Below are 72,089 nucleotides of genomic sequence, written 5' to 3' on the forward strand. Positions count from 1 at the left end.
CTCTGGTCTCCCTCCTGTTTCTCTCCCCGGGCTGGCATTGAAATGTCAAATACAACAGTTTACAGCTGAAAGGGGGTCCCCGGTGGGAACAGAATGCCCTTCTAACCCGCAGGCCTAGGCTGTTCTTCTAGTGCTTCTCTTTGCTTTTCTCTTTCTTGTGGGCTGGCTTTCACCCACAGATGTTGTTTGGAATGGAGGGTGGGGGCCGGAGAAACGCTTTGCACCTGGAGTGTGGAGGAGGCGGGTCTCACACCCTCGGCTCCCTTCTTAGCATTTCTCTGGCCCCTGGTCGAAATTGAAAGAGATGTTTCCCTGGGGTCTTTGCATGCCTCTCCCCGCACCCCAGAAGCTCTTGATATTCAAAACTCCCGGGATGCCTTGTCAGTCCCTCTCCCCAAAGGGCTTCTGCCCAGGCTGGAGATGGTCAGGGGAAAGCAGGACTCTGGCTTATTAGGAATGTGTAAGGCAACAGGATATTTTGCAGTACCAGAGTTGCTAATGGTGTGGAGAACAGATGTTTTCTTAAGTTTCTGGAGGAGAGAGAGTAAATTGATCAAGTCCTTCCAGGGGGCCTTTTGGTTAGACAGATTGGCACCCTTAGAAAAAGTGCAAGTGTCCCTAGCTGGGTGTAGTGGGATACACTTAATTTTAGCACTAGGAAGACAAAGGGAAGTGGGTCTCTAAGTTCTAGGCCAGCCTGGTCTACATAGTGAGTTCCAGGACATCCAGGGCTGTGTAGAGATTCCCTGTCTCAAGTAAAATAAACAAGCAAGCAAACAAATAATGCAAAATCCCAGCATAGCAATTCCACTTGTAGAGATACTTTTTTCCTAAGAAAATAATTACTCATGTATATGAAGAGTTTTGCCAGAGGCTGTCTGCCCCAGCTGATGTTTGTAACATGGCTTGATAAGCATTCCAATTCTCTCTCAGGGGAGGACTTAAACACTATGATGGCATACTGTCTGATGAAGTAGTTTGTAAAGGCTGGAGAGACAGCTTAGTGGCTAAGAGCACTGGCTAGTCTACCAGAGGACTCAGGTTCAATCCCAGAACCCACCTGGTAGCTCACAACCATCTATAACTGCAGTTCCAGGGGATCTGATGTTCTCATCTGGCCCTTACAGGTACCAGGCATGAAAGTGCTCCACAGCCATAGATGTAGGCAAACTATCCATACCTAACAAAATAAAATATTTAAAAAGAAAATGATAATGTAGCATTGTATCTGCTGATGGGGAAGATGTGCACACAGTAGCTAAGGGAAACACCAGGTTATAAAATTAATAGTTCTAAGAAATAGAGATTACATTTGAATAAAAAATGTCTGTGTTTGTGTCTGGGTGGTAGAATTCTGATTATTGTTGACTGACTGTCTTCTTTAGAATTTCTAGTGGCTTGAATATTTTTTATATTCACAAATATTCAAGTTATAATAAAAATTAGTAACTATTATTTCCCTAAGAGCACAAGCTAGCTTTTGCTGTTAACCCCATCTTTCCTTTATGCTTTGCAAATAAAAAATTCCTAGTAATTAAAATGTTTACATCCTAAGAGGAAACCAAAGTATAATTGTTTCAGACCCCCAAAGAAACAAAACATTTAATTCCAGAGAAACTGCAAAATATATCTTTGGCATTTCTAGTCCCATATTATTTACACTGGACCCTTTCCATTAAGATTGCCAGTCATCAGACAGATGGTAGTGGTGCATGCCTTTAATCCTAGCACTTGGGAGGCAGATCTTTGAGTTTGAGGCCAGCCTGGTCTGCAGAGAAAGTTCCAGGTCAACCAGGGCTACACAGAAACCCTGTCTCAATCCCCTCCATAACCCCCCACCCCCCACCCCCCACCCCCCTGACCATCTCCAGCCTGGACAGAAGCTCTTTTTATTTTCTCTTCTTCCTCCTCTTCCTCTTTTCTTCTTTTCCTTCTCAACAGGGTTTCTATCACAGGCTGGCTTTGAGCTCACGAAGTATCTAAGTAAGAATGACCTTGAATGTCTGGTCTTCCTACTGAGTACCACAGTGTCACGTGACACTTGGGATTGAATACAAAACTAGACAAGCTGGGTTTCCAGCCCCTGACGTGTATTTCCAAGTTTTCCTCAGGGAGGAGGTAGTGGAGAAGGAAAGGAAGACCCTGAGAGTCAGCTGGAAGTAGGAGGCTGGGGAGAATGGAGTGATTTGTGGAGTCCATGCTCTTTCCAGTCTTCCTACAGATTGCTCTCTCACAACTAGAAAGAGAGAAAGTGGGGAAAGGCCATTTCTGTTTGTGTTTAGTCTTCAGTTGGGGTGAGTTGCCGCCATGCTATCCAGGCCCGAGCAATCACCTTCATGGAACTGTGAGTATATATGTGGAGACCTTTTGGTCAACTTCATCTTGCTGAGGAAATGCTCCCTGTGAGTCATGGGATAGAATTATTAATCAACAAATCCTGCAAGAGAGTATTTTAATCTCTTGCAAGGCTCTTTGAGGTCATAAGCAGGGTTTAGGATGACTGAATAGCTCCATCAGTCTCAAGAGGGTCTTCGTTTGCCAGCCCTGATACCTGCCTACCAATCTAGAACCAGGTCAATACTGTGAGGATAGGGCTGGAGGGTAAGAGTGAGGGGTTACTGCCTCCCTGGCAAAGAGCAGCTTTGGGGAAGTAAAATCCAGCTAGGTAGCAAGACATAGGGCATGGCCATGAATCCTTACATGTTACTAGAAGCCACTCTAATAAGCTCTTGAAGGACCTTAGGGCATCTGTGACTGGCTAGGGAACGATTTTGTGGAATGTGGAAACACTTTTCCAAGACTGAGACATGGTCTAGAAGTTGTTTCATGGTTTTTTGTTTTGTGTTTTTTTTTTCTTCTGATTCCTTATGGTTTTTTTTTTCTGAGTTTCCTAAATTCCATCGATCACAATTAGTCAGCCACATGCTTATAAATAATTCTGAGTCCCCGTCTTCTGCTCTGGTGAACCCACAGATCAGTTCTCCTCAGAGTTGTTCAGGTACAGTGTTGGTGGATGTTTCTGTCCCACCAGATCCCGTTGTCCTTTAGTTCCAAATAAATACACAGAGGCTTATATTAATTATAAACGGTTCATCTGATGGCTCAGGCTTCTTAATGGCTAGCTCTCTCTTAAATATTAACCCATTTCTATTAATCTATGTGTCTCCATGTAGTCTTGGCTTTCCGGAGAATACCTGGGTGTCCTACCTTCCTGGTAGTTACATGGCATCTCACTGGTGACTCCCTCTCTCCATTCTTCTTCCCAGCATTCTCCTAGTCTGGTAGCCTTGCCTATATCTCCTACCTGGCTGTGTCCTGCCTGTCCATTGACTGAAACAACTTTATTCATCAACCAATAAGAGAAACATATATTCACAGCATACAGAAGGATATCCCCTATCAGTACAGAATATTTTGAAGTTCTGAGAAACACTGTGAAATATCAATGTTATTATTTTTATTGTATGAGTTAGAGATAATTAGTGGAATGTATGTTGGTATGAAACAGTATAAAAGCAAAATCACAAACATATATATGCCCATGAAAACCACCCAAAACCTAGTCCTCCTTAAGTCCAAATTTCCAAATAAATTATAACTCTTGTTTCTCAATTTCATTTTATTTTATCTTTGTTTTGTTTTTTTTTTTTTGAGATAGTGTTTCACTATGTAGCTCTGGCTGTCCTGGAGCTCACTATGTAGACCAAACTGGGCTCAGTCTCCCAGAGACATCCACCTGCCTCTGCCTCCCAAATTCTGGGATTAAAGGCATGTGCCATCATGCCTGGTGTTCCTCAATTTTTATTTTATTTCATCTGTTTATTTACTTGATCTGTGATCACATAGTCACATGATGATCAGCATAAACAGTTGGAGGCTAACTTACTCTCTATTCACCAATTCCTACTCAGTTTTGACAGCATAACTGATTTGTTTAGTAAGGTTTTTGAGAAGTTACAAGGTACCAGAACACCCTACAGTGTTCTTGCTTGTATATCCCATTCATCTTTGCAACTACTGTGTAATGGGACATTTTTATCATTTTTCATTATACGTATGACAAAGGGAGGCTTGCTGTTGAAGCTTCAGTGTTTCTAGAATGGAAAATCATGTCTATCATGCTAATACAAAGTAAACACAGACCAAAGATTTCATGTTGACTAGTTAACTTGTGAGAGAACAGGGAAGATGCTGTCATGCAAAGTCATAGCCTTCTGAAGAGATCCAAAGCCACAGCATATCTAGGCATTCAGACTGCACGGAGCACTGATGATGCTCTCCACTCAGAACCAACTGCATTTCCATGGACAAGAGGCTATGCAAGACTCTAAGTTTTCTGTACTCTAGGGAACTGTGAAATGCTTGAAGTCAGTACAAGGTGGTAACCCAGGGGGTGGACTAGCCAGAATATCCAGTTATCTTTTATGGTTCTTTCAAAATTCTCCGTGGTTTTCATGGGATTACAGACATGTTTAAGGTCCTATTGGCAGGACACAAACTGCCGACTAGAGCCAGTGTCCCCAACAACTGATCAGTGTTTAAGAGTTGTTAAGATTACTCACTCTTTTTGGACTTAGAGATTTCTTTTTTTTTAATTTGTTTTTATTTTATGAGCATTGATTTGTGTTTTGTCTGCATATATGTCTGGGTGAGGATGTCAGATCCTCTGGAATCGGAGTTAGATACTGTTGTAAGCTGCCATGTGGGTTCTGGGAATTAAGCCTGGGTCCTGTAGAACAGCCAATACTCTTAACTACTGAGCCATCTCTCCAGTCCGATTTAGTGATTTCTTAATGTCATTTCCTTTTGTGTACAAATACAGTGGTTCAAATTTTAAGAGATGCAGGGAACTTACTATGTGTGAATTTCTTAATTGTCAGGCTTATGCCTAAGGTCTCATTCTGTCTTAACCACCACCACTTGACAGGGGTACTAGTAATCTTTATGATCCAGATGAACAGAGTGGGTTAGAGATGCTCAGGGTTGTAAGACTAGTCTAGTGAGCCTGTGATTGACACCCATGTCTCTCCCATCTGAGGCTTAGAATTGCTTTGTGACAAGCAGATCACTATTGGGTTTCTGTGAGTAGCCTTGGCTGTCCCGGAACTCACTCACTAGACAAGGTTGGCCCCCTACCTCTTGAGTGCTGGGATTAAAGGCATGCGCCATTGCCCAGTTTACTGATCACTGTTTTAAGGGGAATTTGCATCATTCAGTCCTCTGAAAACTGTGTGGTTCGTGGTGTGCTGTGTTGTACTGAAGTCCAGGAGACAGGACTAGAGGATAACACTCAACTGGAGACAGCTCCCCCCCCCCATCCCTCTGAACTCCAAAGTTCACAAATATTGATAGGAAGAGGCCCCTTCCAGCATAGATGCTTGTGAACCGTAAACACTTGTGGACAGCACTGCAGATGTCAAGGAACAGAAAACATAGGGAAGGATGCCTCGAATGCATATGTTTTCAAGATTCATCCAGTTGATTTGGGGGAACTCTCTCCCAAGCATAAACCCTTAGGCTGTGGGTTTGTATAGGTCCAAATGAACATCCTGGTTACAGTGTGTGATATTGGGCAAGTTAATTCAGCTCTTGAAGACCTGCTTTCCTCATTTGAAAAATGAGGATAATTATAGTTGTGGGGAGTGAAGGAGCTAATCCATGGGAAGTGCTTGGCACTGGGCCTGGCACCGGCTGTGTTCCCAGTAAATGTCACCTATTCATATATTTCGCTGACTCTGAGATGTTCTTTCTTTCTTTCATATTAACATCTCTGAAATCAGCGTGCTTCTTAAAATTGATGACATGTCATGGTCTCAATGGAGGCATTTTTTCCCTTTCTAATGGCCTCTTAAACAATAGTGTTTCTGAAAGTAGATGTTGTTCAATCTTGGCGAAGTGTCGGGTGCACCAGGGTCCATAGGTACAGTGTTGTCAATCATAAGAGAGCTGGAATTTGGGGAATCCCATGTATGTCTACACTGTGTCCATCTTCCCCGAGGTCTCCCACTACAGGAGTGAGTTAAAGAAGGTGACAATCGAGATGGACAGGTGTGTCCCATTCTTGTGGGGACCCTCCAAAACTCCAGGTATATCTTCTCAGTTGACCTTCCCTGGTCCTGCTCTGGCTTCCTATCGGAACACTAACCCAGCTAGGGCAGCTCAAGGGAGTTCTGATTATCTTGTTATGTCTTCCTCTGCCCTTTGGTCTCCAATTTGTCCTGATTCCTTTTTCTTTTTTTCTCTTTTTAGTTACTCACCCTAGTAGGCCACATTTCTTGTTGACTTCCTTCTCAGAGAAGATTGAAGAAGACACTCGGATTCCAGAAGGACCTGGTGAATCTCTCCCACGAAGTCCCCCCCCCCCAAATAGCAAGTCAGGAAGAAATCTACCCCCCTGGGACCTCCCCACTTTGTTCTTTGTCTGCTCAGCCATATGATCAAAATGAGATTTGGCAGCGAGATAGCCATGGGGGAGGTTTTGCTTCTTGTATTTAAGGTGAACCTATAGAAAAGAATCGGCTTAATGAATGGTTTATTTCCTTTGCAAAAGAACCATCTTGGTTTAGATTTCATATTTACTATTTAAAACCTTTTCAATTAGACCCTTGGGGTTTCCCAGGCCTGCCTGGGGTGGGGTGGGGCCCTCCCTTCTTCTTTCCCAAAGCCTGGGACAAATGTTTGTTTTTCTCACATATTCATCAAGGCTAGGGCTTCAGAAAGCACAGAGACCTCCGTATTGACAGGGGAAGCCAGAGCCGCCTGGGGAGCGTTCAGTTGAGAACTGTGTTTGGCAAGCTTGCTTCCTGCCCCATGCTGCCATTCAGTCATTCACCATGGAGAGGGCTCTGGGGTGGCGGGCAGGGGGCTTGGCATATTGGCAGAGGATCTCACTGGAAGCTCTCAAGTTTGAGAGAAGGGGTTTTCTCTCCACGCCCTCCCCCTCCCCAGTGTATCAATCAGTTTCAGGAAAACACTAGGGAGAAAAGAGAGTGTGTTTTATCAGGAAAAGTAATTACAAAGGCCACTAGCTCGCTTTGTAGCTTTTGTCTTGCTGGCGCCTTGGTCAGAACACTGGGGCTGTCCAAACGCAGCCCTGCTTGCAGGGACCTGCTCTCCTGTGGTTCCAGGAGCAGTGATGGGAGAGGGGGCGGCGGTGGCAGGGAGGGGAGTGTGAACAGAGTCCTGGCTCTGCAATCTTTGGGCACATACTCCACTTTCTGCAGTATGACAACGGCTTTCTGCAAGTCTCTGTAGATCTAGTTGTTAATGTGTCAGCGAGGGGTAACCAGTCCCCTTCACAGAACTGTAAAAATTTAAGTGGGAGCGCCAGGGTCTGCTGGGCACCTCACTGGCGCTCTGTAAACACGACTCTCTGCTTGCAAGTCCCCTGCCCTCTCTAATACCATTTCAATATAAGTTTTGGAATAGTAGTTAAGGCAGGGGAAGAAGGAAGATTAAGACCAGAGTAACTCGCAGCAGAGTAAGCCCAGCTTGTGTGCTCCTGTGCTGGGGGCGGGGGAGAGGGGAGGGCAGAGCCTGCAGGTTTGGTAGCTGGATGCTGTTTTGTCTTTGGAAGTCACTCGGACCTGCTGCCCTGACACGTCGCTTTGGGGAGCTGTGAGGGGGTAGGGTTAAAGGACCCTTGCTAGAGTGAAGTCTTATATATGCCTTCCCGAGAGCTGTGAGAAATGTTGATTGACACGGGCCGGTGATGGGGGGCAGGGGCACATGCAATTGGAACCATGAAGGGGGAGCAGGTCTTACGTGGGTTGCAGTCCCTACCTACTGTGGTCAGAGAGATTGCATTCCTGTACTGGGAAGTGCTTGTTTGGTGTGGATTGAAAAAGTGTGGAGGAGCAGAAAATGGTCTGGATAAAAACGTTGGCCCAGCTGAAGGAGGCATGCATCGCCTTGACCCTAATATGGTGAATTGAATTTATTGAAATATCATTATATTGAGACTAGCTTTTGGAGGCTGCAGAGGAGGGAATATAAAGAGTTTCTAATATACAAATGAGTCTAGGTGTGAAGCACCTAGAATTTTAAAAAGTTACACACACACACATGCACGCACGTGCACACACACACACACACACACACACACACACCTTGTCCATCGTTTATTAACAGGTGGGTCCCCAGAGCTGTTTTGAGACTTATCAGTGAGCAAATTAATTAAGCTCTCAAAAAGTGATGCAGAAGCAGCATCCACAGGCGTCTTTGGCCTTTGACAAGGGGCACGCTGCTCTGGGTCTAATTGTCAGAATGATTATTTTTTCCCCCTGCAAATTACCTGTAGCAAATGCAGCCCAGTGCTTTTGTATGCTTTTAATTATCTCCAGGGTCTGAGCGTGAGGGCTGTGTGGGATATGTGTTTGTGAAATATTTAAGCTTGTGTTAGGTGTTAAACTACCTATTAATCCTTCCTGGCTGGATTCATTTATTTGAAACAAATCATGATGGTTGGACAGCTGCTTAGGGCATGGGGTTCCAATGAAGGATATTTATTTTCATGATATGTGGGTTTTGTCAGGGATATTAACGAAACACAGTCAGCCATTCTCCAACTGTGCTTGCGTGCTGCTCACGAGAAAGGCTTTTGTGGGCATTGCTGTAGTAATCAACGTTAGCCAGACATTGCAAAACACAGACCAAGGGGCAAAGAGAGCAGCTAAAGAGAAGCAAAAACTATGAGGTGGAAATAGAATCAGTTGTGTTTTTTTTTTTAAATTGAGGCACAGTGCTATAAGGAAAATGGTTCAGGAGCAAAGTCAGGGCCTCTGATTTATCAAGCACTTTATTCATTTTAGTGAATTGTTGGTGTGCCTAATATATTCCAAACTATGAACTTGGTATGGGGATACGCAGTCAATGATTGCCATGGAAACAGATATGTGTCTCATCTTTCAAATGGCTCAGGAGCTAACGTACAATGAAAGGGGAATACAAATGGAGGGAGGTGGTCCCAACAGGGTTGATTGCTAAGTAGATGCCACCTGGGTGACGAGGTGGTGTGTGTACCCATCTACCTGGGCACACAGCCGCAGTACTGGTGGTCATGAGGTAGACAGGTGGTTGGTGTATGTGTTGTCATCACTGATTACAGCATGGATAATAAAAACCCAGTGACAGATATTGGAGTGCAACCTGAAGATCAGAAAAACAAAACAGCCAAGCCAAGAGTGTTTTTTACCTCTACCAAGGCTGGGGAGATCCTATCCTCATTGTGGCTGGAGACTAATTATCCAGGTTGAATGCCTGCTCTGAAACCCTGGTCCTGTCTTATATACCTCTTGAGTGCTGGGACTTGTAGTGATTGATAGATCTGCCTCCCCACCTGTAGTGCTGACCATGCCTTTTGGGACTTGTAGTGATAGATCCGCCTCCCCACCCGTAGCACTGACCTTTTGGGCGTGGTAGCAGGTGTAGATGTGACTGGTTAAGAGGAAAAGGTTGGGGTTTGGAAACCCCTTCTGGTCATGGAGAGCATCAGGTTGGTGGGGTCTGCATCCCTGGAACTGGAGTACCACTTGTTTTCTGTGTAAGTTCTTTTTCCCCAAATAAACTCTCCTTCGTATATACAGAGTCTAGTGAATCCTGATTTCCACACCCGTAGAGACTAAATGTGTGAGCTCTGTTTCTTTTTTAGACGGATTCATACTCATATAGCCCTGGGTGACTTTGAACTCACAAAGATCCACCTGCCTCTGTCTCTTGAGTCCTAGGATTAAAGGTGTGTGCTACCACTGCCTAGCCTCTATGGCTGTGCCTAGCTTTGCATTCTGATCTCCAGGCAGGCTTTATTAGATCATAAACAATATGTCACCACAATTGATGGAGTGTGTTAAACACCAGGAATAGTCTTATTGCTCTTCAGGCTGAGGTTGATCTCTTCTGAGGCCTCATTCTATAGATGGCTGTTGTCTTCTTCCTGCCTCATCCCTCTGTGAGTGGCTGGGTCCTGATTTCTTCTTGTAAAAATATCAGTCATGTTGGGTTAGTGACTCCATTTAAACTGAGCTGCCTCTTTCAAGGCTCTGTCTCCAAGAGATATAATGCATCCGGGGGCGAGGGCTCTGACACACGAATGTGGGAATGTAATTCATGCCTTGATTTCCTGTAAAATAATTACAGTCTCCAAGTCTCAAAACTGTGTTTTATACAGATGCAACAGCACACACAGTGATCCAAGCCCTGGGGGGTTAGACAGAGGGAGGGATCATGAATTCAAGGCCAGTCTGGTTTCAAGCATGAATTCCAGACCAACCAAGGCCACATACGAGTCTCACTCAAGGGGGTTGGAGAGAAGGCTCAGCAGTTAAGAGCACTGGTTACTATCCCAGGGGAGCCAGGTTCAATTCCCAGCACTATATGACAGCTAACACTTGTCTATAACTCCAGTCCTAGGACTTCTGACACCTTCACGGAGACAGACATACATTCAGGCAAAACACCAATGGTCATAAAATTAAAAAAAAATAATTCTGACTAAAAAACAAAGGCAAATAAATGATTAAATAGAATGCTAATAATAAACATCATTTTGGAAAGAGTTTAAAGAAATTTAATCCTATTCTCTAGTAATTCCTCTGATTTTTTAAAAATATTATTTTTAAACTTTGGTAGTGCTGGGACTTATACCCAGGGCATGCCAGGCAGTATTTTATTACTGAGCTATGTCATAGATAATTCTCAGCTTTCCTAGAAAAGAGCCAGAAGAGCTCCACCCCACCCGGGACTCTGGGACACACACACCTTGATATGTAGATGATAAACTCACAGTGTTCTTTATCAGATTAAAGGGGCAGTGGTGGAGACCGCGTGCTAGGAAAGTACTACAAAAGTCAAACTCTTCACCTTCCAATGGGTGATGTCACGAGACACACTTTTCATCCCAATAAAACGATTTCAAAACCTCACAGGCAGTCACTGACAGAATTCTGGGAACTAGCATGAAGTCTGCAGCCTTGGTCTATGGGAGAGCTCTGATAGCCCATGAGGGCAAATAAGAGCTCACACACTACATGGCACCAAAGAGCTGAATCCTCCTTAGGTCCAGCAGCCACAAGACAATGCAGCTATTAAGTTGTTAAATGTAAGGATCTAAACTCTTGCAAAGGCTGTTTAATTATATTTTCAAATTAACGAATTATATCATGTTAACAAGAATTTCAGTGACTGGCAAGGTGGCTCAGTGGGTAAATGATGGATCCCACTCGATGGAAACCAAGATCCCACTCGATGATGGAAACCGGGATCCTACTCGATGGAAACCGAGATCCCACTTGATGATGGAAACCGAGATCCCACTTGATGATGGAAACCGGGATCCCACTTGATGATGGAAACCGAGATCTCACTCCATGATGGAAACCGAGATCCCACTTGATGACGGAAACTGAGATCCCACTTGATGGAAACCGGGATCCCACTTGATAGAAACCGAGATCCCACTTGATGATGGAAACCGGGATCCCACTTGATGATGGAAACCGAGATCTCACTCCATGATGGAAACCGAGATCCCACTTGATGACGGAAACTGAGATCCCACTTGATGGAAACCGGGATCCCACTTGATGATGGAAACCGGGATCCCACTTGATGATGGAAACCGGGATCCCACTTGATGATGGAAACCGGGATCCCACTTGATGATGGAAACCGGGATCCCACTTGATGATGGAAACCGGGATCCCACTTGATGATGGAAACCGGGATCCCACTTGATGATGGAAACCGAGATCCCACTTGATGGAAACTGAGATCCCACTCCAGCAAATTGTCTTCTGCACCAGCACACACATGCACAGAGACACTTGCACACAGTGAGTGAGTGAATACATGGAAGATGAAATAAAATAAACGTCAGCAAAATAGAAATAAGGGCTGGGCTATCTCTTTAGTGGAGGGCTTGTGGAACTGTACACACCCCGGGTTTCAAGCCCCTGCTACCCTGGGACAAAGTAAAACAGCAACAATGAAAAACAAAAGAAACAAAACTGTCTGAGAACTTTTAGCTGACTGTGGTGGCACACACCTGGACTGCTAGGAATAGGGAAACTGAGGCAGGAGGCTTGCAAGATTATGATTCTGAATTCAGCCAGGGCTATTCTACCAAAGGACTCCCCTGTGTCAGGGTAGGGGGAGTTGAAAATAAAACAGCAAACTAAGTTGATTCATTTGAATTAGTGAACGCTGAATGCACACCCAAAGAAAGGTAGGCTTTTTTTTTTAAAGGCAAAAGCACTAAGTGGAAAACAGGAAGGTGTTTTTTATTGTCCAGTTGAACATCTTATGGAAGATACTTTGTGAAATCACCAAATGTCGTAGTGCTATGTAGACACATGTGCTGGGTCTTATCTCAAAGGAATTAAGCCCATTTCAGAGGCAGGGAGACTGAGGCTGAGAGAATTACACCAGCCATTACGGACAGATTCAGGGTCTGTTCCCAGGCCTGATGCTTGACCATTATAATCCTCTCATACACTGCAACCCATGAAAGCATGTGTTAATCAACTGTTGTCCACAGTACAAGAAGTTAATGATTTTTTGCAGTTTTTATAAGCCTATAAAAGATTAAAAGATAGATGATCGAAAAGAATTTATCAACAGAGTATACCTCAGAGAGAAGGAAGGAGAGAATACGACTGCAGAACACGCCAGTTTAGAATACAGGGAAAAGGCTCACGTCTTTAATCCTAGCACTCGGGATGCAGAGGCAGGCGGATCTCTGTGAGTTCGACACCAGCCTGGTCTACAAGAGCTAGTTCCAGGACAGCCTCCAAAGCCACAGAGAAACCCTGTCACAAAACAAAACAAAAAACAAAAAATGAAAAATGGCCCCCAGAGGCTTGTGTGTTTGAACGCTTGGCCGCCAGGGGTGGCGCTGTTTGGGAGTTATGGAACCTTTAGGAGGAAGAGCCTTGCTGGAGGAAGTATGCCATTGGAAGTGGGTTGTGAGGGTTTATAGCCTCTCTCTGTACTTCCTGACTTTGGGCCAGCATCATGGGCCATCTTCAATCATCTCCATGGACTCCTTCTCTCAGACCTGTTAACTAAAATGAACACTTTCTTCGCTAAGTTGCTTTTGGTCAGAATATTTTATCATAGTAACAGAAAGGTAGCTAATAACACAGTGTAACTGAAAAATCTAGGATTTTCTGGTTGCTCTTTTGGGGAAAAAAAACTAACAGAAAAAGAGACGAGAAATTCAGGAAAAGGGAGTGATAATGATCATCCATTCGATGTACATTTTAGACTATAAAACAGCGGTTGCTATGGAGGATGGAATGATGTTTTGTTGGAGACTTTGAAATTGTTCTGAGATGATAAACTATCTGGCAAATAATGTACAAGAAAGAAAAGTAAAAACAGTTAAAGGATTAAGTCTAAAATATATACCAGGGCCAGATAAATTTCTGGTGAGTTATTTTAAGTTCTTAGAGAAAAGCTTGCTTCTCTGCTGAAGAAAATAACGGAATAAACCCAAGTTCATAGAGTTGGTGCAATCCTGATTTTAAGCTTTCACAGTAACACAAACTGGAAAATTATAAATAAGCATGCTTTATGGATATGCATGCAAACTTTCAGATCCCAAGACTAATTTAGAAATTGGGATTCATTTGAATTTGAGGACAGTTTTGTGTGGGACTTTCTCCTACCACTTACACTATTAAGTCCCATGATGACTTGTTAAGACCAGCCTGTGCTGAAATACATTTGATAAAACTTAATTCACTCACTTATGAACTTAACAGGCTATTCTCACAAGCATACTAATAACAACACTCATGGGTAAGCCCAAGCAAGAATTGGATGGCATGATGGAGAAAGAATACACTAGCAAGAAAACTCATGCAATACTTAGGGGGATGCTTCAAGAAATTTGTGGAAGCTTTGAGACAAAAATGCCCAAACTTTATTGACAGATAGAAAGGGAAATTCAGATGACGGGGACACAAGCCACACATTACTTACAGGATATAATGACATAAGGGTGTTAAAGATCATGGGCTTCGTAAATCTCAGTCAAAATTCCCAGAGTAACTGTGTGTGTGTGTAAAGTTGACAAAATGAGTCTGCAGTCAATGGCCTGTGGGTTAGATAGGAATAAAAGAGTGATCATTGGCTATGACAGGTGTAAAACCACATTAATAAGATAGTAGAGCTGGGATGTAGCTTAGTTGGTGGAGTGCTTGCCTAGCGTGCTTGAAACCTTAGACTGGATTCCTAAGCATCCCATGAACCTGGTGTAGTAGCACATTCCTGTAATCCAGCACTCAGGAGGTACAGACAGGGGGACCAACATTATCCTCCAACTACAGAGTAAGTTCAAGGCCAGTTCTCAAAACTGAAACAATAAACCAGTGGACCTTGGAGGGTCAGACTGGTCCTTCAGCATCTATAGGAACTCAGTGCCCACACAAGTGGTCTGCACACCACGGGGGAGGGAGGGATATTTCCAAATGGCATCAGCTCTTGGGGGAAACTTAAGCCAAAGCCTTTTCTGACTTCAAACACCAAAGAAAATTCCAGATGGAGTGGAGATTGGAATGCAATTTGTGATTAAGCAAATGTAAGTTAAAAATGAAACATCATCTCCCCCTGTTACATTAACAGAGGTCTGAAAAGGCATTGGATTTGGGCAGTGAGGTGAGGAAGGGAACCCCCTAGATTCTTGCCATGGATTTAGAATGAATGATAATACAGTTCTGAAGAGCAGTATTTGTTAAAAAGCTAAAACAAGTTCAAATCTTTGTCCAACAAATTCCATGTTTGGCATCTGACACACAGATATGAAGACAAAAATTTACTCATCATTATTTTTATTGCAGTCACTTATAACAAAGTGGGTCTAATCATTGGGAATTTGTTAATCATCACATAGTTTTTAAAATGAGATATTATAGCGCCAACAAAAGAGACATTTAAAGATTAATGATAGTAAGATAATGAAAAGACGATGTAAAATAAGGAAGTTGTATATCATGTGTGTGTACAAATACATGTTATAATTTGGACTAAAATATGTAAAATTACAAAATAATACAAATAAATACAGGAAAATACTAATGGTGCCACATTCGGTGAGGTTATGGGATTTTTATTCCCCAAACATTGTTTTGTCACACAAGGTCTCTCAATAGTCCTGACTGGCCTTGCTACACAGAGAAACCCTGTTTTGAAAAACCAAAAACCAAACTAAAACGAAAACATGCCATAAAATGAAACAATAAAAAGAGTTAAAGTCTAAAAACTGAAATTAAAAGCAAAAGTGAAGACAGACATAAATGCTAACTCTTTCAGGAATGGACATGAACGTTGAAGGCAAACAGTAAAGGAATCATGACACAATGCTCAAAACCTAAACTGCTTAAAGGAAAACACAATTAAAAATCTATCAACACACTAAAAAACCCTGCACTTTTAATAAAATTAACAAGGCCATAATAAGCCAGATAAACAGCCTTGAGTATAAAATAACAGGTGGAAGGCAATGCTCTCAAGAAATCAAAGGTATACCTAGTAAAACTCTAAGGAATTATTCTGCTGTCAAATAATACAGGTATCTACCAAATAACTGGAGAGGATGGACAGATGGACAGCAGTTTATGCTGACTGAAGTGAGACCAGAGAGCTTTGCCAGTGTCTTCTTTGGTGGTGGTCTATGGACTTGGCTCCAGCAAACACTACCTTACGGAAGTAATTACGGTACCTACCGAACAAGGAATGCTACTGCTAAGGGAGGCAGAATTTGCCACACTGGCTTATTTCTGTGGGTTTTGTGGGTTTGGAAAGTCTACTTGTAGATCCCTGGCATGACATTCAGTTAGAGGGCCAAGGAGTGCAGGAACCAGGGCAGTTGCTGGCTGGCAGGGAAGTGAGGTTCCCATGGGCTTGTCTAACACCTGCTGATAAGCAATGCTGGCCGCACCTGGTTCCTGGTGCTACTGGCTCATTGTGAAAGCCTGCGTGGGTGGCAGTGGCTGGGAGAAGCGGCAGCTGTGATAATGCACGCTTGGTATGCTCTTCGATGCCAGGTCTGAATCATCATTTGGAAGTCATTGCCACCCACGAGAGCCTACAAACTGTAAAGTTTATGAGAATAACCGGCTGCAACTCTTGACGGGAGGCTGGTTGTCATTTTGATGGTCAGAGGCTATGCCATTGTCCTAGCAACACAAAAACCAACGGTCATCTAACATGATTTCCAGGGTGAAGGTCACCAGCCTGAGCTGGGACTTGGCCTTTGTTTCTTATTACTGTGACAAGGACAACTTAAGGAAGGTTTTATTTTGATTCATGGTTCCGACTTACAGTCCATCATAGAAGTCATAGCAGAAACCTGTGGTTACCTTACATCTACAGTCAGGAAGCCCATGAATGCTAAATAATTGTGATCAGCTTATTTTCTTCTTTTCATACTGACTGGGATCTCCGCCCAGGGAATGGTGCCACCCTCAGTGGGCAGGCCTTCCCACCTCAGTTGACTTAATCAAGATAATCCCCATAGGCATACCCAGAGGTATTTCTAAAGCCTGTCAAGTTAGTATACTAACCACCAGACTTCAAAATAAAAAATCTCTGTAGCTGTGGTTGGTTCTCCATAGAGGTGTGTTGTGTGTACTTGGCTTCAGATGCTTGGTTTAAGGAGAGATGATGCCTTGTCCATAGTTGGATAAGGACCCTAGCTGACACCCAGTTTCCTCTGGGAAGTGCTACCCTGAGGATCCCAGGCAAATCTACTGAGAAGCTTTGTTTGGTCATGATTTCCACCATGCAGGATGCATTATATGAATGTAGATACTGAATGGCACTGAAATTAATGTAGATACTGTCGGGCTCCAGGTGCCAGGACATCTCTACAAATAGCAGCTAGTATGCTTATGAGTATGGGTATGAGTTTCAGGTGACCTGGGCTCAAATCTTCTGTCTACTGTTGGCCAAACTATGTGGTGACAGCATGCTGTCTGACGTCTATGTCCTTGTTTCTTTTCTGTGACAGCATGCTGTATGACATCTATGTCCTTGTTTCTTTTCTGTGACAGCATGCTGTCTGACGTCTATGTCCTTGTTTCTTTTCTGTGTACTGGGTGTCCATCGGAGTGTGGACACATAGCTTTGGATCAAGATAACCACAGAATTGCCATGGAGCTTAAGTGAGGGAGCATGTGGAGGTAACAAAGGCTGTCTACGATTTCCTAGTGCTTCGTTCCTGCAACGGCATGGGGGATAGCTGGGGCCGTGTCTCTCCTGGAGAGGGGGGGTGAGCTCTGCCATGCTTCATCTCCCCCCCCCCCCCCCCCGCCCCCAGTGCTGGGACAGCAAGCGTGTAGTCCTCTTCTGACTTTTCCACGTGGGTTCTGAGGGTTGAACTCAGGTAACTGAGTCATTTCCCAACTCCGTTTTGTTTTTATTGGAATAAAAGAGAAGGGGAAAAGGCTATTTAGGATTACTTACCTCCTGTTTTATTCTCTGCAAGCTTAGTAAAGTTTGATCTCAGTGCTCCCTGCTTGATTTAGAGGGGTTTAATTCTTTGCCACTGGTTTCTTTCCTTGGTCACCCCTCCGCTCCCAGGCACCTCACCTACCTGCCTGTCTTCCATCATGTTCCGAAGAGGAGGAATGTCTGCCAGTAGCAAATCTTGTGTTGTGGTCAGGGCAAACACGAATGAAAATATAGAGGCATCACACAAGGTGCTGGGATTGATCTGGCTGTCTGCCCCACTTTCATCTAAGGCAACCTGATTTTCTGCAGGCCAGGGAAGAAGGCTAGGCTGTGCTTGTTCTATTGTAGTCTTGGTCTTTTGTTGCCAGTATTTCCCTCCTGCCATGAATCTCTTGGATGGATTTCAGCATACCTGGCCTGTTAGGTCAGACCACACCTCCACACTGTGGGGCCAACGGTGAACATCAGGTAGCTGACTTACTATTCTTACCAGCACACTGCAGTGGGAGTTCATTTCTCCAGTGGTTACTCTGAGGCTATTTGATTGGATATTTTCCTTCCATGCCTATGGATGTTTCCAATGGACATGACAGGATAAGGCCTTCCTTTTGCAGTGGGAGTGCGCTGCTTGTGTGTACTCACAGAGACACTCCCCACTGCACTCCGAGTTCAAGGTCTCGGATGCTGCTCAGAATTCATTGCATTTTTGTACAGTATAGACTGGTCAGTGGTCAGTGAAGAAACGCCCCTGGGAAGTCCCGGCAATGATGCCTGAGTTCAAGATGGTTCTAGGTTCTAAATTCAGAACGTGAATGCTAGACCTGTGCTGGTCACTTGTCAGACGTGTGTCTTGAGTTCTTGAAATACTCTAGGACTTGGCTGAGCACAGTGATCTCTGGCTCTTTTGAGAAGCCTTGCTTTTCTAGTTCATTCTGGAGGTGGGGATGTGACTTTTGAGCTTGATCTGGGTTACAATCTGGCTTCTTCTGAGTTTGGAACTCTGGGATTTTGATCACAAAGCCATCAGCGGAGCCTGTTCACTCACCTTGTACAGTAACAGGAAGAGGGCTCAGATATAAGAGGCAATTTTTACACAGTCTGAGCCTAGTACATGCAAGGCCTGGTCTGGCACGATGCCCATCTGGTAGCCCCCTTAGTGTCCTGCAGCACTGACGCAGAGCAACTGCTGATGATGGGCAGGAGGAGAGGCCCAGGACTCTTGTGCATGCAAGGTGAGCGAGCTCTGTCAACCACTGAGCTGCATTCCTAGCCCCAAAGCAACTTCAGAAAGAAAATGAAAAGATCGTTCTCAGCACCCTCCCATGGGACTCCTTAATCAGAGTTGTGCTTCCAGAGCAATGGACTGCTGTTGTTGGGTAATTAGTACCCTGGGCACCGCCAAGATGAGGGCACAGTGAGTGCCTTTGTTTCAGGCTCATAAATTTCAACACAGGTTGGAAGGAACAAAAGTCCAATTCATGTAGGAGACACCCCACATGGGATCGTGTGGATGGAGCCAAGGGAGAGACTCCCTGGCAGCTCCGAGGGTGAATGGTGAAGGCAGCTCAGGCAGTGGAAGGACGTGGAGGGTTTTCAGGGACTGGCTGGCATGGCAAACTGAGGCTCTAGGAGGCAGAAGCCGGCCAGTCTGCCGTGGCAATGCCATCTACTGAGAGATCTCAGGAAGCCTCCTCTACAATGGACCCCAACTGGACTAGTAACTTTTCTTATTGCAGAAACCAGATACCCTACAAAGAACAAGGTGAGGCTTGGCTATAGGAGTTTGCCACATCTGGGTAGATAAGGAAGAATCCCCAAATCCTCTGGGATTCACTTCCTCCAGATAGGTTCCACCTTCTAAACATTCCACAACCTCCATAAACAGTACTACCACTTGTGTGCCTGTGGAGGATGTCTCACAATATGTACTACGTAGAGAATTTCCTTTTGGACCAGTATATGTTCAAAGTCCATGTGAGCACCAATGGGACAGCTCAGTGGGTAAAGATACCCACTGGCCACCAAGGCTGAGTTTGATCTTCAGGATCCACATGATAGAAGGTGAGAACTGAATCCCATTAAGTTGACCTGGTTTCCATGTGTGTAATATGGCACATGCATATGTAATATGGCATGTATGTGTACACAAGTGTATATAATTTTAAAACATTTTTAAAAGTTATTAAAAATCTGTATACGACATACAATGTCTTATCTGTTCTTTGGGGGGAGGTCATACGACCAGAACTAACATGTGTTGGTCCTTTTTTGGCATGTTTATGTGCCTGTGGTGTTTGTACATGTGTGCATTCATGTTTGCATATGTATATGTGCATGTAAATGTGTGGCTGTACATGCATGTGTATGTGCATATGGGTGTTGGCCCAAGATTGACATCAAGTCTTTCTTGATCACTTACCCCCTTATTCATTGAGACAGGGACTTCCATTTAAACCCAGAGCTCTCCAATATGACTTATTCATTGAGACAGGGACTTCCATTTAAACCCAGAGCTCTCCAATATGACTTATTCATTGAGACAGGGACTTCCATTTAAACCCAGAGCTCTCCAATATGACTAGTCTAGCTATTGTTCTGGGGGTGTCCCGTCTTGCCCTTTCAAGCTCTAGAATTACAGGTGTGCCCCTCTATCTACCTAGCTTTTCCATGGCTTCCAGCACTTTATCCTGAGTCATCTGTTCAGTCCTATTGGTCCCTCTGATGTGTGTGCGATTGGTCCTGTGATGTCTGATGTGATCCATACTTTATTTACACTAACAGGAGGAAAAGGCCAGTCAAGCCAGACCTGCTGTTAGTGCTTCTCTCTTCAAGGGGAAGTGGTGACAGTTCCTATCAGCAGGGTGCTGAACATTCACTTTGGGTTTGCTAGAGCAAGAAGAAAGCATGCTTGAGGTGCCAGAGATTGAGAGCCAGAGCAAGGGACCTTTTGTGTAGCAAAAAAAAAAAAAAAAAAAATAGCATATTTGTGCCTGTAGAAACGTAAGAATCAGGGTGGAATGTTAATTTGTTCAGGAGCTAGTTTGTAGAGAGGTGAAAAGTAAGGTTCTAGGCTGTGTGTGTGTGTGTGTGTGTGTGTGTGTGTGTGTGTGTAGGACAAAGGGGAATGCATTTCTTTTGAGACAGGGGCTCATCATGTATCCCAGGCTGGCCTCAAGAACTTGCTGTGTGGCTGAGGGTGACCCTGAACTCCTGATCCTCCTGAGTGCTAGGATTACAGGAGTACATCAACAACTTTAGCTTCATGTGATTCAGAGATTGAACCAGGGCCTTTGTGCTGCTAGGCAAGTACTCTACCAACTGCGCTTCACCCCCAGCTCACAAACATTGGGAGGTGAATTTCATGTGTCGTGAAATGTGATTAAGACCTCCCCCCCCAATTCTTATAAAATTTAAAAGCTGTTCAAATTATACTATTATACTCCCCAAACAGGAGGCAGCATGCTGGACATGAGCCGCTGGCCACAGTGTGCTAACTCCTGCCTGCCCTGCGCCATGAAGTCACTTATCAGACACCTGTGAGTGGATGAAAGGGTCTAGCAGTGAGCATCAGTGAGCAGGAAGTGCTGAGAGCTGATTAGGTAAAAGGGTCACCGTGGCTGCTTTCCCTGGGAGGAATTTGCTGAGATTTGCATAAGAACTCTCCAGACAAATTAGCATGAGCAGTCCTTGTTCTGACAGGCCTTAATCAAGTATCCATTGCCTCAGACAAATCACACACCCCTCTTGGCCTCTCTTGATGCATCTTCATGAGTGTGTACATGTGTGCATCTGTGTGTCAAAAAGGTCTCATAGGTCATCTTCGAGGTTTTTTTTTTCCTGAAACACTCAAGATTCAATAGAAATATATATATTTTTTTAGGCAAATTTCCCTGTTCAAGTTTTTTCTTGCTTTTCACAGATTCTGTGTGTCACCTTCTCCTTCACACTCCTTAAGACATCTGTCTGTCTGTCTGTCTGTTTGCATTTGCACACAGAGATCTGAGTTGTGGAGTCAGGGTTCTGGGGAATCAAAATCTGGTCATCAGGCTTGGTGCCATTTCTCGGTGAGCCTTCATCTCGCCCACCCTCTCACGTTGACTCTGCGTCTTTAAACACTCTCCATTTTAAGGTTCATAGATGTTGTGCTTAGAAGCATCCCAGGAGGAAAAGAAGAACAATTGAAAAATCTCGGGTAAGAAAAGCAGACCAGAGATGGAGGGCGGTGGTTGTTCCTTCTGTGGACTTGTAAAGCTGTGTGCTTCAACCATCTGCTGAAAAGGTTTTGCCTGTTTTTTTTTCCTTGTTTTTTTGAGAGACAAACATAATGTTCTCATGCCCCCCACCCCTTTTTTCTTTGTAAGATAGCAATAAGAGGAACTCATTTTTATTGAGACTAATGAAATCTCCTCTTCTCTTACTGGCAACACAAGGTTTCACCAGATCTCCAATCCCACGCTGAATGAAAAGTGCAGTCCAACAATGGAGGCAGAGGCTGGGGGCTTGAACCCAATTTGGATTAGCATGCACAGCAGCAGGCGTTCAGCAGTGAATGGCAGGACCAGGGTTTGGGGTTGGTGCTTAGCATCAGCCCCCAGGACTGGGCTATTGTTCCGCTCTGATCCTTGGCCTGTTACCAGGAGCCTTAACCCTATGATCAGATGCTCAGGGGTGACAGGCCGGCATCAAGCTGTCAGCCAGGTGGCAGAGACATGCTGTCAGGCAATAGCCAGGGCAGACACTGAGCCCAGGAACCTTAGGGAGAACGGAGTTATGAAGCCCGCGTCCTTCCCAAGCCTCAGTTTCTCTTGTGAACTTGTACAAATCATGTTTGTATCCCAAGTCCTTACAGCCTAGAGAAACAGAGGACAGTGTAGTGACACATTTGGGCATCCTCTTGCTTCTTTTTGGGCAATCACTCCCTGTCCCTGATCAGTCTCCATTTCCTGTCATTATTTCCTAACGTTTTTAGGGGTAGTTGACACATCTGCTGACACTTGTGTTTCCCCTCTCCCACCCCAGGGTCATGCTGTTACTTAGCACAGTCAGTCCTACTGACTCCCAGAATTCCCTAGAATTCTTACACGAATAGCTGGGCGGACTCCGATGCTGTTTCCAGTGGGTTCAACATGGTGTGAGCTGCAGGAGACACAGCGAGCCATGCTTAGTTTACCTCGCTGTCAGACACTGCACCAGCCTCACCCCCTTTGCAGTTGTGCCAAAGGCTGAGACCGTATTCATCATTTGAAATTGCTAGCCAAAGGCTGGCATGATGGCCTGGTGGTAAAGGTGCTCACTACACAGCCTGATGGCCTGGAGCTTGTCTTTGTAAAGGCAGGAGGCAGGAACCAACTCCGTGAAGTTGTCCTCTGACCTCCGAGTGTGCACCTGACGTGTGTGCTCTCTCCTCACGTCTCTGCCCTCTCTCTCTTTGTCTGTCTCTGTCTCTGTCTCTGTCTCTGTCTCTGTCTCTCTCTCTCACACACACACACACACACACACATTATTAAAATTTTTTCCCGGTTATCCCTGGGCCTGCATTTCCCATCCGTGCCCAGAGCCCTCACTGCATCCCTTCCATCTGTCTGTCTGCTATGCAGCTATGAACGGCAGGGCTCTTGAGAGTCCTGTGAGTCTTGGGTGAATGACGTCAAATAACGTTTGCTAATGGGAGGAGCCTGCGACTTCTGCTGCATCCTTGGCTCTGGGCTGTGCTGGGCACTTCGTGCTTGTCTTAGGGAGTCCACTAACGAACTGCTTTCAGACGGGAAGACTTAGAGGAGAGAATGAGCATAAATGGGAGAGTGCCACTGGCAGGCGGGTGTCTGTCTTTCGCTCTGTGCCTGCGGGTGACTTTCCCCAGAGACCAGGAAGATTAGCTCTTCGGCACTTGCAACCCTCACTATAAGTTGATGTTACTTGTTTGAGCTGTCATTGCCAGCTGCCACAGAGGTTCACAGAAGCCAGGGGACAAACCTAAGAGAAGACTAGCAGCATAGGAGACAGCCCAGGTGCATGTTCCCGGCACCCTCTTGTGATACTGGACTGTGGCCGCTGCCACTGCTCCCACTGAGCCCCGTGACCCCAAAGGGAATTGAAGGCAGCTCTAAGGAGGCTGCCCATAAGTTGTGACGCTCAGCAGCTTGGCTGGGTTAAATGCGTTTACCCTGTGATACTTTCAGCCTGACTTATCAGGATGCAACCTCAGTGCAAGTCAAGGAGTTTTTGTGGTACCAGCTCCCAAGGGAACCACTGTCCACAGGCTGGGGTCTCAGGCTGAGTGAAGGCAGAGTAGATAGAGAAGAAGATGGAGAAAAGGCTGAGGATACGGTAACTGTCAACTCTGGAAGCCAGCAGTTCTCAAGAGTTGGGAGTCCTGGTGTCAGAATTATTTAGGGTGAAGTATAAATCACCTGGTGTTATTTACAAGTATCTCCTTTACAGCTGAGTATTAAGGGCAGCGATGATGGTGATGGTGCAGACAGCTCATTCCTTGCTGTTGCTCTGTTAAGGTAACTCAGCTCTCTTCATCCCATTCCTCCTTCTTAAGCTCTTGAGGGAATTACAGGACAGGGTTCTCAACCAGTGAACTGAGACCCCTATGGGGTTGAATATCAGATATATCCTGCATATCAGGTATATACAGTATAATTCGTAACAGTAACAAAGTTACAGTTATGAAATAGCAATGACACAATTTTATGTGTGGGGGTCGGTACACCATGAAGAACTGTAGGAAATGGTGGCAGCATTAGGAAGGTGGAGAGCCACTGAGGAAGGACATTGTTTACCTCACGTTTGTGAAGACCTGGATGACTCCCCTGAGGGAGACCAGGCTTTGGCTCTAACTGCTCTGCCAACAAACTCTATTTAATTATATGCATGCCTGTGTGCAGAGGTCCGGAGGTCCGAGGACAACTGTGAGAGCTGTCCTTTGTTTGCTCGGTGATAGCTGTTCTGACTGGGTGAGATGGAATCCTCACCCTTTGACAAGCACCTGACTTTTGTCTTTACCAGCAGATAGTGTGCTAGTGTGTAGTTAAGTACCTGCAGGCAGACAAAGGCTGGGCAGACCTGCTGCAACGAAACCCCCCAGGGGAATGATTGGACAATTCCGCTTGCTCCATCAGTGTTTATTTTGTCTGCGTGATACCCACAGGGTCTTCTGGCTCCTCCTCCTCCCTCACTAAGGTGGAACCAGGTGCTGCCCCCCCTAACCCCTACCCCCCCCCCCCCCCCCGCCAGCTGTGCGGTCTTCATCTGGCCTCCTTACAAGGACAGCTTGATTACTCTCTCCAGCTGAGAATTGAATCGCAGCCTATATTTCACTTTCTCCTTTCAAGCAAGGGCCACACGCTTCAGGACGGTCCTGGTGTTCATCTTTTCATGCACTCAGATAGGCGTTATACTCCACGGCCACCCTAGCACGCTCCATCTGGGGCAGAGTGAGGGTTTCAGGGGAGGACGTGCTATGAATCAACTGTCTGTTGTTACAGAATTAATTCTGTTGACCTGAGAGTGTGGGTTGCTTCTGATGTCTGAGGTCTAGTCTAGGATCATCTCTTCCCTCCTGGAACTCCATTTGTTCCATTAGGAGAAATGAATCCTGTGTGGGAGACAGATAGGAGAGCAATCCATTAAACTTTCTTTCTGTTCATGTAGTTTTTGTAAATCAGTCTCTGATTCTCCCTTTTAATTTTTGAATTTTGATTTGGAAATACTACTACAGTGGGATAAAAGTCAGAGCAGCCAACCCCACTACTTTGGACAAGTCAATAGCTTTTACTTTTCTGTCATTCGGTTCAGTTCCTTTTAATACGCAGATGCATTATTTTTATGTAGCATCACAGTGGATTTGATAGGAGTAATTGCAATAAAAGTATATACAGCTGCCATTAATCTTTAATATTTGTTAGGAAAGTGCTTCCCATCAATCCCATGAGGGTTACTATTTACACTTTGAGGATGAAGAAACAGTGAATATAGTTCCTGGCTTTGATGGTTTAACTTAATGATTTTCAGCTTTATAATGGAATGAAAGTATACCATATAACCATTCAGTTTTTCACTTTCAGTAAAGCACATGAGTTACTCAATCCTTCCTTATAAGTAGGTCTTCTGTTAGATAGTTTTGCCTACCAAAACCTAATGTGTGTGTTCTGAACATGTGTAATGGGTAGGCTGGCCTAAGTCTTGATATTCAGTAGGTTAGGTATATTACATGTTTGACTTATGATCTTTTGTGCATGTTCTGGGTTTAGCAGATACAAACCTATCATCAGCTGAGACAGTGTAATAGCAAAATTCGTTTCTTCCAAGTTACATATTTAACAAGTAGTAGAGCCATAGCCAAGCCTTGCCTCTCAGTGTTAAACAGAAGCCTGGCTAAGAAGCTACTATGAAATGACTGATAATCTCAGACCTGAACTAGACACATATACCTGGATCCTCTGCTCCCCTCAGGCACCTGCTGGAAGTGGCTCCCAACTTGAGGGTGAAGAAAGGAGCTGCTGGCCCCATGCAGCCCCAGGACAAGGCCATGCTGAAGATCCTGTGGAACTCAAGCTGGAAGAAGCAGTCAGTCCCACAGGGCAGATTATCACCTATAAAATTTATAAGTGTTTATTTCTGAGTGCTGTGAGATACTGGTGTCAATGTGACCTACCAGAGTCTAGCAAAGAGGGAATGCTTCCAGCTCAACTCCACTGACCACAGCACCGTGTGAGCCATCCTTACCCTCGTCGTCCAAGCAGTCATGCACAGATGGAGTTTCGTGGATTTGCCAAGTGTTGGGAAATAAAAATATACAGAGGCCAAGAGAGCTGAGGTCACAGGGCCATACTGAGTTCCTAGAAGCAGAGTGAGGCTGGAATGTCCCATCATCAGGCAAATGGGAAGCAGTGGCTGGTAACTCTGCCCATTGTCCTTTTATGACTTTAGCATTTGACATTCATTGCAAACTCAGTTTGTTGAATGGATGGGTGGGCAGATAGAATTGCTTGTTTTGGGCAAGCTGCACTCTCTATTGCTAGAAAATGACTAAAATAAGCAAGCTCTCCCCCATTTTTAAAAAAAATTTCACAAATGGAAACTGTGTGTGTGAAAATAAGTGTGTAAGAATGAGAGTGTTTATATGAGCCTCTGTGTGGGTGTATCATCTGTCTGTCTGTCTAGCAATTATCTGTCTATGTATCTATGTTTCTTTCTATCATCTAGCTTCTATTTCAGTGGTTCTCAACCTGTGGGTCATGACCTCAGCAGGGGTCAAATAATCAGATAACCTGCAACATTACAGTTTGTAACAGTAGCAAAGTTACAGGTATGAAGTAGTGACCAAATAAATTTTATGGTTGGGGATCACCACAATACGAGGAACTGTATCAAAGGGTCACAGCATTAGGAAGGTCTCGAACCACTGATCTTTCTGATTGTGTAAGTGTGTGCATCTCAGTGTGAGCGTATGGGTATGTGTAAGTGGGTAGGTCAAAGGCTTCTTACTTTTGTAGTGTTGGGTATAGACTAAGTACTAAGGGATGGCAGGCACCTCCTTAGTATTACATAACTTAGCATTGGCATCTGCAGTGCCACACAGCAGAGATCATAATTTACATTTACCTGACCTGATAAGATTCAGAACCATCAAGTACCTTGTTCAAGGTCATTCTGGGGAGTGGCAGATATGAGTCTTGACCAAAGCCGGTGACCTCCTCACCATACCAGCCTTCCCAGCTTAGCAAGACACTGCTGCCAATGTTTGTTAGGATAAGGAGGCCGGGAGATAGGCACAGATGGAGCTGAGCTGTGTTGGTCTTGAGAAATATTGGAAGAAGTAACTTCAGGGTCTTCGAGTAGGGATTAAGTAGGGATGGAAATCTCCCCGAGTGTCTGGGTCTATATGCCTAGCTTTACATAAAACCAGTTTGGGGGCTGGTGCCTAGGAGGTCATCTATATAGGAAACACCCCCAGTTGATTGTCTGATTCCAATAAGACTCTGGATGGAAGGTCCCTAACCCAGAGCAAGGATGCGGGCCAAGCGAATGAAAAGACACCGTTTTTTTAGAGCATGAAGGAAGCCCCTTTACCCCTTTAGTTTTAAAATCTCAGTATCCATGACAACTGGACAGAGTGAAGAAAATGGCTGTCCCTCCCCTCTTCATTGTTTGACTTTCTGTTGCTGCAGCAACTGAATCTACTGGGCCCAGCCAGATTGTCCCGGGGCTTTCTTCTCTCTCAGTCCCCCTTTATTGCCGGCCCTCCTTGGTGCCAACATGGCTTTGTCTTACTCTGGAGACATCTGTGAGAACGAGGACGAGGACGGGCAAAGTGTCAGGCTCTTGATGCCGCTGAAAATCCTTTGAGATGGGAGAAATTGCTGGAACAAAGGGGCAGGGAACAAAAAGGCCTGAGAGGCCCACACCAGCCTCTGAGGGTCTTTATCATCTTAAACCTCGGGATTTAGAGCGTCTAGCCCTGCCTTTCCCAGGGATGGTTTGGCAGGGATACGAAAAGAATGGGCCTAGGAAACTGGCTGGCTAACAGCCTCAGAATAGAGGAGTTCCTGGGAGACAAGGCTGGTTAACTTTGCATAGGGCTGCTCCCTTCCTTCCTCCTCCCATAGCCCCTCTCCTCTTCCACCCTTTCCTCTCCTGTAGGTCTCTGATGAATAATCTTCCACTTGGAAGATTCCAAACAAGTAGGCAGGTCCTCAGCACTCATCCATCAGCTCCTTTCAATAAGGGAACAATCAGATACTTACGGGAAGACTTGTGGGTCCACACAGCGCTGGGATGTGGTGGGAAAAGCTAAACGGATGTGGACTGAGTTTGGTGTGCTGCACCTTGCTTATACGCTGACGACGCGATGGCTTCACTCTCCCTATAGCTGCGTGCTGGTCCGGTGCCGGCAAAGCAGACACAGTCCCGATCCTAGCTTCATTTCCGTTCCTATGAAAAATGCCCCGGCAAAATGCGGTTGGGGGAAGGAGATGGTAGCTTATTTGGCTTTACAGCCGCAGGTTACAATCATTATTGAGGAGCAGTCGAGGCAGGAACTCAAAGCACTGTGCCCATAGTTAGGAGCAGAGAGAGAATAAATGCATGGACCCTTGTTTGCTCTCCCTGCTTATTACTCAGATCGTTTACTCTTAGACAGCCCAGGACCCAGCATGCAGTGGTATCGTCCACAATCAGGGTGGTTCTTCCCAACTCAGTTGATAATCAAGACAATCCTTCTCCCCAACTCTATGCCAACAGGCCGACCTGAGGTTGAAAACTCCTTATGCTAGGTCATGTCAAGTTGACAACTAAAGCTGAGCATTACAGGTCTTTCCAGATGATGCAGACCTAAGAGCAGATCACAATTTGCCGTGAGTTCTGTGATGGAAAAGGGCAAACTGGGGTGGGAAGGATGGGGGCGGTGAGAGCATATCGGAGGCCCTTATCCTCACCAGCTGCTGGGAGAGAGCTCTCTAAACGCCAGTGAACTCAAATGTAGACGTTGAGGATACCAGCTTAGGTCTGCAGGCTTTAGCGGCATGTGCTTTGCTGGCTGAGTAATCTCCCCGACCCAGGACATGTAGACTTCAGAGCTGTTCATTAGCAGAGGCTGGGAGGCTGCTGGACAGCCCCACCCAGAGCCTCAGGGAGACCACGGTCAGGTCCAAAGCACACTGAGGAGGGCCGAGCTGAGCCAGCAGAGAATGGTCTTCCCGGCCCAGCAAAGGGAGCGGGGAGAATGTGTGCACAGCTGTGAGGGTGTTTGCTGACTTAGCATCAGGAAAGCCAGGGATTTGCTGTTTTCTCATGGCTTCCCCCTCTTCAGAGGAGAGGCTGCCTACTTAGTGAAAAGGAAGGAAGTGGTGTGTGGAGGTGGTGAGGGGAGAGGGCTATAGGCTACAAAGAAGAAAGGCTGGTAACGCGTGAAGGGTAAAACAAGCTACAAAGTAGCATGTCTACAGCAGAAAGTAAAACTGCAGCAGCATGCGTGTCTAGACATGTAAGAATGTTACATATACATATTCACACACATATAGTTTCTAGTTGGCATGGCGATACGATTTAAAACACTTTATGCTTTTATTTTCTTTGAGACAGCGTCTCACTCTGTAACTCTGGCCTGTAATTTACCATGTAGATCAGGCTGGCCTTGAACTCACAGGAATGCCAGAGAGCCTCCCGACTTTGTGCTTTTTCTGTAGTGTTCAAATTCACTAAAGTAAATATATATTGCTTTGGCTCTCAAAAAACAGTCAAATAAACAAAAGAACAAACCCCCCCAAAAGCCCCACAAATAGATTTTTTTCACAAAGGAGATAAAATAGCATATAAGATAATTTTCTTTTTTTTTTAAAAGGAAAACATGTATATTATATTGAAATTACTGGAAAATTAATCATTGTTAAACTGTGACTAAAACCAGCAAAACAAATATTTGTCAATGAGAACTACCCTAAGCTTAAGTAGTATGGTAAAGGCCATGATGTGCATTTCAGGGTGACAATGAGAACTACCCTAAGCTTAAGTAGTATGGTAAAGGCCATGATGTGCATTTCAGGGTGACAGCCTCCTCACTGGAAGCCTTTCTGCCCGGAAGTCCAAGACTGAAGTCTTGGCTCTTGGGGAGAGGTAGACAATGGCAGGAGTTCATGCTGCCTGAGACTGCCCAGAGTGAGCACCAGCTGAGCTGAATCCCAAGCACTGGGTGGCATCTTTGATACCTCCAGTGATCTTAGAAATTAAAACTATTGGGGCTGGAGAGATGGCTAAGAGGTTAAGAGCACTGGCTGCTCTTCCAGAGGTCCTGAGTTCAATTCACAGCAACCACATGGTGGCTCACAACCATCTGCAATTCAATCTGGTGCTCTCTTCTGGCATGTAGACAGAACAGTGTATATGTAATAAGTAAATACATCTTTAAAAAAAATTAAAACTATTCTTCTAAAGTTTCTCAGACTTGAACAAATTTTGTTACGAAAACCACACTTACACCGGGCATGGTGGTGCATGCCTTTGATCCCAGCACTTGGGAGGCAGAGGCAGATGAACCTCTGAGTTCGAGGCCAGCCTGGTCTACACAGTGAATTCCAGGATAGCCAGGGCTGTTACACAGAGAAATCCTCTCAAAGGGGAAAAAAGAAAGACAATCATGCTTATGATAGTAAGTGTGCACCTACAAAATGATCTAAACATGTAAAAACACTTGCAAGTGAGTGCTTGTTCCCCTTCTTTCTTGTACCTTAGGGGCGATCTATGCACATGGCTGCAGACTGGAGCTAACTGGAAACACAGGCAAGGGAACTGCCCCATGTTAGAGATCTATAAAGTTAGCCTTATCCTGAAGCAATATCCATGAAATCACTGTGCGCTGCCTATGTATGGCTAATATGCACTCAAATTAATGCACAGCTACCCAACACATTTCCATTTGCCCCATCCAAAGTTATCCAGCATGTGGCACACTTAGGGAAGTAAGGCTTCAGTGTAGAGCTTGAACGTTTTGCACTCATCTTGCTCTGAAATGCTTGCTGGGCTTCGTAAGACCTCGTCTCTAAAGGCACCAAGAGCCTGAGCCCAGCCTGGGATGATGGCATGAGGTTACAGACCTGGGTCAGCTGGGGAAGGACAGGGCGGGACCTCTTACTCTGCTCTCTGCTGCCCCCCCCATGCTGCCCTAATTGGGTCTGTAACTCCACAGAGCAAGGGAGAAGAAAAAAAAAAGGAAAATCCTCCCCTTTCTGAGATGTTGCTTGTCCTGATAGAAGAGGCCTAGAGTCTGGCTGCACAGTTCTGAGATCGGACAGTGTCTCTCCATGAGAGCTAAGGGGAAGCAGTCCTAGCTAAGTTAAATTTAGGCTCTGAATCCCTGAATCTGATAGTGTAAAGGGCCCTGAGCGCTTGGCTACACTTCTGTGGTCTCATTTTCCTCGAGCAGCGGCTGAAACCGTATCACGTGACTTTCTTTTCTGAGCTCTCACTCTCAGCCAGGTATTAAAGAGAAAGCCGAACAGTCCTACAGCCTGTGATGTCTACCCAGTATCTACTCCCCGGTTGGTGGAGAGCGTGTGTAAAGAGATTTCTGATGACTGCTCCTAAGACACTTTCAGCCGCAGAGTCCGTTCTCTTCGGTGTTTTCATAAACCCTCACACGCTTGTCACGGATTACTCCTGTTACTTATAAATTTCCCAGCCACAAAAGAGCCAGTGCTCTCTACCTGGCAATGGTTCCACGACACACAAACTTCTACTCACAGGCCTGTAAACCCAATGTATAACCTAAGCTCCCCTGATGTGTCAATCCTGTTGTCCAACCAAGAGGTGGGAAGTCAGTGAAGGTGTTGACAGGCTTGAGCATGTGTGTGTGTGTGTGTGTGTGTGTGTATTGTGTGTATGTGTTGTGTGTGTGTATTGTGTGTGTGTGTATTGTGTGTGTGTTTGTACCTGTGTGCTTGTGCATATGCGTGTGTGCACAAGTGGGCCAGGGAAATCAGCGTAGAGAATGAACTGGTGTTCCTGAGTGTGAACCTCTTCTGGAGAGACAAAATAAATGTCGTCTGTCACCACGTGGAGATGGGCGTTAGCCAATCCACTCTGCCAGCCTCCTGGTTCTAATGGGTGGCTGACATCTTCAGATGAGAGTTTCTCTCTTAGAGCATCACTTGGGTTGAGAAAAACCTTTGCTTGGAAGACACACTTGGCTATTATATATTATTCCAGAATATACTACATGGAGAAAATAGGATTACTTCCCTGCACTTAATTTTGTTTTTGAGTTAGGCCATTTGTAATTAAAAAAGACCTTACATTGATCAAATAAATTATTAAAAATTATGACTAGGAAAGCAATATTTTGATCTGTAGTAGATGGAACCATTTAATAAGAAGCAGGGCCTCTGGGAGGCAGGGATAGCACTGAAAACAACCTCATTTTCACAGGCCTGAAACTCCCTTGGCTCATTTGTTAGGAAAATCTGTTAGGAATCAAGGGGGAAATGAGGATTCTCTAGGAAGAGATGGAACCCGCTGTGGCTCCCACATGCCTAGGACCAGTCCAAGCAAAATTGCAAGCAGATACTTCTCACCCTCAGGGAACTCTTTGGTTTTTTTCCTTTTAATACATTTTAAATAATAATTATTATTCAGGAACATGGGATTATTTTTGTATACATATACAATGAACTTAGAGCAAATTTACCCGGTACCCCATTGCTCTTCCCCTGCCAACCCCTCCTTAAGACAGTCTTCCGTAGTAGGTGCTACTGCTACCCATTTTATAGGTGGAGAAACTGAGACACAAGGAAGCACAGAAGCCAAGGTTCATCCTGGCAGCCTGGCTCACTCTGCATCCCAAGCTGGTGTGCTCTGCCCAGAAGAGTCTTAACAGCCAGGTAGGCAGACAGGTAAGTAGAATTGCGTGAGCCTAATGTCTGCAGAATTATGAGTGGCACTCAGAGCAGGAGAGACCCAAGCTGCAGGGTGGCCTGGTGCCCAGGAGATTCTTGTTACATGGAGATTGAGCATGACTGCATGAGGTATTGGTTCTGCCTCCTCAGTTCACCGAAACTGGTCTTAACTCTTTGATTGTTTTCCTGTGCCGGGGAAACGATGGGAGATGTGTCTGCCTTAAACAAAATTGCTCCGTGTGTGGTGTGTGGGAAACTACAGCTAGAGAACAACTCCTGTCGCTTTCCAAACAGAGAGCTTTCTTCCTGAGGCTGGGCCCAGCATCACAGCCCGTCTGTCAATAGAGCTCCTCCAAGGAGGTGGGTTGCTTTCCCTGTTAGCATGTGTTGGCTTCCCAGCAAACTACGCTGTTTTCACTGAGATGCTGAGGGCTAATGGTGATGTTCTCATTGCCCACAAAATACACAGGGATCCAGTGCGCAAACAGCCTTGCTTCAGCCTACCCAGCACCGGCCACAGGTATGCTGACAGGAGCTTGGTGGTGGGCGATGGGGCGCCCTGGGCTCACAGCTTGCATGGGGGCTGTTGCTAGTGAGAGCAGATGTCTGCCACCTCATTGCTTTCCTCTCACTGCCTTCTCCTCAAACTTCAGGGTCTGAGTCATGTATGGTCAGGAGGTGCAGGCCTATTGTCGCCCAAACTGTGCCACTGAGCTATACGGCTGTTGGCTTTCCTTTGGATCCATTCCTTTTGCTTGGGTATTTAGGGACTGCGACTGTGGTGTTGTGGTGGACCTCTGGAGAGGTCATGCATGTTTTTCACCTAAAGCATGGATACTTGCCATTTTAATACTGCTATTTGAAAATATCTCTTCAAAAAATATTGTGTCCATACAGGCAATCTTCAGAGCGATTTTTATTATTTATTTGTTTCTTTTTCTTTTAAAGACAGGGTTTCTCTGTAGCTTTGGAGCCTGTCCTGGAACTCACTCTGTGCACTAGGTTGGCCTCCAATTCAGAAGTCCACCTGCCTTTGCCTCCCGAGTTCTGGGATTAAAGATGTGCACTACCACTGTCCAGACGGAGCAATTTTTAATTAGCTGTGCTGAAACTCTTCCCTTTATCTAGCAGGGTGAAGGGCTTACCTTCCACCTTTCTTTTGTTTTTTACGAGACAGAGTTTCTCTGTATTGTTTCGGAGGCTATCGGTCCAGCCCGGCCTCGAACTCACAGAGATCCGCCTGCCTCTGCCTCCCGAGTGCTGGGATTAAAGGCGTGAGCCACCAACGCCCGGCTCCTTCCACCTTTCTTATGTTTCCCCATCTTATTATCTGCCTCATGCCCACTTGAGTAGATGCAATAACAACACCTGGTTCACTCTCCAGTAGGGATGGGGGACAAGGGACTGTCCAGTGATGGGAGCTGAGGACAAGGAGAAGATTACTGATTTTATGGGGTTCTCCTTCTGTGTATATGTTTCTCTTATTGGTTGATGAATAAAACACTGTGTGGCTAGTGGCCAGGCAGGAAGGATAGGCAGGGCTACCAGAGGAGGAGAATTCTGGGAAGGGTAGTCAGATAGGAGTCGTGGAGTGAGCCCAGGAAGAGGGCCCAGGAAGAGAGGATGTGTCAGGCAGTCTCCAGTAAGATAAGATCACATGGAAATACTTAGATTAATAGAAATCAGTTAATAATTAAGACATAACTAGCCAATAAGAAGCCTAAGCCACTGGTCAACAGTTTTATAATTAATATAAGTCTCTGAGTGTTCATTTGGGGCAAGGTGGCTGTGGAACTGGGTGGGAAATTTTGTAACACTGAATGATCATTGCTGGTCTCAGTAGGCTCTGGAACTTCCTAGGGCCCAAGTAGGGCCTTATAGACCATCAGCACAATCTCTGTAACTGTCTAAAACCTTGAAAGACAACGATGACGCCATTGATCATAAGGAGTTTGAGGTTTGCAGGGGTGACAATTAATGTTGTCAACTTCACTGGATTATTTAGATTAAGTTAATTCAGGTGGGAAGCCCCACCCTGAATGTAGGTGGCACCACTCTCTGGGCTGGGGCTGCTGACTAGGTAGTAACTAAGTAAGATCATTGCTGTCTGCTTCCTGGCTGCAGGTGGGATGGGATCAGCTGCCTCAAGCTCCCGATTCCAGGACATCCCCCCCTGTGACTTCTGCACCCTTGAGCGATGGACCCAAATAAGCCCTTTCTCCCTTCAGCTGCTTTTGTCAGGGATGTAGCAGCAGGAAAAGTAACTAATGCAAGGGGATGTTTGACAGAGGCCGCTTAGGAAGGGATCCATTCAAATTTAGTTCCTTGTCATTGCACCTGGATCTGGCTGTGGTGTGGCTAGATGGAGAGGTGGGGGAAGAGTTACCGGTGTGTTACATTTTAATTCCACATAATTCATATATCCAACAATATTCCATTGTTTTCTGCTTTAAATAAACAGTCATCTTATGAAGAAAATCGAAGCTGTCATATATTTACCCATTGTTCGTTCCTGACAGTCTTTCTTTGAGTAGAACTGAGTTTCTAGTTAGCATTGCTTCCCTTCAGCTTCAAGAATTGAAGGTCAGATTCCAGACAAGGAAGCTGGCAGGCTAACTGAAGAGGTTCACCTCTCCTCGAGATCCTCTAAAACCCCAGTCTCATCCCTAGCTCTGTGTCAGGCCACCTGCTGCAATCCCTCCTTCCTCTCTGCTTGGGGGGACTCCAGTGGATCACACAAATCTTCCCTTCCAAACCCCCCATTGTTTCATTCCAGCCCCCAAACTCAGCAGCCACTCCCTGGGAACCTGGCCAGCAAAGCAGGCAGACTAACGGGTCTTCACTGCTCCCTCCATCACTCCAAGTCTCATCAGCAGTTGTGTAACAGACCATCTGCCCTCTCCTCACTCTCTGTCCCAATTCCTAGAGGACAAAGTAGATCCTGGTGAAACAACCTGCTTTCTTCCCTCCCCTACCATCCCATCCCCATTCCTAATTGACAGCTCTCAATACCTAGTAAAACATTTCACCTGGAATGCCTTTGACCACACCTATCAGGATCCCAGAAGAATTTCTTACCAGGCAACACACAGACACCACACTCTCCTAAGAACCAGAAAGGGCAACAGAAACCAAGGAGCAAAGCACCCACCCAACAAAGACCAGATATCAACTCCTAAAATTACAATTTTTCCCAAATACAGATGCCTAAATGCCAACATAAAAACAAAGTCAATAATGGCCAGGACAATATATCTCCACTAGAGCCCAGCAATCCTACCATAGTAGGCCTTGAAATTTGTAACATAGCTGAAGCACAGAAAAAAAGACCTTAAAACAGCCTTTATGAATAAGATAGAGGTCCTTACAGAGGAATGAAAAAAATCCCTTAAAGAAAACTGTGCAAATAAAAATAGCAGAAGGCAATGAGTAAAACAGTTTAAGACCTGAAAATGGAAATAGAGTCAATAATAATATAATAAACCCAAACTGAAAGAAATCTGGAAATGGAAAGTTTAGGAACTCAAATAGGAACCTCAGAGGTAACCCAGGGAGATAGTATACTGTACAAACTGGACAAGCAGGATCCAAAAGAAAAAGACTGCTCAGCTTTGCCAAGACAAGGTGGGATAGTCCTTCAAATTCCTGTTTCATGGAAAAGTCTGTCAGATATTCTAGGCCTATAGACCGAATATGGATTCCCCAACATTGCAGAGGAACCTTGGGTGATTATCTAGGTAGCCAGATACTTCTGTCATTTCTATAGTTTTAGAAGTTGCTTGCTTTGCACTTCCTGTTTACTCAGGTAACATTATATCCTTCTCAGGTCTCTGTTGGAGTTGAAGAAGAGATAGTTATAGTTTTCCTTGTTATCAAATTCAGAAAAGAAACTTACATAAGAGTTACAAAGCTCATAAGGTCGAAAAACACAGAAGTTTAAATTGTTTAAGAAAATGCTTTGAAGTCTAAAAAGATAATTTTGGGTTGGTCATGCAAGTTAGGATAGAAAGTAAATTAGTAATACAACTTTAGGCTCACCAAGGTAGGATAAATAATATTTTCTCTGAGTTTGCCAAATACAAATGGAGTGGATAGTGTAAATGTAATTCTTAATAATTGTTCTTATTGTATATAGTCTTACAATGTTAAAGTGAAAACCTTTTTTGATTTAGACAAAGTTTTACCTTGCCTAAGTCACTGATTGGCCTAATAAAAAGCTGAACAACCAGTAATGAAGGAAGAGATATAGGTGGGACTTCTGGCCAGGGAGAGGAAGAGGAATTTAGGTTTGAGGGAAGAACAAGAGATGCCAGGGAAATGCCAGGGACCAGTCAGCCAGATATGGAGGAATCAGGAAATACGGACATACGGGTTACGTTAAGTTAAAAGAGCTAATGGGACAAGCCTAAGCGAAGGCTGGACATTTATAATAATAAATCTCCATGTCTTTGTCTGGAAGCTGGTTGGTGGCCCGAAGAAAATGCCAACTCCAAGTCTTTGACAAAATCTATGACCGTTCGTTATGAAAGTCCTGGAGAGTTTTTACAGATACAAGGGACATACCTCAATACAAGAAAGGCAGTTTACAACAAGCCCATAGCCAAATCAACTTGGAGAGAAACTCTAAGCAAATTCCACTAAAATCAGGAACAAGACAAGGCTGTCCACTCTTTCCATACCTGTTCAATATAGCACTTGAAGTCTTAGCTAGAGATAGACCACCGAAAAAGGTCAAGGGTATGCAAATTGGAAAGGAAGAGGTCAAAGTATTTTATTTGTAGGCGATAGAGTGACTCATGAGTATGGGGAAAGGAGGATTGAAGGGGAGATCTGTGAGACCCACTGCAGATGGGGGCAGAGGGAGGGGAGGCTGCAGCAGGCGGTCTGTTACGGAGCTGGGCATGAGACTGGAGGAATGGACTTGGAGGGAGAGGTGAAAATTCCAAGGTAGCCTGCTTGCTTCCCTGCATAGGTGGAATCTTTAACCTAGGATGGATTTCCAATCTGCATGTCAGCAAGGTCTGCCTCTGATTGCTGAGGACATCCAGTTTGGAAAGCATTCCTTCAAAGTAGTGTGATTTGACTTTGACTGTACTTTACAACCACTTGGGGAGTCTTAAAAAATGCCTTAGTTCTTGGCTGTACTTGGACCAATTAAATATAATCTCCAGAACTGGGACTCAGGCATGGGGTAGGGAGTTGTTAGGAAAACACTACAGGTGATTCCAATTTGCAGAGAAACAGCACTTAAGGATGGATTAAAAATATATATATTCATTAGGTTCATCTGGCATTTGGCTAATGTCTGAAACCAAACCACACTCAGGACCAATTAAGTCCTAGTGCCTAAGGGCCAGCAGGATGCCAGCATCTGCATCCATCAGCTTCTCAGGTGAGCATACGTGCAGTCTGGATAAAGGGTGCTTTGGGGCTTGGCTCGGGTCTCTGTTTCCTGGAAGCCCTTCATAAGGCATCTCCTCCCTCCTTCACCGGCCAGGCCTCTCCTTCGCGTTCCCATGATGCCCTCTGCACGGCGTACCTTCTACCTGGACCTCTGCTGCACTGTTTTCTTTTCTTTTGGGTTTCTCAGCAGTGCTTGGCACACACCAGAAGCTCCTCCAGACGTTATCAGTTCTCTTATGGCTTTTACTTTCATTTTAGCCCCTGAAGTTCACCAGAGTTCCACATGGCAGAATTCTGACAAAGGGAAAGTGTTGGGCAGTAGGCGGTGCAGTTGTGGAGCCCATGCAATGGGTCCAGGTGGGAAGTTACGACTGGTTGAGCAAGGGTAGCCGTGAAAGAGCTCACAGGGGAGGGCCCAGTGAGGACGAGCATCAGGAGCTAAAATCGATGGGTGTGTTCATTTGTCCCGCTGCTGTAACATAACAAATTTCTGTTGTCTCAGAGTGTTAGAGGCTCCAAACTCAAGATCAAGGTTTGTCAGGAGGGTGGTTTCCTCTGCGGGGCTGTGAAGAAAAACCTGGTTTGTTTGCTTCTATTTGCTTCTGTGAGTTTGCTAGCAGTGGTTTGGTGTTTCTTGGTTTTACAGCACATGGCTTGTTTATCTTAATATCTCCATATACGTGTGTCTAAATTCTCCCACCCCTGCTTTGTGTTTAGTAAGTCTGTGTATGTGTATGTGTGTTGGTACATGTGTGTTTGAAGGCCAAAAGTCAATGTTGGGTATCTTCATCCATCTTGGCCAGATTTTCTGAGACAAGGTGTCTCATTGAACCTGGAACTTACCCACTGGTTAGACTGGCTAGCCAGTGAGCCCCAGGCACCATCCGGTCTCTGCCTTCCAAACGTAAGTGCTATGCCATGTCTGCCTTACTTATATGGAGGCAGGGGACCATACCCGCCTCCCGTCCCCCTACCCCCACCCACCGCCACTTGCATAAAAAACACTTCACTCACCGAGCCATCCACGACAGCCTCCAATTCCCTCTTTTCATAATGACACATCCTGTGGGATGACCCTCGTCATGGATAGCAGTCACACCGCAGGCATTTGCAATGGCTGCTTCCAGAGAGGGGTTACATTTGGAAGCACTGGAGGGTAGGGCTTCAATCCCTGGAAAGGACACAACCCCATCCACAGTGTAAGAATTGTGTGCTACGCAAGCACCTTGCCTCGGGTGCTTTGGTCTCGTCATTTTGGGGGTAAGTCCGATTTTTGCTATGAGGGCAACACACTTAGTTTTTAGGCTCTTGTCAAAATCGTAACGCATGCAAAGCAACTTCGGGGATGATGACAAAACTGGAAAGGCAAGTGCCATGAGCCAGCTGAAGGCCAGTATGAGCTGAAGAAACGCAAGGCAGGGAGAGGAATGAATGAGGTAGCCGCCATTGTTGCTTGCTCCTTCAGTAGCGGGTGCTTTGGCTGCTCTCGGCCGATGCTTTTGCTGAGCCGTGCTAAGTGAGCTTTCTTCTGATGCCTCTGTGCTAGGTGAGCTTTCTTCGGGACAACTGAGAAGCCTAGAAACTATATGCATATGCGCTCCCTCCTTCCTCTCCTTTCTTTCTGGCTTCCCTTGTTAATTGTTCTTTTGTGATTTTGTTCATGGCAATTAAGTGCAGTGCAGGTTTGGTAATTAGCTGCTGTAATTAGAAACACTTTCGGGTTAGGAAGGCATTTCGTCTGCCTGGCTTGAGGAGCTGCCACCGACTTTCTCTTGACAGTGCTTGCACTTGGTTGGTGTGGTGTGTGTGTGTGTGTGTGTGTGTGTGTGTGTGTGTGTGTGTGTGTGTGTGTGTACTGGGCCGCTGGACACAATTAATGGCAGGGGAGGCTTTCTGCTAACAAGGACACCTTGCATCCTGCCCTCAGAGTTCTCTGCTGGCTGCAGGCAGGACTGAAAGGCATGGCGGGCTGCTCCTGCAGTTAATCATCCCCAGAGCTGCTCCAGCCCTTGCGTGCAAGCTGCCATGCTAGACTCTGGACAGCGTTATCCAGAGAAGGCACTGGCTGCCGGGAAGGTACCGTCTTCTTGAAGATTGTCTTTTCTGCCTGCCTTTTTCCCCAGCTTGGGACCAGGAGGACTTTTAATTTTTTACATGGGACACCTGTATTTTTTTGTCAAAACAAAGGTTGTATTGGGGTGTGGTGGCATACAATTTTAATCCCAGCACTTGGGAGGCAGAGGCAGGCAGATCTCTGTGAGTTTGAGGCCAGCCTGGTCCACAGAGTGAGTTTCAGGACAGCTGGAGCTATGTAGTAAGAGCCTGTCTCAAAAAACAACCCCAAACAACAACACACATACTACATACACACATACAAACAAAACAGAAGCCAACGAACTCCACAAAGGTTGTAAAGAAAAGAAAAACCCAATACTGTTCTCTCTACAAGTTTTCCTCTCCTGAAAAACAAAACAAAAATCAAGAGAATTCTAATAAACCTGAATAAAAGCCAACAGTGAAATCCTGCAAGGGTGTGTCTGATGTCACAGTGGCGGGTGGCGGGCTTGCCTTTACAGTCTGCTGTTACCAGAGCCTCTGTGAAGAAATAAAAAGGCCTTAAACTGTGATTTATCTTTTTTTTTTTTAATCACTCTTGACTGTTTGTCTTCCATCTCTAACTTTTGGGTTTGGATTTCATTCAAGGGGCTTGTCCCCAGGCTTAGAAAGCAGCTAACAAAGGTCTTTCTGTGTTGGGGTCTGTAACTATTGGCTGGACGTTGACACCCTCAAAACAGTAGCAGAGAAACCCAAAGTGGGCTCTTCATCCAGTCTCCAACTGTTGGGGGCCTCTGCCCGTCCCTGGTTCTGCTGGGAGAACCCCACAGATCAGTGCATATCCAGAGACTCAGAATCACCTGGGAGGACTCACAAGCCTACCCAGAACCACTCTGAACACCCCAAAAAATAAACTTCCCTACCCCCCTTAGCCCTAGGTCTCAGGGCAGCCCAATCTTTGACGGGGATCACCGCGGGTTCTGACATCTCTTCAGAATCTTTTTTTTTTAAATTAAAAATAATCCTCCTGAGTGTGGTATTCTCTTCCGTCATATCTTTTTCATTTGAGGGGAAAGATGACATCCCCCCTCCCACTGATCCCCTACAGATGGTACCTGTCTGCTATGACCTGGGGGAACTGGCAGATGGGGGCAGCTTAAAAAACAGCTGCCGACAGGCACTCCCTTGAGGAACATAAGAAACTGAATCATCATTAGACTGAGGCACGGCAGTGGGAAGGGTTCGAGAATTGCCGAGAATTGCCTCATTTTTTGGGTGACAGTGTTTGGCGAAGCCCTTTTTGTTGTTGTTGTTGCTGTTGCTACTATTGCTTTTTTTTTTTTTGAGACACGGTTTCCCTGTGTAACATCCTTGGCTGTCCTGGAACTCAATATCTTTGTTGACCAGGCTGGCCTTGAACTCAGAGATCTGCCTGCCTCTGCCTCCCACGTGAGTGCTGGAATTAAACTGGAATTAAAGGCATGTGCCACCGTTGCTAAAGCCCTTGCTTGTTTTTTTACCCCAGCCCTGGGACATTGGGTCGATGGGGCTTTGTGATAGACAGCCTGGTTGTTTCACAGTGGGGACTTAACCTCTGTCTTTCTCCTTTACTCTTTTGAGTCTTCAAACTCAGTCTTTCAATGGAAGAACTGGCGGGTCAGATGCAGCAGGCTCCTGACCTTAGCTTGCCAAAGGCACCTTAATGTCCTGTAATAATGAAGAGTCCCTAGCAGCAAGTGGGGGTGGGGTGGAGCAGGCTGGATGGCTACGGATTCAGGAAGAGCAACTTGTGGTGGGCGTGTGCTAGCGCTTACAGTCAAGAGTGCTTGAGAGACCCGCTCCCATCTCTGCTTCAACAGTGCAATTTCCCTGAGCGTTGGGCTGGGTTCTCTGCAGGATCAGAACCGATAGTCTGTGAGTATGTTATAAAGAATACTTACTAGGGTTGCTGACAGCAGCTTGGGGCTGGGTGGTCCAAGAGTGGCCAGCTGCATGGTGGAGGGGCTGAGAACCTGGGGGCTGCTGAGGCTAGGAATCGGAATGCTGCAGCAGTCTCCGTGTAGGCTGAAGGCCTGGACGATGCTCAGCGATGCTCTGGTCTTCAGTCCCCGCGGAAAGGAGAGGAGACTGTGTTCTCATGTTAGAACAGCAGCAGAGGAAGCCAAGGCAGGGAAGCAAACAGGGCGGCTTTCCCAGCCTCTTTATAGCTGGGTTGCTGCTGGCTCTGGAGGAAGGTCTTCCCTCACTGTTAACCCTTCTCTGGGATGCCTTCATAGATCCATTGTGGGGGTGGATCTCTTAGTTTATGCACGATCCCATCAAACTGGCAATCAGGATTAACCCACACAATGTGGCAATGTGCCACATTATGTGTGTGTGTGGGGGGGGCATGGAGTAGGGCCAGTCCTTAAGGACACAGTGACATCTGGTTGACCTACCTTGGTCACAAGGAAACAAGGGGGAGGAAGGAGCCGTGCCAGGAATTCTTGAGAAAGCAAACCAAGTCTTAGCCTTATCTAAGTCTGACCTTTGTCCATCACAGGAGGATGCCTGGGTCTCTCTCTCTCTCTCCTCTCTCTCTCTCTGTTTTTTTTTTTTTTTTTGAGGCAGGGTTTCTCTTTGCAGCCCTATCTGTAGTTGGCCTTGAACTCACAGAGATTCTCCTGCCTCTGCCTCCCCAGTGTTGGGATTAAAGGTGTTCGCTACCACTGCCTGGGCACAAGATGCTTCTTAAAACTTACTTCCCCTCTGTATTTATTTCTGAGTGTTTTGACAGGAGGTATATATGAGTACCCCCTGTATGCCTGGTGCCTCAACAGAAGGTATCCATGCATAATAACTGTGTGTCTGGTGTCCTGATGGAAAGTATGTATATGAGTACCACCTGCATGCCTGGTGCCCACAGAGACCAGAAAAGGGAGTAGAATCCCTGGGAACTGGAGTTAGGGGTAGCTCCATCATGTGAGCCATCATGTGGATGGTGGGAACTGAAGCTGGGCCATCTGCAAGAGTAGTTCCTCACCACTGAGGGTCTCTGCAGTCCTCTTCGTTCCCCTCTTATCTCCTCAGTTCCTGCTGCTTCTTGAAGATACTCTTTTCTTTGACCAAGTCATGTAGTTGAAATCGTGCTCCCTCACCCCACATTATTTCCCTCTCAGTAACACTTGTAAGGAACTCATTGTGAAAATGTACTTACTAATTTCATGCTTATGTGTTTGTGACTGGCTGAGTCTGTGTGGACCACATGAATTGAGGAGCCTATGGAGGTCAGAAGAGGGCGTCAGTTCCCCATAGAACAGGAGTTACAGGTGTTGGGAACTGAACCTAGGTCCTCTGCAGAAGCAGTAGTTGCTTTTGACATCTGTCAGCTCCATTTCTATAGGAATGTCTTTAAAACAGCACATGCTCGAGGGCTGGAGTGATGGCTTTAGTTGTTAAAGGCACTGGCTGCTTTCACAGAGGACCTGGGTTTGATCCTCAGTACCCAAATGGTGGCTCGCAGCCATCTGTAACTTCTTCTACAGGTTTGAAACCTTCTTATGACCTCTGAGGGCATTACACACATGTGCACAGACATTGTATATACAGGTAAAATATTCATACACATAAAATAAAATCAAACTTCACTGTGAACGTTTTCCTCATACTTTAGTGTAATGAACTTTTGACTTTAACCTGTCTTACTCAATGACTGAGGTCATCTAGCTCAGGGAAGTGCATCTGTCTAGTCATTACACAGAACTGAGTTCCAACCCAAGGGTTGCTGATGAGGAGCTACACAGCTGCAATTCCCTGAACTTGGGTTACCTACAGCCCTATCTGCCTCTGCAGAAGTATTGGAATGCTAGAGTGAGGTGATGTGTGCTTTTTGTTTTTGTTTTTTTGAGACAGGGTCTTTCTATATATCTCTGGCTGTCTTGGAACTCAGTATGTAGACCAGGCAGGCTTTGAACTCACAGAGGTCAACCTGCTTCTGCCTCCAATTGCTGGGATTAAAGATGGCCACCACACCCTGCATGTGTACTATTTCCACTGCAGTATCTGCTATATATGAAATCCTAAGCGATTTGAATTTGTTATTTCTTGGAAAAAGAAAACTTGCTAAGTGCAAAAAGCCCTTAAAATTTGCTCAGATTTGGGATAGAACCACAGTGAAACCATTCACTTGAGCTAAGTGAGTCAAGTTTCGCCGTGGTATCAACAGCCTTGTTAAAATCCCTGCTGTGGGACCTTCATCTTTACAAAAGACAGTGGAGATGATAGTCAGCACACTGTCCTTCATTCTGATGGCAGACTTTATGGTGAACGTTGAAGGGAGTATGTGATATAGATACAGTAAGAAAACTGAACTAGACAGCAAAGCTAGTTGTATAAGTCACTAGCAGGTATAGCTCTGGCTGTTTCCTTAAAACACCTTACAGGAAGGTGAAGAAAGCAGGTGGAGTGCTTACGAGTTTTGGGCACTGATGGACCTTGATTTCCTTAGGTTAGTGGTTTCAAGAGACACTTGGCAATTTCTGGACATTTCTTATTGTGGCCACTGGCGTGGCAAGGGAGGGTAGGTGTGGGGCTGGCACCAGAGAGTTGAGGCTGGCCTGGGTTGCTATTGAAACTCTTGCAATGCATAGGACATCCCCAAGCAGGGAATTCCCTGGTCTGTTGTGGGGACAGCACCAAGAGCAGAAGCCCTGCTGTGCATGAATCTTGATATCTTCAGGTTCTGGATAATGGCCAGGCTCTGCTCTCATTAGGAAATTAAACAAGTGAACACAAGTCCTAAGTTTTACAAACATATCTATCTATGATCTCCCAAGAAAACAATATAGAACTTAACAGGAACCCAGCTTGCTCTCAGCATCTTGAGTTTCGTGTTGCATAGAGTGTCACTTTTTTAGATTAACAAATGTCAGTATGTGTGTGTGCACATGCATGTGTACACTTCTGACTTATCTTCCTAGCCTCCAAATGCTATTTCTAAAGCATTTTTAATGTGCTTTCTGTGAACTTAAAACTGCTAAAAAAATGAGTCTATTAACAAAACATACTGCAAATGGAATAGTGCTGTGACTAATGGAGCAATGTGTCTGAGACTCTTCTAAATTAAGGTCAAATGAGTACCAGGAATCAAACATTTGAAAATTAGATTATTCAGATTTCTCCCATCTTTGTTAATTATCGGATTTTTAAAAATCGCACTGTGATTTAATTAAGTGTGGGAATAAAACTTACAGTCTCTACTCTGTTCAAGGGTGATAAATCCTTAATACTGAGGCCAAATTAAGATTCTGTGTTCATAATTCCTTTGCTATGAGCCCATAGCGGCTCCTTTATTGGCCATTTAGCTACCTTCATAGGTGCTGAAATCCCCTCAAATGATTCACTTGTAGAGAATTGCTCAGTGAGTGTGCTTAGCTGGGTTGTGAGGGAGGCATTTCTGCGTGTGTGAAGTCTAGGTTTAGGGGAATGGTGAGACAGGATCATGCTGAGTGCTTGTGTCTTCTGGGATTCTGGGGACTTCAAGGCCACCACATTGCCGTCCTTCCAAATCCCCACAAATTTGCTTTTGTAATCTGTCCAGCAGAAGCAGAGATATGCTAAAGAGACACCTCTGTCCCTCAGCCTTTTTAAACCATTGCAGCAGTGTACCCCCACAAAGGGAAATTTGCTCAGGAATGTCATGATGAGACACGGAAATGGTTGGAAGTCTGGCACTAGTCAGCCGGCAAACCTGTCTCTCAGAAAAGGGCTTTCACAGGTCCATCAGCCAGTCAGATTGGCTGAAACTCAGACAGGGATGGGTCACAGGGGATGGGGCTGCTTAGATGTAGCCCTGGTCTGTTACTTTTCCCACCAGCCTGGTCCCGGAGTCACATCAGTCCCAAATGAACATGCAGAATATTATGAAACTGTTGGTCATTTTCTATGGTTTCTTATTGGCTAGCTCTGACTTATTAACCCATAACTGCTAATCTGAGTATTTCCACGTGGTCTTCTCTTACCGGAGAAAGGGTCCGGTCCTCCTCCTCCTCTCGAGTTATATATACATGGTGACTGACTGTGCCTTCAATTCCCAGAATCCTCCACCTCTCCTAGTCCCACCTATCTTGCTTCCCTATTGGCCAACAGTGCTTTATTTATCAACCAATAAGACAAACATATACACAGAAGGAATTCCCCCATCACTGGCCCTGTATTTTAACCTCACTTCAGGATCCCAAAGGTGGACTGGAAGGGGAGGTCACTAGGTCTCTTTAATGTGGCAGTGTGGAGTACATTTCATTCTTCTGCCTTCTGGTAATCATCTGGCTCTTTTAAATGTTTTCCCAAGGACAAGTGGGTCAGCCGAAAGTGGGGTGGTGTGCCCCTTCACCAAAGGACATTTCCTACAAAGATCCATGTTGGTTTTCAGACATGTTTAAGATATGGACATGGGGTAAATGAGAAGAGTAGACACTGGGAGGCTCGGTGAGGTTAAGAGGGAAGCTGCTATGGTTCCGTGTGAAAGGGCTTCCGAAGACTCATGTGGAATACATGTCTCCTCTGCAGCCATTTGTCACGATCATGAGGACTTTCACCTGACCAATCAATCTACCTGTCAACAGATTCATAGCTGAATGGACATGGCAGATGGTGAAGACTAATTTAAAAAACTTTATTGACTTTTGTGTGTGTTGGTGTTTCACCTGCATGTGTTTCTGTGTGAGGGTGTCAGGTCCCCTGGAACTAGAGTTATAGACAGTTTTGAACTGCCATATGGGTGCTGGGAATTGAACTGGGGTGCTCTTAACTGCCGAGCCAACAAGAGAGATCTTGATTGGATCCACGGGAGTTTGCCCAGGGAGGCTGTGTCTTTCTCTTTGACCTCCTCCCTCCCTCTCTGTGTTTCCTGAATACCATGAGGTGAGCCATTTTACTTTGGGACCTGTTCCATGCCACACAATGTTCTAGCAATGGAGCTAGGTAGTTAGGGACGAATCCTCTGAAACCAGGAGTCAAAACCTGACCATTTTATATTGTAGGCAGATTTTCCTCCTATGTTATTTCATCACAGTGACCAGTAACTGGCTAACACAGAAAGGAGAATGTTAAAGGAAAAAGCTAGGTGAAGTGGACATATTTAAAATAAGGGAGAAGGATCCAGATGACCAACACTCTGAAGCATGGCGTGTGATCATTCTAAGGAGACAAGGCACAACATGCCTTTGAGTTTCAAAATCTTGAGTCAAGTCTTCTGCAAACAGAGATAAGAACACCCTCCCCCTTTAATTCCTCCATAAATGAACCTCCTGTTACTTCCATATTTGTAGGGACGTGCTTTTCTGGATACCAAGGTGACTGACTATTGATTTGGTTATAAATAGAGACGGAGTCTCCGTTTAAACCCTGCAGTCCATCTTTGCTCTCCTCTGCTACATCATTCTATCCCATTTTCTGAAGACCAGCTTAATTAAAAGTGCCATGCTTCGCTTACTAAACTTCATCTGAAGAAGAAATGACAACAAGAACAGTTCCCTGATACTGTAGCCAAACAAGCTGGTAATTTGGAGACTAGGTTTGGGGAGAAATGAAAGTTATTGTCTAAATATCAGTTAATGAGAACATTCTGTTTTGCCAGTGCAATGTTGGAAAAGGCTATGTCTTTATCTGATGGTAGCAGAGCTTAAGAATTGCTTAAAGCAGTTTGTGGAAGTAACAACATGAGATCTACAAGTTTCACTTGAACGGCCACCGCTCTCTAAGACCAGGAAGTTGTAATACCAGATCGATTTCAGAGAGTGATTGATAGACATACACCTTCTTTTATGTTCTTTGTTAGTGAAGACTGTTTTATCTGCTGATCATAGGGGGGAAATCCCTGAAATTTTGTCTCATTCTGGGAAAGAGCATTTTTCTTTAGCTTTAGGAGAAAATAAAACAAAGTCAGACTGTCTCCCGCTTACCCCCCCCCCCCCCCGACAAGGGCAAGAAGCCCAGCAGCGTGCGGCAGCTCTCTTTACAGCCCCAGGGAAGCCAGTGAGGTCCACATCACATGGATGCCCCTCTGTACTGGAGCCTCTTCACTTTGGCACTATCGACATTTTCGTTTGGGAAGTGATTTCTTGCAGGTCTGGGGAGAAGGCTCAGTTGGTAAGGTACCTGCCCCGCAAGCATGTGAACCTGTGTTTGGATCCCCAGTATCCATGAAAAAAGTGACAGGAGTAAAATGGCACATGATTTTAATCTCAGAGCTGGGGAGGCAGAGACAGGGGTATCTTGGGGGGCTAGTCAGTGTAACTGAATTGGTGAGCTCCAGGTTTAGTGACAGGCCCTGTCTTAAAGAAGAAGGCAGAGAGAGACGGAGCCAGATACTTCTGGTCTCCACATGAATATGCAATGTACATGTATGCACCCAAATGCACACATACATGAGCACACATCCTTACCCTCCACACAAACACATGATTCTTTCTGGCGGGAGCTGTCCTGTGTGTTACAGGGCATTCATCAGCATTTAGGCCTCTGTCCTTGTAGGTGACAGGAACAAGTTACTTCTCATGGTGATGAAAAATGTCTCCAGGTGTGGCCACATGTTTACTGGAGGAGATAATTCTTTGAAGAAGTTCAGTATAGACAAAATGTGAGACACATACATAATTATAATTTTCTTGTAGCCTATAAAAATGAAACAAGTGAAATATAAATAGTATATCCTACTTAATATTCAAGATATGACCATCTTAGCCATAATGAATATAAAATTAGTGTGGTGTTTTTTTTTTTTTTGCTCATTTTTTCGGAGGGTACAAGCTCCTTGAAATCTAGTGGGTATCCCATGCTTAGAGGGTATTTTAAATTTCACTAACAATATCTCAAGAGTTACTAGCCGTAAACCCTGAGTGAAAGCTATCTTAAGACAGCACAGCTATAAAGGCTGGCACAGGACTTTACCTTCTGACTTCTTGTGAAAGGCTAGTTCAGGTGGGATTGTCTCTAAGACGGCAAGTAACCTAATAAGAGGCCACGTAGCTATTCCTGCTATTTGAGGCCTTAAAAATCCCTGGTAGAGATCTTTGCTAGCATTTGCTCCTTGTTATGTAAGCTCTGGCCATAGTGGCTCACAACACTCCGTGTGTGGTCCAGAGATGCTGCTTCTGCCAGGACAGCGAGGCATCTTCCTGTATGTCCCGTGATTACCGATTCAGCTCCTCTATGAGCCGTGCTTGCTTGCTCGTTTGGTTTTTTTGCTTTGGCTGCCCCATCTTCCTAAGCAGACTTTCTTCTTTGCTTGTGCACTGCTCTGGTGGGCTCAGCAGATTTCCTTGAGGCAGGAACAGTAGATACAAGTGTGAGACGTGCGCTCAGCTCAAGTTGAGTAAGCAGAATACAGACTGAACTTTATCGACCAGAGCTTGGGGTTGCAGGAGGGTGGAGGGAGGAGGGACTTACTGCAGGGTATCAGAAACTGACAGGGAAGCCTGGTATGGCAAAGCGGTGTTTGTAATCCCGGCTGGGGAGGTGGCTATAGTGAGATTCATGGGGTTTCCTGATCAGCCGGCCTGGCTGAATTGGCAGTCTCCAGGCCAATGAGTGACCCTGTCTCAAAAGCCAAGGGAGGCGGCTCCCAAGGAACAACACTTGGTGTTGTAGTCTAACCTACACACACACACACACACACACACACACACACACACACACACACACGTCAACACATGCATGCACACCTATACCCGCTTACCCCCAGAAATCAACAGATCTCACAAGGAAGTTATTTAGGGGGTGTTTCCTTTCCTGGGAAGCAGCAGGGCTGCACTAACTGGAAACACCTGGGGCTGCAGTACAGACTTTTACTCTAAGAACTAGAGCGGTGGAAAGATCTCACGGCCGGCCGCACCCTCCTCTTCCCGATGTACGAGACTCAAGAGGACTGAAGGTAAATAGCGGTGCTCAGGGTCATGCTGTACCGGGGGCAGTTTCAGGACCATAACCTGCTGCCCTGAAATCATTTTAGCTATCGGTGGAAGTGACAATCCTAGTCCAGAGTTTCTGTCTGTCACCCCACCCAGCTTCCCCGGTGGTGTCTTACAGAATCGCAGCATAAGTCAGATACCAGACACAGAAGAGTTAGTAAGATCACTGCCAAAGGCAGACCTTACTCAAGCCCCCGTCCCATTTTCCCATGTATTTTTTTTCTTTTGACAAGTTCATTCAATGGAATTTCATTACATCTGTATAACCAACACCATCAGCAGACACACAACTATCGGACCCACCCAAATAAGCTTCCCTGGTCTTGACTTTTAATCCTAGCACCGAATGCGCCTTCATGATGTGGCTCAGGCATTATCCCAGGTGGCCCTCAGGGAATGCTCTTCTCTCACTCAGCACCATGTCCTGAAGATCCATCCATCCACTTGGTTGTGCACTCCAATTGTCTGTCTGTTCTTATTGCTGCATATTATATCCTTGTGAGGACACACCAGAGTTTGTTTAATCAATTACCCACTGAAAGATATTTGGGTGGCTTTCAGTTTAGGGCTGGTTACCACAATGCAAAGACAAAAAAGAAAGAAACAATAACACAAACAGAAATGTTCGCTGGACATTACAGATTCACTTCTGTTTTTGAGTGCTGTGATCTGAAAGCTGACCTTTAGTGATTGTTATTATTTGTATATTTGCATGTGTGTTGGCCTGTATGAGTGTTATCGTCACTCCATGTGTATGGGAGCCTGAGAAGGCCAGAAGAGGGCATCATATTCCCAGGACCTGGAGTTACAGGAGATTGTGAGTTGTCATGTTGGTACAGGGAATGGGACCCAGGACCTCTGCAAGAGCAGTAAGAGCTCTTAACTGCTGAGCCACCTTTCTTTAGCTTGCAATTACTTTTACCTGTCTAGCAGAGACAGAAATGATAGGAAGAAACACAGGCTGGCTGATTCCCCCGTCTCAGACACATTCATCACCAATCCTGTTGACTCTGTGATCAGACATCTCATCAGGGAAGGAATGTCTAAGTAAGATCAATGGTTCTTAAAAAGGCCCTGACTACACATCTGGTAGACTTCTAGCCAACCCCATTCCCTGACCTGCTATGTTAGTAATTATACAGGTGGGTCCAACAATCTGTGTTTTGCTCTTTTGGGAAAAAATGGGTATGAAAACAGCAGCAAGACCTCATGCTTCCCAAAAAGGAGAGGCTTAGAGGTTGGTTGTGTGCAGTGTGCAGGCCAGGCATGCAGGGAGCTGATTGCCCAGTATGTTGCCTGAACACTGACCCAAACCCCGGTTTTTGCTCAATTTGTGGGGCTGAGAATGTCTGGCTAGTGGGTCCACACATTTTAGTATAATACTTGTTCTTTCTTTCATTCTTTCTTTCTTTCTTTCTCTCCTTCCTTCCTTCCTTTTCTCCTCCTCCTCCTTTTATAGCCATGGCTGTCCTAGAATTCACTATATAGACCAGGCTGGTCTCAAACTCACACAGATTCACCTCTGCCTCCCAAGTGTTGGGATTAAAGGTGTGCATCACTATGCCTGGCTACTTGAACATTTTCAATGTTTTCCTTTCCTCCTCTTGACAAGGAGGACTCCTGGAAGCTTGGCATGGCTTCAGAGGCCCTTGGGGATATTCTGCCCCTCAGAGGTGGTCATTCCAGGGAGCTTCCACTCCTTTAGACCAGTGGGAAGTCCTTATTTGAACAGTAAGTTCAGAAGACGTTGAGATGGCTTAGCAGTTGAGAGTGCTTGATGCTTTTCCACAGGACAGAGTTCAGTTCATTCTGCACGGGCACACACACACACACACACATACACACACACACCACTCACACAACACTCACATCCCCTACAACACCCCCCACACCTCCCCACAACACATAACACACTCCATACACAGAGGGGAGAGAGAGAGAGAGAGAGAGAGAGAGAGAGAGAGAGAGAGAGAGAGAGAGAGAGAGAGAGAGAGAGAGAGAGAGAGAGAGAAAATAGCTTGTCATACCAAATCTCTCTCTCCAGCCCCAAACAATTCGTTCATATTTTAGATGGCTTTTCACAGCATTGGATACACCGGGTATGGGATATCTAACAGGTTGAGATTCACTCTGACCTTTGGCTACATTAAGAAGCAGGAAAACACTGTGTTTGTCAGCTTCTTGCTGAGTGTTAGATTTCCCCTTGTCCCCAGATTCTTTGCATTATTTTCTCCAATATCTAGTTTCTTCTTTCTTGCCCCCTCTCCCAGAGTCTCGCCAGCCAAAGCTTACATCTTTCTCTGCAAATCCTTCACTGGTGACAGTAGATTCATCAGACAAGAAAATCCCTCAGTTTTGTATTACCTTTGGCCGCTCAGTCCAGAGACATGCTGTTACCCACTCCTCACTCTCCTCGAGGCTGGCAGGGAGAGGCAGGCATTTCGGGAAAGCCATAGGCATGTGCAGATGACAGTCTTCTCCTCTATTTTCCTCTATAGAAACTAGAAGATGTGACCATTAGGGTTTTCCCTGCTGATGCTTTCCTGGATGCCTAGAACTGAGTGTGTGTGAGCATGATCAGTGTGGGTTATCCTGGATTGTGGGGGCAACCAGATGTCTTCTGGAGAGGAGAGCAGGGCTGTTCCTTCTTCAGTTGCCCTGCTCTGGAATTGTCACCTGTTTCTAGTTAAGGGGTAATGGCTCAGGTTAGCGTAATCCTGAATATTTCTCTTCAACCCTCCACCCCCACCCCGTGCATTCTGTTACATATTTAATTATATCTTTAGGATTTATTCTGACTTGTTAAAAAGCAAAAATCCAACAACTGGATATTGATCCTATGTCTCCAGTCCTTTCTTGGGGAAGGTTTTCCTCTGGCCAGTGAGTTAGGGCTGCAGGTGCGGTTGTTTAATTGCCAAGACAGACCAGTATTCTCTGTCCTGGTCCCAAAGCATGGAGGGATGAGGGGCCATCTCCTCGGCTTTCTCCTAACTCCTCAATAAACTTTTCAAAAGAGCCTTTTGTGTGTTTGTCTGAATTGAAATTCCAGAGCCCCTCCCCTTCCCCCCAACCTCTTCCCCCCTCTCCCTCCTCCCCGCTCCCCAGCACGGGGAGAATGGAAGACCAGCGCACGCCCTGGCTGCTTCTCAGGGCACATCCTAATTTCTGAGCGTGAAGTCGGCACCGATGTTTAAAGCTGCGCTATTATTTCATCCATTTAAAGCCCTGCCTGGCGTTGAATGGGCGAGCACCTAATTTCACCTTCGGAGGCAATTGGGAAGCTTTTTGTGCTAAAAGAAAGAAGAAAAGAGGATTCTGGAGGATAATTGATTGAAAATCCCTTTAAGGTGCCAGAAAACGGCTCCCTTCCAAAAGGGGATGAATGAGGTCAAAATATATTTGCCAAAAGTGCGGGGGCCATGAAAGCCTTAATTATTTCTTAGGAGAGTCGTGTCTTCTAAAGATTTAAACAAAAGCTTCAAGAAGATAGAAGCTTAGGGGAGTTGCTCTCAGCTCTAGAGAAGTCAAAGGCAAACAGTTACTGGTAAACAGCGGGGGGGTTAGGGGAGAGAGCACCACCAACTAGGACACCTGCATGGGGGGGGGGCCTAGGATGACAGCCTGGTGACCTTATCCGGTCCCCGCAGCAGGAGGTGTGGTTGGCTATGAGGACCCTCCCCCCCCCCCCCCATGGTAGGCTGGCTGGCCAGTGAGCTGCAGGAACCAGCTTGCCTCTACCTCCCCAGTGCTGGGATCACAAGCCATGTCCCACCACACCAGGCTTTATTTACCGTGGGTTCTGGGGAATTGAACTCATGACCTCATGCATGCTAGGCCAGCGCTTTACCACCCTAGTTATCTATCTGTCCAGCCCTTGTCCTTATTTCTTAACATTTGAGGATGGACAATACTACTTCTTTTGGAGCAGGGTGCTAGACTGCTCTCTAGATTTAGACAGATGTGTCTTTATAATCTCCAGTTTTTAGATGCATTTCCTTTATCCTCACCATCCTCATTTGTAAAGGGGAGGGGAGGTGCGTTATCCACCACAGATGTTGAAAAGCGGATTTGGAGTTGCTGAGTCCCATGCAGAACAGATGTTACATAGACGCTGGTCCCCTGCCTAGCTTGTGCCCTACCTGCCTGGTTAGATTTGCTGGCAGCTCCCTGCAGCACAGTGGCTTCTTGCTCTTAAATGTATCCTACTGCATCTCCGTGCATTTGGGTGAAGTTCCATGTCAGTCTGATGGCAAGGGCAGTCACCCTGTCATCCCCTATCCTTTTGGGAACTAGGATGGGCTGTCTGTGCATTGACCTTCCCGGTAGAAGGCTTCTGCTGGCATCTGTCCTTAGAGTGGCAGTCCTAAGAGTGGTAGTCATGTCACTCCCTTCACGTCGCTGGCCGCACTGTCCTCCAGGGAAGGGAGTGCCTCGGAGGGAGCCATCCATCCTGTGCTCTCTCGTTGCTGTGTACTCCCGGATGCGTATTTCAGTCCGGGCTTTTATTCTGTCCTGAGACTCATCCAGGAGCTCCTCTCCGTTTGCCATCACTCATTTTCATGGCAGGAGCTGACGGTGCAGCATGAACCCTCTCATGGTGTCTTCCTCCTGCTTAATTGACAAGCCTCTCTTCCAGCGGGGCCAGCACCCTTCGAGGTGTCCCTGGCCACCTCAGTTGTGGATTAGCAACGGAGAGGAAGGTTTGTGAGTGGGGGCTGGGGAATGTCTTCTTCAAGTGACCAAAAGACTACATAGAAAAGGCAGCAAGGCTTGGCTGTAAGCAAATACCCACGAGGTAGTCAAATTAGCATATGCAAAGATTTCTGGAAGGATTTAAAGACTGGGTGACCTGCTTGGACTCTGAAGAGACCATTCATCTGGAACCAGAGCCTCTGCTACCCTTACTGGTTGAGAAAGGGCTTCTGTAGCACCTATGAGCACACATTGGACCTCTGTCTCCCTTTCTCAAGTAAAACAGGGCCTTTGACTAGTAAGAAGTGGGGAGAAATAGCAGCTCTTCGACTTTCCGACTGCTTAGCCAAGGGAGGGGGACTTCCTGGGGGATGTGATTTTCTAGTTGGGAAGCCTTCCGGTTTTTTGTTTGTTTGTTTTTTGTTTTTATTTTTGGTCTTTTTTTCCCTCCCTTTTTAAAATTTTAGAAACAAGCTTGTCTTACATGTCAATCCCAGTTCCCTCTCTCTCCCCTCCTCCCCTGCCCTCCACTGACCCCCTATCCCATCCCCTTTCTGCTCCCCAGGGAGGGTGAGGCCTTCCATGGGGAATCTTCAAAGTCTGTCATATCATTTGGAGCAGGGCTTACACCCATCCCCCTGTGTCTAGACTGAGAGAGCATCCCTCTATGTGGAGTGGGCTCCCAAAGTCCATCCGTGGACTAGGGATGACTACGGAAGCCTTCTGTTTAGTTTCTTTTCTGTTGCTGTGATAAAACACTCTGATTATAAGCACCTTAGAAAGGGTTTATGTGGCTTGCATTTCTGTCTATCTTTGAGGGAAGGCAGGGTATAAACTTGAGGCAGCAGCCCTGGAGGAATGTTGGTTACTGGTTTGCTCACAGGGCAATGCTTAGCTAGCTTTCTTATACAGGCCAGGCCCACTTTCCCAGGGACTGGTGCTACTACCCACCGTGGGCTTGAGAAGCTCCCACAGGCAACACCCACAGACCAGTCTGCTCTGGGACGTTCATTTCTTAGGTCACTCTTGGCTGTATCACTGTCAAAGCTGCTAATTAAAAATGTGAACAACTGACTTCTGGTGGGCAGGTTGGATTTTTGGTCAACTAGGTACTGGGCATCTTAACAAAGAATTCTAAGACTCTTAGAGTTGTGGCAGCTGTAGTTTGAGTTTCCAATTGTATCAACTACTCCATCCCACTCTTGGCTGCCTGGGATACACATTCTTAACTTCTTGCTTTCATTCTTGTTTTCTAAATTGGTTGCACTCAGTTTCAGAAGCATATGTGAGCACCGTGTAAGGGAAAAACTTTTTAAAATTACTTATTTTTTTTTTGAAAAATTTAAAGAGGTATACTCCCCCACCGCCTCCCTTCAATCCCCCCTCCAGGGACCACCAATCTGTTTCCCATCTGACTTCACGTCTTTTAAAATTTATTAGTAACAACTCTGAGTCCCATTAGTGTTGACCACACGCACGTGGGTGTAGGGTCATCCAGTGGGAAGAGGTAACTTACCAATGGCTACATTCCCAACAAAAGTGGCTTTCCCTCCCTCAGCAGCCACCAACTGCCTACATACAGCTCTTCAGTTAGGAGTAGGGCCCCGGAACTCCTCTGCCACCCATGCTGGACTAGCTTTTGCAGGCTGTCTACAAGCAGGCACAGCTGCTGCATATTCATCTGTGTGCCATCAGCGCATGGTCACGTGTAGGGGTCACCATTTCACAGCTCCTCGCCCCGTGGTCCTACATTGTTTGTTTGGTTTTTTTTTTGTTTGTTTTGTTTTTTTGCTGACTCCTCCATGATGTGTGCCTTGAGCCTTGGGCAGGGAGAGATGACATAAATGAACTGTCTCTCCCCAAACACACACATCATTTGTTCTGAGCACTTTGAATTGTGAGTCTGTGCATTAACCTATGCCCATTACCAAAGGAAGCTTTTCTGACCACCTGACAGAGCAGCATAAATCTGTGGGCACACACGTAAATATAAAGAAGGTGGTTTGACAACATGTCCATTGACCAAAGCACTATGAGCGGGTTCTCCCCTGGAGCTATACTCTCCCCAGGAACAGAAAGCAGTTTCTCTAATTAAAGACATTTCTAACCTGAGCTTTTTGCCTGGAAAATTCAGGCTGTGCTAGCTGAGGTGGAGTCCCTGTATTCTTGGGAGGCTGACCCTATCGTGAGGTGAATTCCTAACCCTTGTTCCTCTTTTCACCATGGCAGCAGGTGAGTGGCTTATCTACTTCTAGTCTGTCAGACCTATTTGGAGTCGAGGTCTGGGAGTTTGCCTTGTTCTAACCCTCTCCAAGCGAGTCTCCTCAGACATTTTGCTCTAGGTTTCCTTTTACTCTGAGCACCTAGTGAAGACAATTTTTAAAAGAACCCACCCTTTGACAGTGGCTTCTGTGATGCGTATCACTGGAGATGCCCTTGTTGTGGGTGCCTTTCTCAGTTCTCTTTGGGGGTTTCTGTCAGGTTTGTATGATTCCTGTACCCTCTTCCCTGTCTCCTCCTCTTCTCTTGTTCTCTCTTCATTTTATGGCTTCTTTCTCTTTTCTTTGTCCCTCCCCACTCTCCCTTCACCCTGCCCAGGGCTAAGTGCAAAGGCTTGAGTACATTCCAGCACAAGCTCATGTGCTTCTTTAGAAGCTTGGTCCCCGGGTGTGGTGATCTGAGGCGTGTGAAACTGATTGAAAGGTAGTTTCGTCATCACAACATTGGAACGTGGTTCCCAGGAGCTCACGCGAGACTGAAATCTATATCTATAAAGACAGCAGGCCAGCATCTTGGGTTAATACAGGAACCACATACTGAGAACGGTTTCTGAGGCAGGTAGAACTGGGCTTTCCAGCAAAGCCACAAGGTGGCAAAAGGTTTGCAGGTAAGCCCTGGTAGCAGGAGTTTGAGGTGGCCACTCACGTGTGTCTGAGGTCAGGAAGCAGAGAGAGATGAACGCTGGTGCTCAGGTGCTCAGCTCATGTTCTTTAAAATATTTAAAAAAAATTGTGTGTGTCTGTGTATGTATGTAAACTTTGTACGTGAGTACTTGAACCTGTGCGAGGGCCACAGAGTCCAGAGGAGGATGGCAGCTGTCATTTTCTGCTATTCTCTGTCTTATTCCCTTGAGACAGGGTCTGTCATTGGCCCCAGAGCTTGCTGTTTTCCATCCAGGTTGGCGAGGAGCAAGCCCTACCTGACAGTCTCTTTTCTCCTTGGCCCCAAGTGCCGGGGTTACAGGTGTGCATGCGGCCATGCTCGGCTTTTTATGTGGGTGCTGAGGGATGGGGATCTGAACTCAGGTCCTTGTGCTTGGGCAACAGGTCCCCTTACTCACTGAGCCACCACCCTACCCCCACTTCCTCTCTTATTTTCATGTTTTTGAGGCCTGGATTTCCACCCTTTTATGGTGCTGGCCATATTTAGGGTGAGTCTTCTCTCTTCAGTTAACTCTGTCTATACGCGCCTTCACAGATATGCCTAGGTGATTCCAGGCCCCTTCAAGTAGACAATGGTAACCATCATGGGTGGTGAGGTGTCTTGTATTTGAAAATCTATACTAAGAGTTTGCTGGCATATTGCATTGTACAGGGCTCTAACCTAAATGAAGCCTGTAGGATGGGGTAACATTCTTAACCTAAAAGAAGCACCAAGAACAGAAGCAATTTAGCAATTTGTCTCTAAAATAATATGCAGCTATTCCTTAGTATTGAGGGGAAATGGGTTTCATGACCTCGGAGGACAGAAATATCAATGGCTGCCAAGTCCTTTATGTTTGTGGTTTGCCTAGAGGAACAGTGATGTCTGCTCACCATTGTGGTTTCTCTATGGCTGAGTGTAGAAAGTGAACTCTCAGGCTGGTCAGAAATAAGTGAGCAACTCACTGTTTATCTCAACTCCAGAACAAAGCTCACCTGCTGCCTGGTGTCTACCCAAGGGAGTTGGATTAGGGAGCTGAACAGTGTGATGACAGGTGTGAGCCTGGGAACTCTGAGCTGGCCCGCAGGAGGAACTGCTGAGTTTGTCTTTCTAGGAACACCCTTAACCAATGAACTCTCAATGCCCGTACATTTTAGCACAAAGGGCCAAAGGCAGGTGTGGCTAGCACTGGCTTCTGGGGGTACAGGATCTGTGCCCCAGGATGGACATTTGGGCTCTGTGTCAGCTCTCTCAGTGTTTTAGTGTTTTGCCACTGACACAAGTTAGACAAAGTGGTGGGTGGCAGCCCCAGAGTTCTGAGCAGGAGCAGGAGTGGTAGCGTAGCGACACTAGGTCAGTTATCCAGAAGGGCCCTTCAGTCACCTGTTTGCTCACAGTACTGGAAGGTGAGAGTCCAAGATCAAGGTGTAGGGACTTGTGCTTCTGAGGTGGTCTTCTCTGGCTTAGCTTAGCAATGGCCGCCTTCTTGACCGTCTGGTGCAGCCTTTCCTCTGGGCACACATGTATCCCTCCATGCCTCATACTCCTTCTTGGGGACACAGTCCCATTTCGCTATAGTCCCACAGGAATGCCCTAATTTAACCTAATTTTTTCCCAGACACGGCTTCTCCGTGTAGCCCTGGCTGTCCTGGAACTCACTCTGTAGACCACGCTGGCCTTGACCTCACAGAGATCCTCCTCCTTCTGCCTCCCCAGTGCTGGGATTAAAGGTGTGCACCACACTGCCTGGTCCTAAATTATTATTTTTTTAATGCTCTGTCTCCAGTATAGCCACCTGTGGGGAGCAGGGCTCAAATCCACGACTCCCAGGGGAACACAACTCAACTATAACACGTTTCTGATTGGTTGTCTGCACTGTTTCTTCTACTGTGTGCTAATATTTTCTCTGATTTGTGGCGAAATGAACAGGATAAGTCATCTGCTCTTCATTCAGCCGAACTTGATTAACCCTTCCTTCTTCCTATACCTCTGCTTCTAATAACACATTTCCTCTGATGATTTCTCTCTGACAAAATTCAAATCTACAGCATACACTAGGATTCAGCCTTGGCTTGTGCAAACTCTTGCCATGCCTTCCTCATACTGCAGGGAATAGAGAGAGAACACACAGACACAGAGCTACAGACATCCTCTTCTGCACAGATACACAGACATATATACACTCATATATAAACACACACACACACACACACCTTTAGGCAATGGTGTCTGGGCACAAACAGATTCACCTGAGGGTTATCACTTGCCGGTTTTAACACACTCTTTCAGAAACTTCAGAGGACAGAGTGTTTTGTTCTACTTCACACATTTTAGGAAGCTAGCATATACTGTCTGGCCTGATGATTCGATTCTTATTTGTGCATGCCTATCTCCATAGTCTCCAGGGACCTATGTCTGGGTCTTATGGAAACCGGGCCATGAGTAGACCCTGAAGTCATTGCATAAAATGCTTTGGTGAGATTGGTAGCATGGTTTCATTGCTTGACTGGGCTAGCAATAGCATTTGGTACAAAAGTGGGAGATGGACCTTTCTTATAATTATTTGCCAGTTAGATGACGGTACCATCCCACAGGGATGGTGGAAGTGATGGCCAGTAGGCTTGGTGGTCCTTAGTGGGACATCACCCTGTGGTGAGACAGTAAGCAATAGTTTTAGCAGGAGTGTCTCATCTGTGGTCATTATTGCAAAGCAAGAGTCATAGAGGCAAACTGTTGGGCAGCAGTGGCCTACCTTTGTACCTGGCTGATGAGGTTAAGGATGAGCTACCTCGTGCTTTTCCTGTCCATTTGTTTTGGAGAGGAGGAGAAGGATGTCTTCCTGGGTCTCCCTAAAATAGCAGGGTTGGGGGCTCTGACATACCAGGTCCGAGTAGAAAATGACAACTACACGTGGCCTGCCATTACTGTCGCAGGCACAGTTTACACGTAGAACCTCCGTGGTCTTAGAAAGCCATCACTACAAGAGGATGGCTTGCTGTGGATGTCTTTGATCTGGAACTCTTGGAGGAGGGGCTATCTGAGGAGTGCTTTTAGAAGATGGCAAAGCTGTGCAGCTGAGAAGAAAGGCAATTCTAGAGGCCTAGCGATGTTCTGGAGATGCTGTCCTCCGCAGTCTGAACCTACATGTTGAATCCGTTTTCTTTCTGTATTACCATTTTGGAGCTGTTTATACATGGATCCATCCTCCCCACCCCCTGTTTTACTATAATTATCTACTCCCGGCAGACTGTTTTAGAAAGACAAGAGGTTTATTTTAGCATATAGTTTTGAACTTATGAAGTCTAGAGGACTCATTTGGTGATGGTAAGGTGTAAGATGGGACAGAGCAAGAAAAGGAGAACATGTGTGTGTGTGTGTGTGTGAGTGTCTGTGTCTATGTGTGTGTGTGTGTGTGTGTGTGTGTGTGTGTTTCTCTTGCTTAGCAATCACTACAGCTCTACCCTTAGCTAATTTTAATTACTTCCCATGGATTCCACCTCTCTGTACTGTGGCCAGTGAACTTTTTACCTTCTCAATACTTCTTGGAGAGAAAACCTCAGTGCTTGAGGGCATTCTCAGCGTCTCCCTGGACCTGTGGAATCTGGGGACCTAAGTTCATTACAGCACTATTCTACTTCCCAGGGCTTTGGACAGGAAGCCATGAAGGGTCCACAACATTCACAACATTGTTTATTAGGAAGTCATGGAGGATTTCATGTTGCCTCAAGGTCACTTGCATCTTGGCAGTCACCTGTCAAGGTGTCTTCCTTTAGGGATGAGATTGGAGCCTAAGACTCTATTTCCTGATTAAAGAGCATTTCATGCAGGATTCTTTGCCCACTGCTCAAGGATTCAGAGACTTTTGCCCACTTGACATGCTTGTTTGCTAAGGAATTTTTTTTAACTTTTAAATTTAATGACTGATGTATTTGTTCCCTTCAGGGGTCTGATCTTTGTGCATTTTCCAGTTCTATGAGATTGTGCTACTACTGCAGCAGGCTGAAGCCTAGCACTGTGACAGCTAAGCTTGCCTAGGTAGCCCCGTTATGGGCCAGTGTATGGCTTGTATTAGCATTTTTGAAATGCTGAGGGGAGCTGTGAACATTCTCCTCTCTTAGCTTTGAGGCCTCAGACTTGCAGGGTGGGAGCAAGCCCTTCTACTGCTTTTGAAGTTCTTCGCTGTGTGGTCTGAGTGAGGGAGAGAGCAAAGCGGGGAGAGGCAGCCCTGTGTTCCATGCGGGGCCTGCCCTGGTGGGGTGCATTCCTGGCATACACGTGGTGTCACCACAGTATGTGGAGGGAGGGAGGGGAGTGCATTTCAGACCTTGGCCTTGAACTGACATGTATGAGGGAGGGCACAGTGGCCGCTTCTCCCCACGCAGATTACCAGCAACCTTGTTCCTTCTTGGTCAGGCATGGCAGAGCCAGTGGGAATCAGGGACGAGGGTGGGGGTGGGGGTGGGGACAGCATAGGGAAAGGGAGGCAGTGAGATGCAGCATGTGAGAACCAAGCTTAGGGCATCAGCGGGGAGAAGAAGAAAGGTGGTGACTGAGAGAAAGAAGGACAAAAGGAAATCACTGAGCAATGGAAGTCACAAATGGAAGAGAGGAGGAGAGGGAGGAGGCAGGTGGGGGGAGGAGGGAGGGAATGAAGGAGCAAGTCTGTTCACCTTTGTGTTAGAATAAAATGCCTGTCCTTTCCTTTCCTGTCATCCCTTCCCTTCCCCTCCACTCCCCCACCCCGCCTCTCTCCTTTCTCATCTTTGAAAACACTATATAAAATGTTATTTAGTTACTCACATGTTATAGAACAAAACCCATGGATATGTTTGATTGTAGACTGGTGATTTATTGCAGACAATTTTAGCCACACATTCAGCCATTGTGAATTTTTTTCTTTTTTGGCCTCAGTGCCAGTTAGGGGATAGCATGCTTGTCCTCTGAAAGGCCTGAAGCTCTGCTCTCTGCCTTGCACATTATGCCTGGGTTTCAGAAGGGGGGGGGGGACACCCGTCAGGAGCCTAGTGGGGTAGGTGTTGCTCAGTCTGGGACTGTTTATAGTGTAATGGGCTGCTTGTTGGCACACAAGAGAAACAGAGAACAGAGCAGGATCTCCCCCAAACACCTCTCCCCTCTGGTCTCAGAAAGAAGATCTCGGAGCCCACATGTTGCACCATAAAAATCCCAGGAATGCTCCATCTGCACTGCAGGCCCTAGAATACCCAGTGTGACAGTGAAGAAAAAAAAATCCTGGTTTATGCTTCTTAATACCACCAGTCTGCAAAAATAACAATCCAGCTGTGTGAGATCATGGGGAGTGTGTGCTGGACCATATGCTGTGGGTCGAGCTGGTGCTGACTGACATTGTGAGGCTAAGGTCCTGGGACTTGGTTTGGAAAAAATGAAGAAGAAATCAGAGGGTGTGAGGAGCTGGGAGCAGAAGCAAGATAGCAAGGAAGACGATGGAGCATCTGGTTAGTAGTAGAGATGTCAACACGATTACCTTTCCACTGGGGTCTGAACACTACGGGTCTGAACACTGTGGTCTGCTGGGGAATAGTTACGTACTTTTTATTTTGTTTCAATCTTCTCTTCAGTGTCAGCTGGGCCTTGGAAGCCCAGTTTTTCAGAGCAGGAAGGCACACTTCAGGTAAACTAAGTAATTACCAGTGCTGGAATAGTGGAGACAGTATTCAAGCCCAGATCTTTCAGGTTAGTCTTAATAAAGCTGTTACAAAACATGTATTGGGCTCTACTCCTGCTACACCGTTTCAGGTAGCTTGTTCTGTCTCAGCTTTCAGAAGCTTCAGGGAATTGTAGATAACTCTGCTCACCTTGTAGCTATTTCTCCAGAAAAGCAGAGGGACACTTGATAAAGGAAAAAAAAAGTTTGTGGTTTGTGTTTGTGTAATGCTTTCTATTAATGATTGGAAGTAGAGGTATGATTAGTGCTAATTACAAACTCTATATTCATGCCATGACCCACCTCTGGCTATGTAACACACTTTTGAGTCACCTAGGAGACATCCCTTATGCTACCCTCTGGTGTGGCATTCTTATGTCCAATGAAAGATTTCTCCCTAATGGTTTTTCTTTGAGTACTCCTGCCGTTTATCATGGGTGGGCTGAGCTGGTAACCCAAAGAGGAGAAGCCAGCAGCAGAGGCAATAAATAGGGGCCATTGCCTCAGTGGTGTCAAGGGCAAGAGACCAGGTACAGAGATAGCAGAGAGGAGAGACACCAGCGATGGTTGATGGCGGAAATCTAGAGAAGGCAAGAGAAGGCAGAGAGCCAAGACAGCTAAAGGTGGGCCATTTGAAGACTGACGGCAAAGGAATGTTGATGGAATGTTCTAGGAGACCGACAAGTCCTAATGGACCAAGGGTCCCAACATCCAGAGCCTAAGAGCTGTAACACTAGCATGCATACATCCATCCACCCTCCCTTCCCCGATAGAACTGGGAGTCCTGACACCAGAGGCTTTTGTGCTGTAAAATTAACAAATACAGCTGCTGTAGCTAAGAGTCAAGGATGACCATTGCCAGAGCATCCATCCTCTAACCCAAGCACCTAGACCTATTAGCCTTTGGCTTCCAGACCCTGGGAGCGGCAAGTTTTCAGTGCTGAGCACTCAGGGCTATGAGCCTCTGAGAGTCTGTCAGCCTGGCCCACCAGCCTCTGGCACTCAAGAGCTCAGGACATCCCACAGAAAAAGAGCTAATCCTGGCCTCTCTGAATGGAGCAAGGGAGTCCACCCAGCCAGGTGATTAATGTTCCTTGATTTAGTTAAGATTTGGACTCCACCCTCTGCTATTGGAGCTTTCCTCCTCCCACTGATAACGTATTTCAGAGGTATTAGGGAAGCTCCTGTCCCTTTAAGACCACTGGGTGTGTTCTGGTTACTACTAAACAGGGCCTAGGGTGGTAATTGTCAGCAGCTTAATAAATTGTGTTGAGAATTTATTTAAAAACCCAGCTGATCTAGCTGCTGATTAGCATTGCTCCTTAAATGGGAAACAAAGATCTTTTTTTCCTCTTTGTTGAAAGTGGCTCAACTTTTTAAAAACATATTTTGTAATAGCTTTATTGAGATATAATTCACCTGCCATACAGTTTATTCATTGAAAGTTAAAGAGTATGGTGGGTTTTTTAGTTTTGCTTTTGTTTTTTGTTTTTTGTTTTTTTTGCTTTTTGTTTTTTGGACATTCTCAGAAGCACACAATTCTCTCTACAATTTGTGAGCATTTTATTTCCCCCAATGCAACTTTTTTTTAATCACAGAAAAGAAATAAGCTTTACATAAAACTGAGCAAAAGGGGAAGAAGTCCCAAGACTCCATTGCCTTAACACCACACACTCGGATCTCTATTTACCAAACATGCCGAGTTACCTGGTTACCGCCACCCAGCATATTGTTTTATGTCTGCTTTTTTTAAGTTGACAGTTTCCATGCTGTTCTTTGCAGCTTTAACGGTCCATGATATTCTCTCACTGATGTGCAATAATTTACTAACCCATCCCCTTTCCTTGAACCATTAGTTTTTTTCTTTTTTTTTAATCATAAATAATGTTGTAGTGAACATCTTTGCACATAAAGCTAACGTCCCTTGTTGGATGTATTTCTCTGGGCTGCAGTCCCAAGAGTGGGATTACTAGGTCAAAGAGCAGGAACATATTATAGTCTTTTTTCCAGCCACTATTTCACCATTTTATTTCTGAACAGGTGATCCTTTTTTTTTTTAATATGGCTTGGTGATTCCCTGGAAGTCCTCCAGCAAAGTCTCTCTCTTCTCTTACACACACACACACACACACACACACACACACACAATTAGATATAAACAGTCACTTAATGTTACTAAGGTTTAGAGTTCATTATGTAAGTCAGAGACCAAAAAAAAAATCTGTGAGGTCAAACAGCATCCATTTCTGGAGAGCCTGGAAAGATTGTCCTTTATGTGTCCCACCTGGCAGTTTAAATAACTTTACCATTTCCCTTAGAAAATTATTCCCATGGAAAATAATTCCCTTAACCTCCTGACCTTTATTGGCTGCTGCCAGCCTGGGGCAGCACTTTGTTTCCAGCTGTTCTTAAAAGCCACTTCTACCGCATTTAACCCTTTGAAGGTCCACGGGGTGGAGGGCCACATAAGGGCAGGGGGATGAGAGGGAGTTACTGAGGATTAGGAGTGGGGGAAGGGAGAAGAGAGGAATTGTACTTCTGTTCCCTGGGATGGATGAGCTGTGGCATCCTACAGAAGCCACACCAGAGGGATAAACTCGGAGGTTGAAATGCTAGAGCATCCTTAGCTTGCTCTATTAGTAACCGAAACAGTTTGAGAAGCAGGGAGGCCTTCGGTTCCATACAGCTGCCAGCCAAGAACGAGGTACCGAGGTACCAACTTCTTCGGGCAGAGTCTTGGCAGGGCTGTTAGAGACACTCCTGAGGACTCAGCTACTCAGAAACCAGTTTGGAACCTGAGGAGTTGTGGCCCTTCTTAGATGTCACCTAAAACGACCCAAGGGCCTTTCTGAAGCTGTGATACTCTGTAATAAGATGTTTCGGACAGTAAGATACAGAAAACCCAAAGCTGACTAGCTTCAGAGCTGACGTGTCATGGTAGAGACCAGCATCAGTGCCAATGCGTGGCAGTTCTTGATCCAGAGGCTCTGCAGATTTCAGGAGCCTGAGCTTGCCCTCCCCACTCTCCACCTGCATGCCAAGAACAGCTTCCCCTGTGGTCTGTGTGTGTGTGTGTGTGTGTGTGTGTGTGTGTGTGTGTGTGTGTGTGTGTGCAGCATAAGGGGGAAGGGAATGCATGCTCAGCCAGAGAAGGGGATTCCTTCTCTCTCTTAACCACAGAACCTGAATCTAGACTTCCCCGTGACTGGACAAATTTAGGTCCCCTGTTCATTTTTGAACCAATTACGGTGTTGGGAATATGTAGGTATGTTGAATAGTGAAGCTTGGTTTTGATTATTAGGGCTTACTCAGAGGTCTGGGGCTGGGACCCCTTCCTCAAAAATGTGTGGGGGAAGGCAGCCAGCCATGTTCCTTAGCAGCCTCTCAGATGAGCCTTTACTTGTAACACATAATGTCATGAACTTAATGTAAGGGAACAGACTTCTCCTAAAAAGATGTGGAAATTTGGAGCTGTTGCTCCTGGTTCCTGGAAAAACAGGCTCAGTATGGGAATTCTTGTAATGAAACAGAAAGGACTGATCTGCATGCAAATCCTAACAAGGAGGCTGAAGGCTGGTGGAGAGGGCAGGGCAGGCAGAGAGAAGAAAGTAGGTCCTTAGCCAACCAACTAGAGACAACAGGCATCGCTATAGACATTTTCCTGAAGCCTCCTCCTAGACTAGGCGGCTAGTGGGTGTTGGCAGAGATTTATTGAAACATTTGGTTGAATTCCAGAGTGGAACACCCATGACTTATGACTAGACCAAATGTGTTTCACTTATAAAAAGTGTGGACCTGAAGCCATAGGGCTCTATCTGGGTGGCCTTTGTTTTCAAAGGTGACAGTTGGCAGATGTCAAGGGTCAGGGTCACAGCTGCAATGCCAAGTGCTAGCTCACAGGTATTGGTTTATGCTTTTGTAAACACAATACTGTTTACTGCCTGTGAATCTTCAGTTTTGCATATAAGTTGCCATTGCAGATATAAACCCAGAGGGAGGCTACGTGACAATTCTGAAATAGAGGGTTTTCCAGTGGGTCATGACAGCTGGAGGCCTGGCCCTTAGGAGGACTTTAGGGTCCTTAGGGTATCTTCCATCAGTTAGTTAGTCCTCCATGTCCCCCTCTTAGAGCAGGCATGAGGATTTGGAGGACCTGGATTAGGGAGACAGCAGTCTTGATCCAGAAGCATGCAGCGGTGGGACCCTTCAGTCTGCTCCTGGCACACTCAACATTCCTCCTTGCTTTCTAGGTGTTCTGAATCTTCTGTCTTGGGAGATATGGACCATATGAAAGAAAAAAAAAGAAATAAAAAGAAAAGGACATGACTGCTCTTAGGTATGTATGATGGAGGAGAAAGTTTATTGTAGATAAAAGGGAGAGCATAACCAGAGGCAGGGAATTCTGGGAGAGTCCAGAGTGGCCATGACAAGGCTGACCTGGTCCATGTGAGGAGATGGGAGAGGAAAGGAGGAGAGAGAGAGGGAGAACTGGAGCAGCAAAGGTCAAAGGTACAAGAGGGGGAAGGCAACCCAAATGTCTGCATTACATAGGGAAGCGCCTCTGGGGGAAGGGCAGCCCAGCCCCAGGGCTGGAGAGTTCAGGGTAGGGGGCCGGGTATGCTTGGATTCACACCCTGTAACAGGTAGGAACCCAGGGATGCTGGGAGAATCTGGCAGCTAGGACTGCTCTGATATGTTAAATAGGCACCTCAGCCATTTGTCCTGCGTTCGAAATCTAACAGTCATACTTATAAAAAGTAACTACAGGGGGCATTAAATTGTGGTGCCAGGATGGGAGGGAGCCCAGGGGGAAGACAGAAGGGTAGGGCATAAGGCGGTTGAAGTATGTGAGCTTGCTGACTCGGCGGTAGAGGGCCTTGAGGTAGGCTTAGGACATCTTGAAGTCTGGCTTTTCAGGGAAGCCTTTCAGGTCAGGAGCCACACTTAGAGGTCTTTGATAGCAGCTAGAGGTACAGGTTTTGGAAGCCTAGCATTTGAGTCTCTCCTTGACTCTTCAAAGGTCCCATCCTGGAAGATAATTCGTTTGTTAGGGCCGGTTAGCTGCATGAGCCAGTTGGTGCTTGAGCTCGTCTCTGTAGCCTGGAAGCCGCTGCTAAGAGCTAATTGTTAACTCCAGTGTCAATGGGCATCAGGTGTGGCCTCCCGCCGGGTTATTTGCATTTTATGATGCCCTCTTAGGAGACCAAAATTCTTTAGAAGACCTTCGAAAGAATGGAGCCTTAAATGCAGAGGTGAATGTATGTATGTGTGTGTGTGTGTGTGTGTGTGTGTGTGTGTGTGTGTGTGTGTGTGTGTTGGGAGGAGTGGGGGGATGGGGGATGGGCCTGGGTGGGGAGAGTTATTTAAAATTTCTCACATCTTAAATCTGGCCCTGCCCTGCCGTATCAAAGGTATCAAAGATTTTATGACTCATTCAGGATTTTCAATCATAGGACCCTTGAGGCAGATGTGTAGGATTTTTTTTAACATTTTAATCACAATAATTCTCTGTAAATCATCTGAAATGTCTTATATCTAGGCAGTGTGACTGTTACTGAATAATACTTTAAACTGTAGGAGTAGAATATACTGAGAGAGTGCAGGAGCCAGTAGTTTTGGGGACACCCAAAGTGAGGTTACCAGCCCCCACCCCACCACGCCCTCCCCAGAGCCCCTGCCTCACGTACCCGCCCCCTGGTTCTTTCATTTCCGGTCCCACATCTTCACCACGGGGCCCACCCCAGGCTCAGTACCGGAACACAAACATGAGCGGAGACTAGTCTGACTGGTTTAGTGGTTGCGTCTAGAACTGGGGCCACAGCAATTGCTCAATAAATTGTTGAATTCTGCTACCGGAATATGGTATGCGTAGACAGTAACTGAGATTGGGAAGAGCCAGGCCAGTTCAGAGGCCGTCTCCTTCCATGTCCTGCTGATTCCCCTGCCTTGGAGCTGGTCGACACAGGATGGGCTCAGCTTGCCCTCTGCTGCCCAGCCAGGGTCTGGCTAGGGTTCTAGTCCCCTAGTTTTTGACAGAGGCTATAGCAATTATGACACCAGAAGTGAACCACTCAATGTCATCTGCCACCTCTCACACTGATGTTTCGGGAAGACGAGAATTTTGGAAAACATATCTGTCTGTCAGAGAGAGTTTGAGCATTTCTCAGTACTTTCCTACCAAGATTGGCATGGGTTTTTACCCAACAGTGCACCAAAAGCTCATCCAACAGTACAAAGCCATTAAAGAAAAATTTGCCGGGTGGTGGTGGTACTCACTTTTAATCCCAGCACTCTGGAGGCAGAGGCAGGTGGATCTCCAGCCTAGTCTACAGAGTAGTTCCAGGATAGACTCCAAGACTACCCCAACCACCCCCCAAAATTAAAGAAAGAAAAGGGAAAGAAAAGAAACTACTATTTAAGTTCTGGTGTAGCACTAAAGAATGGCATCGAAGTTATCTGTAGCTTGATGTGATAGCACACCTTTAATCCCAGGCAGGGTAGGTCTCTGAGTTCAAGGACAGCCTAGTCTATAGATCGAGTTCTAGGACAGGTAAGGCTACACAGAGAAACCCCTTCTCAATCAACAACAAAATACAAACAAACAAAAAATAATCGGTAAAGGTTAATAATTTCCTTTTCTCACTTATACGTCAATCAAAAGAATGAGTTCAGAGGTATCTAGGACCGCACAGGGAGTTTGGGGCCATAAAAACAAGGGATATTACAGCAAATCTCAGGCTCATAGTTGTTCTACTTGAAATTGTAGAATTGGGCAGAACTTCACTCGTGAGCCATGTGAGCTGAGTGAAGAGTTTTTTTTTGTTGTTTTGTTTTTTTCGAGACAGGGTTTCTCTGTAGCTTTGGAGGCTGTCCTGGAACTCACTCTATAGACCAGGCTGGCCTCGAACTCACAGAGATCCGCCTGCCTCTGCCTCCCAAGTGCTGGGATTAAAGGCGTGCGCCACCAACGCCCGGCTGAGTTTTTTTTTTTTTTTTGTTTGTTTGTTTTTGTTTTTTTGTTTTGTTTGTTTTTCGAGACAGGGTTTCTCTGTATTGTTTTGGAGGCTGTACTGGAACTCGCTCTGTAGGCCAGGTTGGCCTTGAACTCGCAGAGATCCGCCTGCTTCTGTCTCCCGAGTGCTGGCATTAAAGGCATGTGCCACCAGCGCCCGGCTTGAGTCTTGTTTTTTTTTTTTTCTAAATCAGTAGGAGTGGGCAGACAGAACGGCAGAAGTAACTGGTTAACATGGGGCTACTCTCCTGTAGGATTGAAGCGGAGGGAACTCCATTGCGTCCACTTGAAACTGGTTAGAGAAGCTGGGTGTTATCTCTGGAAGTGGGATTTGCTGCAGTTAGTGATTTAGATCATTAGTATGAGTGGGGACTGGGAATACAGCCCGGTGGGTGGGTCGCGTGCTGGGCATGCTCAGAACTTAGCAATCACTCTCCAGCACCACCCAAGCTAGGTGTGGTGGGCAAGGCCAGCCTGGGCTGCAGACTCATCTAAAAGAAACCTAAAAAGGAAAGCAATAGAAATAGAGTCGCAGCTCACTCACACAGTAACCCACTATTGAGGTGGGGATATTGTCATGAGTTTGAGACCAGCTTGGACTAATGAATGAGACTTTGTTTAAAAATCCAAAACAAAACAGAAGCCAATGGAAGAATCCAACTATCTCTCACCAAGTCGGACATTTAAAAAGATTTGGGAAAGTAAAAAAAACAGCTGCCTTCTCTCTTGACTTGGAAAATTGTCTTCTTTCTTCTTTTTCTTTATCCTGTGTGCCTTTTACATTATGTATATCTTGATCTCATTCATTTCTGTATCCCTTTGCATCCGCCCTCCGCATCCCCCCCCCAGTAAAACAAAATTTAATAGGAAAAAAAAGGGAAAAGAAAAAAAGCTATTTATAGCAACACACAGTTTCAAATGTCTTTAAAAAAACAACGTAAGCTTTTCAAATTTTCACATTTATATATTTATCTGATAGGGGGTTATCACATAACTCAGGCTTCCCCCGAACCTGATGTGTAGCTGAGGACGGCCTTGAGCCTCCGACCTTCCTGCTTCCACAAGCCTAGAGCTGGGAATGCTGGCTCATGCCTGCTGCATCCGGTCCATGCAGGGCTGAGGGTGAAACCCAGTGTGTTGTGATGCTCCCGCATGCTACCAACTGGACTAACCTCAAGCCCCTTCTAGGTTGCTTTTCCACAACCGTGGTGTTGATGGGCCGTGGCAATTAAAGTAAAACCTTTTGAAGACCTACGTCGTCGTCATCATCATCATCATCATTTTACAAATGTAAAGGGCACCCTCCCCCTCCCCCGTTGAAAGTTTTTGAATTGTTAACCCAGAATATGCAAGTCACCTCTCCAATTCAACTAGGATGAGATGTGGTCCCCACAGGAAAGAAAGGCAACAAAGGCAAACGTAATCGGGTAGGAAAAGCAGTGACGTATGGGAGGAACAGCGCAATGCAAAGCACGGTGAGCCCGGGACCCTCAGCACCCTGAGCACACATTTTACTACTGCACTGCACC

At 45.8% G+C, this 72,089-nt stretch overlaps 1 long non-coding RNA gene across 2 annotated transcripts; it reads right to left on the reverse strand.

Moving 5' to 3' along the window:
* Positions 1 to 24,694: 24,694 nt before the first annotated feature.
* LOC110343636 lies at positions 24,695 to 42,582 on the reverse strand. 2 transcript variants are annotated; one of them, XR_005870443.1, is made up of 4 exons: positions 42,245 to 42,582; positions 39,264 to 39,420; positions 28,206 to 28,392; positions 24,695 to 26,051 (listed from the first exon to the last, which is right to left on the reverse strand). It is a non-coding gene; the product is annotated as an uncharacterized LOC110343636 (long non-coding RNA). The 2 variants fall into 2 exon arrangements; XR_005870442.1 differs by having other exon boundaries at positions 24,695 to 27,821.
* Positions 42,583 to 72,089: the final 29,507 nt, after the last annotated feature.

Source organism: Mesocricetus auratus, unplaced genomic scaffold, assembly GCF_017639785.1.
Source record: "Mesocricetus auratus isolate SY011 unplaced genomic scaffold, BCM_Maur_2.0 Super-Scaffold_4256, whole genome shotgun sequence".
NCBI classification, from domain to species: domain Eukaryota; kingdom Metazoa; phylum Chordata; class Mammalia; order Rodentia; family Cricetidae; genus Mesocricetus; species Mesocricetus auratus.